At 42.9% G+C, this 62203-nt stretch overlaps 1 protein-coding gene and 1 non-coding gene across 4 annotated transcripts; both read right to left on the reverse strand.

The window, feature by feature from the left end:
- Positions 1-26697: 26697 nt before the first annotated feature.
- Positions 26698-55087, reverse strand: DDX3X (DEAD-box helicase 3 X-linked). 3 transcript variants are annotated; one of them, XM_078063967.1, is made up of 17 exons: positions 54920-55087; positions 51841-51898; positions 50044-50091; positions 48068-48200; positions 46969-47127; positions 46786-46885; positions 46228-46363; positions 45076-45161; positions 44460-44558; positions 44190-44350; positions 43652-43796; positions 43418-43562; positions 43023-43204; positions 42817-42934; positions 42414-42567; positions 41953-42092; positions 26698-26892 (listed from the first exon to the last, which is right to left on the reverse strand). In XM_078063967.1, the coding sequence occupies exons 1-17, from the start codon at positions 54962-54964 to the stop codon at positions 26837-26839; spliced, it is 1965 nt and encodes a 654-aa protein (XP_077920093.1). In that variant the 5' UTR covers positions 54965-55087; the 3' UTR covers positions 26698-26836. The 3 variants fall into 3 exon arrangements, with proteins under 3 accessions (XP_077920093.1, XP_077920092.1, XP_077920091.1); XM_078063966.1 differs by lacking the exon at positions 26698-26892 and adding an exon at positions 39168-41743 and having other exon boundaries at positions 41953-42089; positions 54920-55086; XM_078063965.1 differs by lacking the exon at positions 26698-26892 and adding an exon at positions 39168-41743 and having other exon boundaries at positions 54920-55086.
- Positions 30268-30340, reverse strand: TRNAK-CUU (transfer RNA lysine (anticodon CUU)). The gene has a single exon. It is a non-coding gene; the product is annotated as a tRNA-Lys (tRNA).
- Positions 55088-62203: the final 7116 nt, after the last annotated feature.

The raw sequence follows: 62203 nt of genomic DNA on the forward strand, positions 1-62203 counted from the left end.
GTGAAGGTGGAAAGGCTCTTTGATAAACAGGGCAAATGGAGGTCTGTCGAGTGCAGGTACTGAGGTGTGTCTGATCAAGCTGTGACAACTGCAATGGGGTGGGTCCATCAGGAAGCCCAGCAGGTGGCTCCCCGTGGATGCTCAGTAGTCAGGAGTAGATGTCCAAGACTGTTCTCAGCCAGGGCACATGCGTGGGGGGGGGGTGATGGTGCACACCCCCAAGGGCAGGCCTTGGGACCCAACAAGCCACTGCATCCTTGTTCCTATAACACAGGGCATGTCTCTGCCCTGGTGAAAAGTGGTCAGGCAGTCCAGCACTAGGGGGGTCCGATCCTGGGGCCAAGCCAGAGCAGATACCTAGAGGACACAGGTAGAGCAGAGAGAGCTGGGAACAAAGCCAAGCACAGCGAGCCCCATGAGCACCAGGCCTGAGGTGGCCAAGACCATTTGAGGAGACCGAAGGGTAAAAGCAGGACTGGACCTGAGAGAGAAAACCCAGCATCAGAAGCTGGAATGCAGAGAGACAAAGCCCAGTGCAAGGCTGGTAAGGGTTGAGCAACTCACCAACCAGAGGCCTGGGCACCCATGGAATGTTCCACGGTTTTCCATGCTGGGGTGTGCCTGAATCAGATGGGCTAACTTTGTCAACAGTTCCAGGCTCTTTGAAGAGTGTGAGGGAACATTTAAATGCAATTTTTAATCTTGGTGTCAAAATGAGTGCAAAAGACATGAGAAGAACATGTAATTTTACAAAGTTGACCTCATATCATGTGTACTCAGTAGAAAAGTGGCGTAAATGTTCTTTACAGTGGGAAATCAGACTTTATGGACACCACCAAAGAATCATCAGTTCCCCACCCATTCTACGGCTTCTATTATGTTTATCAAGAACATTTTCATAAAATGTTTCTGGTAAAATGCAAGAGTCCTTTTATAGTGAGAAAAAACAGTCCTCTTTGAAATGGATCACCCCCTCTTCCCTAACACGGCCATGATTGCAGATCGTAGTACACAGAAATTTTCACAAAGTTACAGCCTACATTTTTCATCAGCACCAACAAAAAGTAAAACAAGTGGAAAAGGTTTGTTCCACAGCCTCATAAGAATGAACCAATGGCACCGGGTGAAGCTTTATCTCATAGATAGATTTATTGAAATTCCAACAAAAAAGTTGTCCCTACTATTACTAAAATATCTCATGAAAACACTACAGTTAATGTGAAAGCTCTTGAACTTTACATTCTACCGTGGGAGTTGACTGATTAAGTAAATGTTTTCATTGCTATGAGCCATAAAAAACATGGTACCACGACTACTGGCATGTTTACTCAAAATACAAATACTGACTTTGGAGAAGCAAAACCTACAAAGTTGTAGCAGAGTTTAGAAGAGAGAAAAACTTCTGAAATTTTGTAGCTTCTGCAGGAGATGATTGCTAATGATAGTATAGGCAAACCTTGAGAGCATCTACTGATTATTCTAATTTCTTTTTTTTTACTTTTTTTTTTTTAAGTAATCTCTACACCAATGTGGGGAACTCAGGACCCCAAGATCAAGAGTTGTATGCTCTCCCAACTGAGCCAACCAGGCACCTTGATTATACTTCTTTCAGTAGGGAGGAGGGGAGAGTCCTGAATGGGATAATCTGAAAAAAGCATGGAATCTTTGAAAAATCCCTTCCTTTTCTATATCATAGTGTGGCCTCATCCTTCTACTATCTCTCAATGAAAACAGTAGTCAAAAGGAACTTCATCTCCAAATCAGGAATGACTGAATGTACCTAAAGGTGCTCATCATGAGAAAATAAGAATATTGATCCTTCCACGTCTAAGGAAGTAAGATTTTTTTTTTTTTTTTGATTATCCAGTTTGAGGAATCTGAAGAGTAACTGACAACTGAAACTATAAAGCCTCTCTTAAGAATTCAAATGAATTACTCAGAGACAGGCCAAAAAATGTTTCAAATTTTAAAGAAGAATAAATAATTGTTGAGCAAGCTGAGTTCTTCAAACAAGTACATGTAGACCCAAATGAAAATTGCAGGAGACCGTTGCCAATGGCAGTTTAAGGAACTACCCAGCACTCAGTGTTCCCAACCTGTATGATCTTATTGTAAAGTCCATAAAGCCAAAAACTAAGTTTTTCTTGTTTAAGAAAAATACTCAATACCTGGAATGGTGTCTAGAATGTGGTAGAGCCTCAATAAATATTCATACATTTTAAAAATAGGTGAATAAAAAATCAAGGCAATTATAAACTCCAGGGAAAAATGAAGGTGTGGCAGACATTATTTGCTGCCTCCCCAGCAGCCTTCCCTCCTTCTTCTTTGCTAATGGAACTCTGATTTCAATTAAGTATATGTCAGTTTCATCTACTTCAAGAGTGTTGGGACTCCTGTCTTCCCCAGAGAGAGAATCCTGATTAGCCCAATCATGGTAATTTATTCCCTTTGATGGTGACTGGTTTACTAATGAACAGGTGACACAATACTGGTCAATGAAACCTGAGAAGTCTGCTGTGACGTTCCTAAGAGACTTCTCACTCTTAAGAAAAGGATAGGAATGGATACAAAATTAATATACAGAAATCTATTGCATTTCTATATACTAATAATGAAGTAGCAGAAAGATAAATAAAGAAAACAATCCCATTCACAATTGCACCAAAAAAAACAAATACATGGGGTGCCTGGGTGGCTCAGTTCTTTGGCTGCCTTCAACTGGGGTCATGGTCCTGGAGTCCCGGGATGGAGCCCTGCATCAGGCTCCCTGCTCAGCAGGGAGTCTGCTTCTCTCTCTGCCCCTCCCCACCCCTCGTGCTCTCTCTCTCTCAGATAAATAAATAAAATCTTTTAAATAAATAAATAAATACATAAATACATAAAATATCTGGGAATAAACTTAATCAAGGAGGTGAAAGACCTGTACTCTAAAAACTATAAAACACTGATGAAAGAAATTGAAGAGAACAGGGGCACCTGGGTGGCTCAGTTGTTAAGCATCTGCCTTCGGCTCAGGTCATGATCTCAGGGTCCTGGGATCAAGCCCCACATCGGGCTCCTTGCTCAGCGGGAAGTCTGCTTCTCCCTCTCCCACTCCCCCTGCTTGTGTTCCTGCTCTCACTATGTCTCTCTCTGTCAAATAAATAAATAAAATCTTTTTTTTTTTTTTTTAATAAAATCTTTAAAAAAAAAAAAGAAAGAAAGAAATTGAAGAGAACATAAACAAATGGAAAGATATCCCACGCTCATGGATTGGGAGAACCAACATTGTTAAAATGTCCATACCATCCAAAGCAATCTACAGATTTAATGCAATCCCTACCAAAATACCAATATGTTTTTCACAGAACTAGAACAAATCATCCTAAAATTTGTATGGAACCACAAAAGACCCCAAAAGGCCAAAGCAATCTTGAAAAAGAACAAAGCTAGAGGTATCACAATCCCAGGTTTCAAGATATACTACAAAGCTGTAGTGATCAAAACACAATAGGGGCAGTAGGGGCGCCTGGGTGGCTCAGTCAGTTAAGCGTCCGACTTTTGGTTTTGGCTTGGGTCATGATCTCAGGGTTGTAAGATTGAGCCCTGCATTGGGTTCCATGCTCAGTGGGGAGTCTGCTTGAGATTCTCTCTCTTGCTCCCTCTGCCCCTCTCCCATTCATGCTCCCCCCCAAAATAAATAAATATTTAAAAAAAAAAAAAAAGGGCACCTGGGTGGCTCAGTCATTAGGCGTCTGCCTTCAGCTCGGGTCATGATCCCAGGGTCCTGGGATCGAGTCCCGCATCGGGCTTCCTGTTCAGCGGGAAGCCTGCTTCTCCCTCTCCCACTCTCCCTGCTTGTGTTCCCTCTCTCGCTGTCTGTCAAATAAAGTCTTTAAAAAAAAATAAAAAATGTCTTAAAATAAGCTCAAAAAAAACAAACCACAGTATGGTACTGGCACAAAAATGGACACATAGATCAATGAAACAGAATAGAGCACAGAAATAAACCCATGACTATATGGTCAATTAATCTATGACAAAACAGGCAAGAATACACAATGGGAAAAAGACAGTCTCTTCAACAAAATGGTGTTAGAAAAACTGGACAGCTACACACAAAAGAATGAAACTGGACCACTTTCTTACACCATACACAAAATAAACTCAAAATGGATTAAAGACCTAAATGTGAGACCTGAAATCATAAAATTCTTTTTTTTAAGATTTTATTTATTTATTTGTCAGAGAGAGAGAGAGCACAAGCAGGGGGAGCAGCAGGCAGAGGGAGAAGCAGGCTCCCTGCTCAGCAGGGAGCCCGATGCAGGGCTCAATCCCAGGACCCTGGGATCATGACCTAAGCCAAAGGCAGATGATTAACTGACTGAGCCACCCAGGCGTCCCGAAATCATAAAATTCTTAGAAGAAAACATAGCAGTAATCTCTTTGATACTAGCCATAGAATCATTTTTCTAGATATGTCTCCTTTGGCAAAGGAAACAAAAGCAAAATTAGACTATTAGGACTACATACAAATAAAAAGCTTTCACACAGTGAAGGAAACCATCCACAAAACAAAAAGACAACTCACTAAATGGGAGAAGATATTTGGAAATGACATATCCGATAAGGGGTTAATATCCAAAATATATAAAGAACTTATACAACTCAACACCAGAAAAACAAATAATCCAATTTTAAAATGGGCCGAGGACATGAACAGACATTTTTCCAAAGAAGGCATGCAGATGGCCAACTGACACATGAAAAGATGCTCAACATCACTCATCATCAGGGAAATGCAAACCAAAACCACAGTAAGATATCACCTCACACCTGTCAGAATCTAGTATCAAAAAGACAAAAAACAACAGGTGTTGGCGGGGATGTGGAGAAAAAGGAACCCTTGTGCACTGTTGGTGGGAATGCAAACTGGTGAGGCCATTGTGGAAAACGGTGTGGAGTTTCCTCAAAAAATTAAAAACAGAATTACCATACAATCCAGTAATTCCACTACTGGGTATTTATCCAAAGAATACAAAACACTAATTTGAAAAGATATATGCACCCCTATGTTTATTGCAGCATTCTTTACAATAGCCAGGATAAAAAAGCAACCCAAGTGTTCATCAATAGATAAATAGATAAGGAAGATGTGCTATATAAATACACAATAGAATATGACTCATCCATAAAAAGAATAAAATCTTGGGGCACCTGGGTGGCTCAGTCAGTTGAGTGTCTGCCTTTGGCTCAGGTCATGATCCCGGGGTCCTGGGATCGGGCCCTGCATCGGGCTCCCTGCTGAGCGGGAAGCCTGCTTCTCCCTCTGCCTCTCCCCTACCCCAGCTTGTGCACTCTCTCTCTCTCAAATAAACAAAAAATAAAATCTTAAAAAAAAAAAAAGAAGAAAATCTTGTCATTTGCAACAACATCCAGAAGGCGTAATGCTAAGTGAGATAAGTCAGTCAGAGAAAGACAAATACCATATGATTTCACTCATATGTGGAATTTAAGAAACAAAACACATGAACAAAGAAAAAAAAGAGATAAACAAAAAAACAGACTCTTAAATATGGAGAACAAATTGATGGTTGCCAAAGCAGAGGTGGGTGGGAGGATGGATGAAACAGGTGAAGGGGATGAAGAGTACACTTACCGTGATGAGCACTGAGTAATATATAGAATTGTTGAATCAGTATACTGCACACCTGAAACGAATATAACACTGTATTTTAAAAATACTGGAATAAAAAAGAAAGAGAGAGAGAGGAAGACAGGACATTCTCTTTTTCCTTCTTTTTAATCATTTTATTTATTTTTTAAGTAATCTCTCTACCCAACATGGTGCTCGAACTTACAACCCCAAGATCAAGAGCCGCATGCTCTACCAACTGAGCCAAACAGGTGCCCCCACAATGTTCTCTCTTTAATCCAGTTGATGCTCTGGGATCCTTGATGCTGCAGCCCTCTTGTGACCATGAAGAGACAAGCCAAAGGACTAAAGCCAACAATTAAGGATAACACAGCAGAAAGGTGGAAAAGGCTTGGATCTTTGCTGGTATCATAGAGTCAGTGAATTAACCAACCTGGAATTCCCTAGCTCTGCACTTCTTAAATGAGATGACTAACCCCAATATTGTTTAAGCGATTTTAAATTGAGTCTTCTGTCACTTGCAGACAAAACACCCTCATGGGCACATGCTGTTGGCTGGCTACCCATTCCCAACCTTCTTTTCCATTATAGAGGGTGAAAATGCCAGATACTTACTTTCCCAGCTTCCCTTACAGCTGGTAGCTCATGTGACCTAGTTCTGGCCCATGAGACATAAAGGGAAGTTCACCTCAAACTACCATCCCCACCCCCACCACCACCCCAGTCAGAATAAAAAAAGAGGCACAGGAGGAGAATTTTCATTTCCTTCCTGAATGATGTAGTATGAACATGTGATTCTTTGAGCCATGTCAACCATCTTGTTACTGTTCGGAGCAAAACTGAATATGAAGACCAGGACACAGATTGGCACAGTGGAAGCAGGGAAGGAACTGGGTTCTGATGACATTGCAAAGCCTCTGAACCAACCCTTGGCCCGCCTACTGCATGCTCATTAAGAAAGCAGGAAAGAGGGGTGCCTGGCTGGCTCACTCAGTAGAGCATGCAACTCTTGATCTTGAGAAGGTGAGTTCAAGCCCTGTGTTGGGCGTGGAGAAGAAAGAAAAGAGAAGGGAAGAGAAGAGAAGAAAGAGCCTTATGGTTTAAGCCACTGTTGATAAGATGGATCTTCTGTTGCTTATGGCTTCCTTACTGATATACCCACATTTATAAAACTGCTGCTTAAGAAAGGAATTGTGGGGGTGCCTGGGTGGCTCAGTCGTTAAGCGTCAGCCTTCAGCTCAGGTCATGATCCCAGGGTCCTGGGATCAAGCCCCACGTCAGGCTCCCTGCTCAGTGGAGAGCATGCTTCTCCCTCTCCCTCTGCCTGCCTCTCTGCCTACTTGTGCTCTCTCTCTCTCTCTCTGTCAAATAAATAAATAAAATCTTTAAAAAAAATAAAAAGAAAAAGAAAAGAAAAAGAAAAAGAAAGGAATTGTGGCTGTGGAGCATGATCTACCTCAGCAGTAAGCATTTGTGCGGTCAGAATAATAATATAAATGCAAATTTATATTTTGCATATAAATTGCAAAATAGCCCTGCTGGGGGAGGAAAAGAAGGGGAAAATGGGACCAGGGTAAGAGAAAAGTCCCTGTCTTCATCACCATGACAGGAAGTCACAAATGATATCTAAACTTAAAAAATTAAATGGAATGGTTTAAGTGTATATTAATTAGGGGCGCCTGGCTGGCTCCGTCAGTAGAACATGAGACTCTGGATCTAGGGATTTTAAGTTCAAGCCTCACGTTGGGTGTAGAGATTACTTAAAAAAAATAAAATCTTTTTTAAAAACTGTATTAATTAGAAATATGGAGAAATATATGAGAAAGAGAAAGGGCTGAAAATATCTCCTCTGGAAGAGAAGTGAAGGAGGTAGGGAAGGCCGGGGCAGGGTGATTGCCCTGATTCATCATGAAACTCTCAGTTCCACTTAACTCTTTGAAAAAATGAACACATTCAGGTGGCGCATGGGTGGCTCAGTCAGTTAAGCATCTGCCTTCGGCTCAGGTCATGATCCCAGGAGTCCTGGGATCGAGCCCCACGTCGGGATCCATGCTCAGCAGGGAGCCTGCTTCTCCCTCTCCCTTGCCCCTCTCCCTGTTTATTCTCTCTCTCAAATAAATAAATAAAATCTTAAAAACAAAAAAAGGAAAGAAAGAAAAAATGAACACATTCGGGCACCTGGGTGGCTCAGTCGGTTAAGCATCTGACTCTTGATCTCAACTCAGGTCTTGATCTCAGAGTCATGAGTTCAAGCCCCACGTTGGGCTCCACACTGGGCATGGAGCCTACTTTAAAAAAAAAAGAAAGAAAGAAAATGAACACATTCTTTGATAAAATCTTAATTTCAAATCAAATCAAATTAAAAAAATATTATGGATTTGGAGACAAATTTCACTAATTAAGCCATGCCAAAGAGAAACAAACTAACAGAAAAAAATGATCACATGACAGATTACTCACTAACATGCTCTAATATCATTTACTAATTATAAAAATGGGGGCACCAGGCTGGCTCGGTCAGAACAGCATGCAACTCTTGACCTCACGGTTATAAGTCCGAACCCCACGTTGGGCATAGAGATTACTTAAAAAAAATAAACTTAAAAAAAAATTATAAAAATGGATTGAAGTTACAAAGACAGGGCTATTTGAGGTGTATGGTGACATATATTTATAATGAACATAGGAAATGTGGAGAGGAAACTTGAAATTTTTAACTTCCAGTTCAAGGCATCAATTTATCAGTTTCTAGATACTAGTTTTATGCATACCACATGTTCAGTCTTATACTTGAATCTCCTTGGATTCCTGCAGTAAAGAAGCTCAACATCCCAGCTGGGAAGCCAAGATTAACCAACAAACATAAAACATAGAATGGCACAAGAAAAGAGTCGAGAGGAGTTGAGGAGCGTGCCTTAGTATGGCATTAGTAATGTGGGTTTGAATTCTGGGCCGTGAAGGCTGAAGTAGGAGGGTGGGGTTCCAGGTAAAATAAATAGGACAAACAAAGTCATTAAGGTAGGAGGGAGTGGGTGAAAAAAAAAGGTAGGAAATATCCTCAACATATAAAGAGCTCTTCTAATAAAAAAAAGGGACACCTGGGTGGCTCAGTCAGGTAAGCATCTGCCTTCAGCTCAGGTCACGATCCCAGGATCCTGGGATCAAGTTCCGCATTGGGCTCCTTGCTCATCGGGGAACCTGCTTCTCCCTCTACCTGCCACTCTCACTGCTTGTGCTCTCTCTCTGACAAATGAATAAATAAAATCTTTTTTAAAAAAAGAGGGGCGCCTGGGTGGCTCAATCGTTAAGCGTCTGCCTTTGGCTCAGGTCATGATCCCGGGGTCCTGGGACCGAGCCCCACATCGGGCTCCCTGCTCGGCGGGAAGCCTGCTTCTCCCTCTCCCTCTGCCGCTCCCCGCTGCTTGTGTTCCCTCTCTTGCTGTCTCTCTGTCAAATAAATAAATAAAATCTTAAAAAAAAAAAAAAAAGGGGAAAGAAAAAGACCAAGAACCCAGTAGAAAAAGGGGCAAAGAATATAAGCAGATAGCATTCATCCAAAAAAAAATAGAAATGGATCTTAAATATATGAAATATTTGCAGGGCACTGGGGTGGCTCAGTCAAACATCAAATCTTGATTTCAGCCCAGGTCATGATCTCAGGGTCATGAGATCAAGCCCTCCCCTCCCCCATCAGGTTCCATGCTGAGCTTGGAGCCTGCTTAAGATTCTCTCTCTCCAGTATTCCTGGGTGGCTCAGTCAGTTAAGCATCTGTCTTCGGCTCAGGTCATGATCCCAGGGTCCTAGGATCGAGTCCTGCATCGGGCTCCTTGCTCAGCAGGGAGCCTGCTTCTCCCTCTGCCTGCCATTCCCCCTGCTTGTGCTTGCTCTCTCTCTCTCTCTCTGAAAAATAAATAAAATCTTTTAAAAAAAAAAAAGATTCTCTCCCTCCTTCTTCCTCTTCCTTTGCCCTTCCCCCGCCAACTTCCACGTGTTCATGCATGCGCGCTCACTCTCTAAAAAAAAGAAAATACTCACAAGCATAGTAGGAGAAATATCCAATAAATTCCATTCTCATCACTCACATTGGCAAAGATCAAAAAGTTTCATTACACTATGTGTGGCAGGCAGAATTCTAAGATGATCCCCCAAATTCCCACCCCTTGGTGTACACACAACTTCTCCCCTTTCAGTCCTACAACCATAAGGAACTGAAATTCACCAAAACCAAGCTTGGAAGCAGATATCTCACTAGAGTCTCCAGACGAGAACTCAGTCGGGCCGACACCTCGATTTTAACCTTGTAATACCCTCAGCAGACAACCCAGTCATGCTGTGCCAGACTTTTGACCTACAGAACTGTGAGCTAATAAATGGGTGTTGTTTTAAGCCACTGAGTTTGAGGTAATTTGTTATGCAGCCATAGAAAACTAATACGCTGTGTTTAAAAGGGTGTGGAGAAATGGCTGTATGCATTTATTGCTGGTTGGCATGTAAATTTGCATGCCCTCCATAGAGGGCAAATTGGCAATATCTATGAAAATTAAAGTTGCTCATCCCTTTGACTCAGCAAGTCCTCCTTTAAGAAGTCATCCTACAGATACACTCATACTTGTGCAAGATGATCTGTAAACAAAGATATACATTGCAGCCTTGTCTGTAACAGCAAACGGCTGTCTGCAACCTGCATATCTATCAATAGTAGGCTAGCCAAATACAGGGCGGTATGGCTCCCCAAATGAGGCCCCTCCAGTTACCCTGATATTGAAAGACCTCCAGGAATGATTTTCAGGTAAAAATGTAAGGTTTAGATGGTGTAGAGAATGCTACTATTTATATGCAGCCAAAAAAAAAGAAAAATATAACCATATATAACCATATATCAACATATACGTTGATAAATGCATAGGGTATTTCTGTAAGGTACATAAGAAACTGGTCACAGGGGTTACCTTTGGGGAGGTGATCCATTGACTAGAGGACAGAAGGAGGACGACTGTGTCCATGTTACCTTGTTCTGTCTTTCCAGAACAAATCAGGTGTATTACCAGTTCAGAAAAATAAACACAAACAAAAGAACAAGATTAGCTCTGCCTTTGTGGGTACTTGAAGAGAATAAAACTACACTGCTTTAAAGGCAGGAAGGAGAAGGAAAGAAGGGAGGGAGAAAACTAGAATAGGCGAAGGCGAGACAGTGCTGCTCGCCCTCTGTTCAACTGATTTTATCTCCGTGGTATCAACGCTACGGTTCAGGCAAAGGTCCACTTGCAAGTGAGCACAGAGACGTGCTCCGTGAGAAACGGCCCGCCATTTCCTTGTGTTGACTGGGCACCATCTGGCTCCCAGCAGGTGCCCCATAAATACGGCGGGATTAAGCGAGCGCCTGACTGCTGCTTTATCTGCGTTCTTTCCTTCGAAAGTTAGGGTGCAAATGTGGTTTTGGTCCTATGTTCGTCGAAGATTTCTCTTTCTTTTAATTAAAGATTTTATTTTTAAGTCATCTTTACACTCACCACGGGGCTCCAGCTCACAACGCCGAGATCAAGAGCCGCATGCTCTGTGGACCGAGCCAGCCTGGAGCCCCCCTCGAAGGCTTCTAAACTTTTGCTAAAACGGCTGCTTTTCAACATTTAGATGTTGTCTTTTTTTTTTTTTTCCAGGGGGCGCTAGCGGGGTTAGAAGGCCGGGTACAGGGTTTGCTCACGGTGAACCCGTGAAGCGATTTTGAATTTGGGATAGGATTGAAGGGAAAACGGCAAGCGGCGGCGTGGAGGCTGCGGAAAGGCAGGAAGCCCACCCCGAGCCCGCCTGCGCGGGAGATCCGGCCCCGCCCACCCTGGCAACTCGCACTTGCGCCCCCTGCAGGCTGGAGGTTCTACTTGCAACTCTCCATGGTTCTCACACCCGCAACCCTTTCCACCTGCTGGCCCCTCCGCCTGGAGCCCAAGCCCTTCTCTGTCTTCTTCGCCTGATCATCTCGGGCTTCTCATCTGACTCGGTTCAAGGCTTTTTGTCCGTTGAAACTTGTAAGGTTTCTGGTTTGGGGACCCCTTCTCTGGGCTCCCATAGCTCCCCCAATTCACATCCCTTTTGTCTTAGGTTGCCCTCCCCCCAAAAGCAAACCCTGAGAGGATTTGGAGGCAAGTAGCTTATTTGAGAGGTGACCCCAGGAATCACAAGTGATTTCCTTCCTTTAAAGAATTGTAGTTTTAGGGGCGCCTGGGTGGCTCAGTAGGTTAAGCATCCGACTCTTGATTTTGATTCAGGTGATCTCAGAGTCTTGAGATCAAGCCCTGCCTCAGGGTTCATGCTCAGGGAGGAGTCTGCTTCTCTCCTCCTCCTTCTCCCTCCCCCACTGTCCCTCCCCCTCTCCCTGCTCACTCTCTCCTGTGCTCTCTCTCTCTCTCAAATAAATAAATCTTTTTTAAAAAGAATAATAGTTTTACTCTTTTCAAATAGGGAAAGTGAGACATAGAGGGAAGCCAATAAAGGTTGTGTTTATGGGTTGATTAGCACCCTGGGCAACTGGGGCTCAGGCCTGCTAGGGATCGTCTGAGAGGCCGGGGACACGCCTCCAAACTATCACACTGGAGGACCGGGAGGCTGGGATATTTCTCTACCAACTCCCATGCCCTTTTGCTAACCCCCACCCACAATTCCAGTTGTCCCTATAGTTTCTCAGGCTGAGAAACTGAGAGGCAGTCCTCTAGGGAGAGTGCTCACCCACCTACCACAGCTGCAGGTGAGCTCAGGGGGCTCAGGGGAGATGGGGCAGGCCATCCAAGCACCCTGCAGCACCTAACCTAACACTTTCACACGGAATGGTAAATTGGTTTTTATCTCCTCTCTCTCGGCCCCTATAGACTGGTATGTTTCATCTCTGCACCCCAGCTTCAAGCAGGACATTGCTATACATCTCATGCTCAAAAACTGTTTATTGAATGAATGAATGAATGAATACATGGATGAATGAATGAATAAATAAATGAGTGAATAAGCTTGGAGTTGATGTCAATGAGTACTGAGGGAGAAGACTGATTTTCATCATGCTAGGATCAAAGTATAGCGGCTTTGAATGCCAGAATGTTGTCTACATTAATAGTTTGAGGGAACAACTTTCACACGCAAAAACTGGCAGAAAACATAGGAGGTTCAAATCATTCGAAATCTCAAAACAACTTCAGGCACCTAGGCGGCTCAGTGGATTAAGTGTCAGACTCTTGATTTCAGCTCAGGTCACGATCTCAGGGTCCTGCGATTGATCCCAAGTCAGGCTCCATGTTCCGCGTGGAGTCTGCTTGTCCCTCTCCCTCTGCCCCTCCCCCTGCGTGTGCTCACTCGCCCTCTCTCTCTCTCAAATAAATAAATCTTTTTTTAAAAAATCTCAAAACAACTTGGTAAATGAGACTGTATCCATATCTACCTTGTGTCACAGGGATGAATATATCCTATGAAAAATGTTTGTCGTTTCTGTAATTTCCAGGGGCAACTGAGAGTCTCAGGAAGTGACGTCCTCATTATTCCCTCCTCAACCAGGGCCTTGAAAATCCATCCCCAACATTAAGGAGGGCATGTAATGAAATGAGCACTGAGTATTATATAAGACTGATGAATCACTGACCTCTACCTCTGAAGCCAATAATATATTATATGTTAATTAATTGAATTTAAATTTAAAAAAAAAATTTTAAATGTAAAAAAAAAAAAAGAAATGCCTCCACTAAAAAAAAAAAAGAAAGAAAGAAAATCCATCCCCAAACTTCTCTCTGTGTCCAAATGGAGGGGCTATTTCTTTTTCATCTCATTTTTCAGACCAAGTGCTATAGAAAATAACAACCGGGGCGCCTGGGTGGCTCAGTCGGTTAAGCCTCCGACTCTTGATTTTGGCTCAGGTCATGATCTCAGGGTCGTGAGATCAAGCCCCTGGTGGGGCTCCCCACTCAGCATGGAGTCAGTTTGAGATTCTCTCTCTCCCTCTCCTTCTGCCCCTCCCCCCTCAAATAAATAGATAAATCTTTAAAAGAAAAAAAAGAAAGTAACAACCAAATCAAAACTAAAATTACCCCAGACAGGAAGAACAAGAAGCAGCAAGTCGTGTGGCAATCAGGGGTTGTGCGCCCAACCACCGTCGTCCTCAGTTAATTGCCTGACACGCCCTCCTGGCCCAGTTTAGGGATCTGGACCGGGCACGCCTGACCACGCAAGTGACCTGCCCACCCGCCTTTGGGCGCTCCCACGGCCTCTGCCTCTCTGGCACTTGGAATTGGCCTCCCTGCCCAGGTTGCAACCATGGTAGTGGAAGGAAACAGTTGCTCCCTTGTCCTCTGGCCGACAGCCAGGACCCAGGCTCCCTGATGACGGGGAGTGCTCCCCGATGACGGGGAGTGCTCCCCTGGGCTACTGAAGGCCCTGACTCACCTCTCCCCCCATAATAGGTGTGGCTCCAGCAGGGACTCTATCAGTAAGGGCCTGGGTGGCCTCCCAAACGGGAACCTGCTTTCCTGTCAGCCTGAGATCCAACAGGAGTACAATCCCCTCCAAAAAGAGCACATTCAAGGCCTAGAGAATTCAGCCTGCCCATCCTGAAATGCCAGGCAAGTAGGACGGCTCAGAGGCACACTAGGGACCCAGCTCTTACCGCACGGATTAACCTAACTTGGCTGCCCCATGCAGTGGGCAGGCACCAAGCACTTCCAGAACTGAACATCTGTCACTGAAGCTGTGGCCTCCCCCAGATTCTTCGACACAGCACTTTGCCAGATTTCCTGCCACACTTCTGGTCTCTTCAGGGACGGTCTTTTGTCCTCCCCTTGGCTGGGGGTACTCACAAGCTTCTGAGCTAGTCTTCCCTAACTTAGGAGTCTCCTCACCCTGTTGTCAGTGAGCTCACCAAACTTGGATTCAAGGATCATTTTCTTGAGAGTTCAAACTGTAGGTCACCTTGGTGCCACTCTTTCTATATTTCCCAGGGCAGAACTTTCTAGGGGCTCAATTTATGTTGACTGCTAAATTTCTACCTATAGCCTGACTCCCTCTTCTTGGCCTAAATCCAGCCTCAACAGAAATTTCTGTCCAAGCCATGCAGCACAGGAAGGAAATCCTGGATAGCTACACTCCTCCCCACTCTGTCCCTATCTATCTCATGCTGCGTTGCCAAGACGTTCCCATGTGGCCCCCAGTGTGTGTTTGGTGGCAGGGGGCAGTGCAGGACACGGTCTCCTCTCAGGGTCCCAAATGTGAATATGACGAAAGGCCTCCTGCTTCTGGCTTCCCGTTCAACTTCTCCAACTTTTCACCGTTTCTCTGGCCATAAGCCCAGAAAAGTAACCTTAGGACCCATTGCCACGCCTCTCCTGGCCCTGCCTCCATGTTTCTTCCCACAATTCCTGGGAACCAGATGGGACAAGTGTTGGGCTTTCACTTCCTCTAGGTCATATCTTCCTACTCAAAAGCAACAGCCTGACCAATATTGATGGAAGGGGCATTGTCTCTCCATCACAGAAGAACTATTGTGATCTGAATTCTCCAGAATCGATTTTTTTGTATCGACGTATAATTGACATACATTACATTAGTTTCAGGTGTGCAATCTAACGATTTGATATTTGTATGTGTTATGAAATGATCGCCACAATAAGTCTCGTTAACATCCATCACCATACATAGTTACAAAAATTTTTTTCTTGTGATAACTTTTAAGATCTACTCTCTTGGCAACTCTCAAATATGCAATACAGTATTATTAACTATAGTCACCGTGCTGTACATTACATCCCCAGGACTTACGCATTTTATAACTGGAAGATTGTACCATTTCACCCACCCCCCACCTCTGGCAAATATCAATCTGTTCTTTGTATCTATGAGCTTGGTTTTTTTGTGTGTTTTGTTTTGTTTTTCAGATTCGACATATGAGTGAGATCATATGGTATTTGTCTTTCTCTGACTTATTTCACTTAGCATAATGCCCTCGATCCATCCATGTGGTTGTCGCCAATGACAAGATTTCACTCTTTTTTTTTTTTTTTAAGATTTTATTTATTTATTTAATTGACAGGGAGAGAGAGAGAGAGAGACAGCATGAGAGAGAACACAAGCAGGGGGAGTGGGAGAGGAAGAAGCAGGCTTCCGGCTGAGCAGGGAGTCCGATGCGGGGCTCGATCCCAGAATCCTGGGATCATGACCTGAGCCGAAGGCAGTCACTTAACCAACTGAGCCACCCAGGCGCCCCAAGATTTCACTCTTTTTTATGGCTTAATGATATTCCCTTGTATATATGTACACCACATTTTCTTTGTCCCTTCATCCATTGATGGACACTTGGGTTGCTTCCACATGTTGACTATTATAAATAATGCTGCAATAAACATGGAGGTACATGTATCTTTTCAAATTGGTGTTTTTGTTTTCCTCAGATAAATACCCAGAAGTGGAATTGCTGGATCCTATGGCAGTTCTGCTTTTAATTTTCTGAGGACCCTCCGCACTGTTTTCCAGAGTAGCCACACCATTTACATTCCTAACAATGCACGAGGGTTCCTTTTTCTCCATATCCTCGCCAACGCTTGTTATTTCTTGTCTCTCTCTCTTTTTTTTTTTTTAAAGATTTTATTTATTCATTTGACAGAGATAGATACAGCGAGAGAGGGAACACAAGCAGGGCGAGTGGGAGAGGGAGAAGCAGGCTTCCGGCAGAGCGGGGAGCCCGGTGCGGGGCTCAATCCCAGGACTCTGGGATCATGACCTGAGCCGAAGGCAGACGCTTAACGTCTGAGCCACCCAGGTGCCTCTATTTCTTGTCTTTTTGATAATAGTCATCCTATCAGGAGTGAGGTGATATCCCACTGTGGTTTTGATTTGCATTTCCCTGACAATTAATGACGTTGAGCACCTTCTCATTTTGGCCATCTATATGCTTTTTTTGGAAAAATGTCTATTCAGATCCTCTGCCCATTTTTTAATTGGATTGTTTGGGGGGTTTGCTATTGAGTTGTATGAATTCTTTGTTTATTTTGGATACTAGCCCCTTATAATATATGTGATTTGCAAATATTTTCCCCCATTCAGTAGGGCGCCTTTTCATTTTGTTGATGGTTTCCTTTGTTGTGCAGAAGCTTCTTAGTGCAGTGTAGTCCCCCTTGTTTATTTTTACTCAGGATTAATTTTTAATTCACTCAAGAAATGTGGAAAAAAACCTTTCCCGCTGCCAACCAAATGGTCCTCAGACTGCCCAAGGAGGTGGCCTATATAGAAATGCAAGAGGGAAAGCCCACTTGAATTCTTCAAAGTGTTCCCTCTGTTTCATCTGGATTTTCTCAGTTACTCATCAGGACAACCTACGGGGTAGTTACTATGGTTATTTGAATTTTCCCGTTAGAAGAGTAAAGCACAGAGAGGTCACGTGACTTGCCGCCCGTCACAAAGCCGATAGTGGGACCGCTGGGATTGGAACTAGGGAAGCAGCCTTGGTTCCTCCTTTTGTGTGCATGAGCATGTAGTCTTCTCTCTGATTCTACTCTTTCCCTCATTCTCCATCTCATGTCAATTCCCTCTTTAAACCCTGAGTTTGATCTTTCCTCTCTAATACCCTGTCAAGCCCCTGGCGCAGACCCTCATGATTTTATTTCCTGATTCCTGCCCCAGCTTTTCAACCGGCCTTTGACTGCCATTTTTACATAGATGGCAGATTATTTCTCCTATAACTCTGCTTTCTTTGTGTCCTTATAATCCTCTTTGGCTCCACGTCTCCCACCCCAGTGCTTCCTGCTGGCACTCGAGGATCCCAGCCCACTCCTCCAAGCCTATCTCCCCCAACACCCCCCAAGTTCACCCTCCAGGTCAGTTCAAACAGACCCCAAACCATGCCATGCTCATTGCCACCCCCCAGATCTGTGCCAGGCCCATTCTCCTGCCTGGAATGTGGCCCCTCTGTCCATGGAAATCCTGCCCATCCTCCAAGGCTCAGTCCCCCCACCCCTCCCAGGCCACCTTGACCCAAACTGTCCTCTCTCTCCTGAACTTCTTATTCACTCTCCTCTAGGATCACACGGGTTGACACTGAAATTATCCCCTAAGAGGCTCCCGTGTTTCCCCAGCTCTTTGGGGACATGTGTGATGCCATACACTTTACAAACCACTCCCTTCCCGACATTTAGGGTGCTTTATAAAAAGGCAGATGCCCAGGTCCCATCTCAGACTTGCTAAACCAGAATCTCTGAAGGTGGGCCCAGGCATCTGTATTATTTTTGGTAATAGCATAACCAAGGTGTAATTTACATACCGTAAAATTCGCCTTTCTACACTGTACCAGTCAGTGGTTTGTAGCATATTCACGGAGTTTTGCGACCATCACCACTAGCTAATTTTATGTTTTCATCACCCCAAAAGGAAATTCCAAACCCATTAGCAATCACTCCCCGTTCTCTCCCCCCATCCTCCTCCAGCTTCTGGCAACCACTAATTTACTTTCTGTCTCCGTGGATTTGGCTGTTCTGGACATCGCATGTACATGGAATCATTCAATACGTGGCCTCGTGTGTCTGGCTTCTTCACTCAGCATCATGTTTTCACGGTCCATCCGTGATGTAGCAGGTGCCACTCCTTCCTCCATTTTAACGGCTGAATCATATTTCCTTGCGCAGCTCGACCACATTCTGTTTATCCATGCGTCCGTTAATGGACATTTGTGTTGTTTCCACTTTGGGGCCGTTGTGTTTAATGCCGCTGTGAACGCCTGTGTGCAAGTTCTTCTGTGAACGTGTGTTCTCACTTCTCTTGGGTAGGTACCTAGGAGTGGAATTGCTGGGTCATAAGGGTAACTCTCTGCTTAATCCTTTGAGGCTCTGCCGAACTGTTTTCTACAGCAATCCCACCAGCAATGGATGAGGGTTCCAGTTTCCCCACATCCTTGACCTATGGATCTCTATCATGTTGCACAGGTGCGACCAAGTTTGAGCACCCTGCGCTAAGCTCTGGAAGTCCGACTTGTTTACCACTCTGAGGTGTGGGGTGGCCTGGGGTTGGATCCCCTTTCACAGAGAGCCCCAGGGTCGGGGATGGCGCGGATGGCGTGCTTACGAGTGTGAGCATTGCCAAGGAAATAATCATGGCAGCCCCAGTGCTAAAACTCAAGGGCCAAGAAACTGAGTGCTTAGAGCTATTTAGGAGGAAGTAGCTGGGGTAGAGGGAGCACAGAGACCCAGCCAGGTCCTGACTCAGCCTTTGAGTTGCTGTTTGACCGTCATTGGGTCATTCAGCCTCCCCAGGCCGGCTGTGATGTGTTGACAAAATGAGGATCGCGGCTGCTTCTCACCCCACCTCCCCAAAGGGTGCCGTGAGGTTAAATTTAGCTCATTGAAAGCATCTGGTGCAAGTTCATGGCAACTCCTATGCATAATTATGGTATTATCTCTGTCTTGTCCTCGGTGGGAACAGGAGGGCGTGGTTGATGGGACAGGCGACGCCACAGTTTTCCCGGGCTGATGCAGCAGCTCTGATTCTTTCCACGCCCAACAGCCCTGGTTTAAATCCCTGCCCTCCCCTCCCCCCACAGCTCAGCTGGACTAAAATAAACAGGAAGTGTCCATTTCACCCAGACCTCACTGAGGCTTGGGTGGCATGTGACTTCTGCTGCCCAGTTCCTTTTCTTTCTAGAAGGACCTTTCAGGCTGAGGTGTGGCTACATTTGTACGCACAGCAAAGATGCATCTTTTTTTTTTCTGGCCTCTATAACTTCCTGTCCCGCACTGATTCTAGTACCTTCCCCCCTACACACACACTTTTACAACATCAAGAGGGCGTGAGCCGAAATAAAAGTGCTAGAATTCATATCAAAGCCCCACACCTAGGATCTTGTTGCAAATCCAGATGAAGCTATTTGTGGGGGCAGAGACTGACAGTTGTTACTCAGAAGCTCAGTCCCCAGGAACAGGAAGAGGGTTGTGTTTGGGTTTGTCTTTTTTTGTTTTGTTTTGTTTTGTTTTGAACCAAGTGAAACCTTAGTCCCTTGAGCAACATGAGGCTGTTTGTTTTCTTGCCTTGCCCTACCCTGGCTCCCTGTGGGGTAGGGGGGCAGTAGAGACCCGGCTTTTCTTTGCCCCTGGGCAGAGGTGGGGGTCTGTTTGCTTTCTGCCGCGCAAAGAACAGCAACTCCCCGCAATGGGTCTACGTGGAAAGAGTCACTGAGGATAAGCAGCTGTTCCCATCTGACGGTCCTCACATGACAGCCACGGCAAGCCGGCCTTCTCCTGCTTCCTGGAATTGTGTTCCTAGGCAGGGCCCTGAGCAGATGGTGTAAGTTCATTTGTGGCTTTGGAATGCTAAGGCCCGTGTGTGTGTGCGTGTGTGTGTGTTTTAATAGAAAAATAGAAAAGAGACAAAATTTTGTCAAGCCTTTGTATGTTTCTCACGTCACCACGCCATCCAGATCTCTGAGAAATAAAGAAACCCATCGGAACCTTTCATCCTCTCCTTCCCAGAAGTAGGATGAGTCACCCAGCTCCTCAGCCTCCCACCCACAGAAGCGGGTGAGAATGTGGCTGGAGGGGGCTCTGCCCTGAGGGAAAACCAGGCAGGCCTCTGCCCCATGCTTGCTCTGTAGTTGTCTGTTTTCAGACAACGGAGTTCCAGCCCCTGGAGCGGGTGGGGGAGCTCCGTTCCTGACTGGAAGAGTCAAGAGTATTCTCGAAAGAGGACTGAGAAACTTCCCAGAACTCTGAGGAACCGTGAGCAAGGGTATCCTCACCCCGGTGGAGCCTACTGGATTACCCTTGAAGAACAGAGGTCACGCAGGTGTCTGGGCTGTGTCCCCAGGGCCGTGACCTGGGGATAGAGCCTGTTTGAGAGAGGACTTTGAACTGGAGGGAGAAATCCCCAGGAAAGGTCATGGGGCACCTTCTCTTTGCTCTAGCGTGCTTATGGTCAGCCCTCAAACCTCACCCAGCCCCAGGCGGGGATCTAGGGACAGTGAGAATTGGACTCCAAGAGCATCCATGCTGGCCTTCCAGAAGCTTCGGCTTGAGCCCCATTTCAGGCCCCGCTCCTTTGAAGCACAGATGGATTAGAGGTACCTGTTCCTCACTAGGCACCCTGCCCACCCAGTTTGACGAGTTGGGGGCCACTCCCTCCCCAGGGGCAGCTTCTAGCCTGGCTCCAGCGTCCCTGCACCTGGCACCAACAACCCTCAGACTCCAGGGCATTGTCCAGAACATTGATGGTTGGGAGATGACTCTGGAAAATAACCGGAGCTAAAAAATAACTAACTGGTGCCTCCCACTTGGCCACCCCAACTCCCCTGCCCGGCTGTGTGGAAAGGGGGACGGAGCTTCGTTTTCCAGGAAGTCAACTCATGGGCTAATGACGCAAGCTCAAGACCGGGAGTGCTGAGAAGGCTGCCGAAAGTTCTCTCAGTCATCCCTCTGCACTATCCTGACCCCGGGGAGGCAGTGCCCGGCACCAGGTGTCCGTCTCTGAGGCTGTTTCTCGGTGGTGATGGGGACAAATAACAGCTCTGCTGTCCTGAGATTGTCATGAAGATAAAATGAGATAATGTGAGGGAGCCTCAGGAGTGCCGGAATGTTCTGCAGCTTGATCTAGCTGTGGGTTACCCAGGTGTATACATGGGGCAAAATTCATTGAGCTGGTCACTTAAGATTTATACATTTGGCTGTATCTAAATAATAGATCAATAAAGTACTGTGGGCATGAGAAAGAGCAAAGAATGAGGTAACAGATGGGCACGGGCACTTCATACCCTGTAAACCATTTGTCAGCATGGATTTAAAAACTTTTAGTGAAGGGGCACCTGGCCGGCTCCTTCTGTGGAGCACGCGACTCTTCATCTTGGGGTCGTGAGTTCGAGCCCCACATTTGGCATAAAAATTACTTAATAAAAAATAAATATTAAATAACCTTTAAAAAATAAAAAATAAAATAAAATTTTAAAAATAAATAAAAATAAAAACTTTTAGTGGAGCATAACCACCCTCCTGATTTCTAATATCACGGATTCATTTTGCCTGTTCTTGAACTTCCTATAAATGGAATCGGACAGTGCGGAGGCATGTTTGTTTGCCTTTTTCAGTCAACATTATGAGATTCACCCGCATTGTCTCAAGAGCTTGTTCATTCTCGTTGCTGTACAGTATTCCCCTGTCTGAAGACACCATTTATTTCTCCTGTTCCATGTCAGTGACAGGCATTGGGGCAGTTTCCGGTTTAGGGTTACTAAAAGGAATGCTGCCATGAACGTTTTTGTCCTGGGGTAAATGTATATTTGCATTTCTGTTGGGGATCTACCCAGGAGTGGGAGTGCTGGGTCAGGGAATGCATCTGTTCGCTTTGGGTAGATACATACAAAGCTCTAAAGGAGCTCATACATCTTCCCCCCTCCCCAAGACCCCTGAATCTGGAGCCTTTACCATGGCTCAGAACCCTTGACCCTCCAGCAGCTAGAACTGGGGTGGTGGGGGCAGTTGTCACCTCAAGGGAAGTTCTCAGTCAGCAGGGGGCCGCCATTACAAAATACCACAGACTGTGGCTTCAACAACAGAAATATTCTCACAGTTCTGGAGGCTGGAAGTTGGAGATCAGGGTGCCAGCACGGTCAGGTTGTGGTGAGAGCCCTCTTCCTGGCTTGCAGCCTTCTCACCGTGTCCTCACATGATGGAGAGAGAGGGAGCTCTCTGGTGTCTCTTCTTCTTCTTCTTTTTTTAACTATAGTGCATAGTTGTGTTTTTATTTTGTATTTATCTTTTTTTTTAAGATTTTATTTATTTATTTAGAGAGAGAGTGGGAGCGGGGGGAGGGGCAGAGGAAGAGAGAGAATCTCAAGCAGACTCTGTACTGAGCACGGGAGCCCGATGCGGGGCTCGATCTCATGATCCTGAGATCAAGACCTAGCCGAAATCAAGAGCATCAGATAAAAAATTTATCTTTTTTAAGTAAGCTTCTACGCCTGGGTGGCTCAGTTGGTGAAGCGTCTGCCTTTGGCTCAGGTCGTGATCTCAGGGCTCTGGGATGGAGCTCCACATCGGGCTCTCTGCTCAGTGGCAAGTCTGCTTCTCCCTCTCCCTCTGCCTTCCTCCTGCTCCTTCTCTCTCTGTTGCTCACTCTCTCTCTCAAATAAATTTTTAAAAATCTTAAAAAAAAAAAAAGTAAGCTTCTATGCCCAATGTGGGGCTTGAACTCACAACCCTGAGATCAAGAGTTGCATGGTCTACCGACTGAGCCACCCAGGCGCACCTCTGGTGTCTCTTCTTATAGGAATATTAATCCCATCATGAGGGCCCCACTCTCATGACCTCATCGAAACCTAATTACATTTCAAAGACCCCATCTCCATATACCATCACATTGGGGGGGTTAGGGCTTCAACATAGGAATTGGGGGAGGGCAAAGTTTAGTCCTCAGCAAGGAGGAAGAAGACCCTGTCCATTCTGTGCTGGGTTGGAGTCCTGGAGGAGACAGATGGGATGCTTCAGGGACAGACCTCCTAAGCCTGGCCGGGATAGGGCAAGGGACAGTGGGGAGTTTTCCAGTGGGAGGAGGGGCTGTCTCTTCCTATTTGTATCATCTGTCTGGCTGCTTCACCACTGTGTCCCCAGGATCTGTGAGCAAAGGGTCTGGCACACAGCGTGTGCCCCAGAAATACTGTTCTGAAACCCTATTTTTCTGGGAATTCTCAAGCATACAGAACTATAGAGAGACCAGTGTACTAAGCCCCTATATTCTCATTGCTCAGTTTCAACAATTATCGACATTTTGCCTATCTAATTTCACTTACCACTTGTCACAGTTGGTATTCCAAGGAGAGGGGACAGCATATAAAAGGCACAGAGGTGTGAAGACTGCATGGTGTGCTCAGCCCCTGAAGGGCTGGAGGGTGGCCAGATTCAGGAATAGACAGTCCCTGTGACTATTCCAGCTCTCTGGCCCACATCGCCCTGATCTCATCTCTTCTCACAATACATATTGAGCACTTCCTGTGGGTGGGCCATCCCTGAGCAGAAGTAACAAGGTGAATGAGATGCAGCCCCTCTTCTCATGGGGCTGACTCTTTAGGAGAGAAACCCACAAGGGAACAAGCAATACGGCATAACAGTGCTCTGGCAGGAGGCTGGGGGCACCTAGCCAGACGTGGGGTCGGGAAAGGATTCTTGGAGGAAGTGTTAGCTTGTGAAGGTCATGCTCCATTTGCCCCCAAATCCATTCTTTGTTTTTTTTGTTTTTTTAAGATTTTATTTACTTATTTGAGAGAGAGAGAGAGAGTACAAGTCGGCGAGAGAGGCAGAGGGAGAGGGAGAAGCAGACTCCCCACTGAGCAGGGAGCCCGACGCGGGGCTCGATCCCAGGACCCTGAGATCATGACCTGAGCCGAAGGCAGACGCTTAACCGAATGAGCCACCCAGGAGCCCCGGGACAGCTCTTTCTTACAGAAGAATTCCAATTAATAAATGTAGAAGGAATGAGAGAAATATAAACAACACAATAGTAACTGTCACAGGCAAGATGTACTGATGGATGCTAAAATCAGTGGGCAAAAGATTGAAGAAAAACAGGATAGATGCATAGTCTCAAGGTGTCTTCTCTAAGATATTTATTAATAACAACAGGGAGGCAGGGTCGGGGGTGGGGGTGGCTGGCCCAGTCGGAGGAGCGAGCAACTCTTGATCTCGGAGTTGTTGAGTTCGAGCCCTACGTTGGGTGTAGAAATTACTCAACAATAAAATCTTTAAAAAAAATAACAATGGCAGGGCGCCTGTGTGGCTCAGTGGGTTAAGCGTCTGCCTTCGGCTCAGGTCATGATCTCAGGGTCCCAGGATCGAGCCCCGCATTGGGCTCCCTGCTCAGTGGGGAGTCTGCTTCTCCCTCTCCCTCTGCCTCCTCCCCATTGCTCATGCTCGGTCTCTCTCTCTCAAATAAATAAATAAAATCTTTTAAAAAAATAACAATGAGAGCACAGTAATTTTACAGTGGAGAAACACAGCAGAAACCATCTTAACCAATGATCAGTGGTAACATTGCCAGGAATAAGACACATTGGCATCCATAACCCCGTGATGAGATAAGAGGGGCACGACATCATTTCCATGGTATTCTTGCCCCAAATGCATAACCTCAATCTAATCAGGAGAAAACATCAGACAAACCCAAATCAAGGGACACCCCACAAAGTACATGACCGGGACATTTCACGAATGTGGAAAAAAGACAAGACTGAAGAAGTGTCAGAGATGGGATGCCTGGGTGGCTCAGTCGGTGAAGCATCTGCCTTCAGCTCAGGTCATGATCCCGGGGTCCTGGGATCGAGTCCCCGCATTGGGCCCCCTGTTCAGCGGGGAGCCTGCTTCTCCCTCTGCCTCTGCTGCTCCCCCTGCTTGTGTTCTCTTTCTCTGAAAAATAAATAAAATCTTAAAAATAAAAAAGAAGAGGTGTCAGAGACTGGAAAACACCAGGAGACATTAATAGCCACATGCAATGTGGAATCGCAGGTTGGATCCTGAAACAGATCAAGAACATTTGTGAAAACACTGGTGACATTGGGATTAGGTCCATAGTTTGGCGAGTAGTGACATAACTAAATGCGATGTGGGATCTCCGGGGATTGAGCTAGAACCCATATGCTTAGCAAAGGTGCCCCCAGAGATTCTAATGTTGCATTAAAAACACTTGCATTGCAGTGTTGATAATAGTTGAAGCTGCTTGTGGCTCCATGGGGATTCATCATACCACTCCTTCTCTACTTTTGTTTTTTCGAAAATTCTAGAACCCCAAAGCTCACTCTGCAATTGTTCTCAAGAGCAAAATACTAGAAAATGGCCTAAATGTCCAGCAATGAGAGAATGGATCCAGTACATTGTGCTATTCATGAAATGGAATATTACAGAGCAAAGAAAGCTCAAAACCAAGCAAAACCAATATTTAAGGGGCGCCTGGGTGGCTCAGTCAGTTAAGCATCTGCCTTCGGCTCGGGTCATGAACCCAGGGTCCTGGGATCGAACCCACATCGGGCTCCCTGCTCGGCGGGAAACCTGCTTCTCCCTCTCCCTCTGCCTGCCACTCCCCCTGCTTGTGCTCTCTCTCTCTCTGTGTCAGATAAATAAAATTAAAAAAAAAAAAAGTCATAAATGAGCCCATCCTCTGACCCCTAACCCAATCCTGGGCATCTATCCTCAGGGAATATTTTTTAAAAGATTTACCCACCATCCAACTTCAACAACTGTCAACTGATTGGACAATCTCATTTCGTCTGTACCCTGACCCACTTCTGCCCCTCGATGATTCGGAAGCAGATGCCAGACATCACTTCCTTTGATTGGTAAATATGTATCTCTGAAAGGTCAGAATCCCTCTCACAAAAAAGTAATTGCACTACCATTATCACATCTACAGAAAAAAACTCCCACAATTCCTCAGTGTCAGGTGCTCACAAGAACTCAGCTCACCAAGAAAACTGAAAATCAAGAGCGGTGGTAGTTACTAGTGAGTCACTGGTTCTCGGTGCTTCTGTGTGGTGGGCTCACTTCCAGCATAGTGACACTATGACAACACGGTGTCCCCACAGCCCAATGCTCTCCATATTCCTGAGTGTGTGTGTGTGTGTGTGTTCTGCTTTTTAACAGTAAAAATAAAATATACAGGGTGGCTCAGTCGTTGGACATCTGCCTTCGGCTCAGGTCATGGTCCCAGGGTCCTGGGATCGAGCCCTGCATTGGGCTCCCTGCTCAGCAGGAAGCCTGCTTCTCCCTCTCCCACTCCCCCTGCTTGTGTTCCCTCTCTCTCTGTGTCTCTGTCAAATAAATAAATAAAATCTTTTTAAAAAATTAAAATAAAATAAAATATACAGTTAGGAGTTGTAAAACAAGAAATTTCGTATTTGCCAAGCAGTCATGCAGATAATATCTCATATGATGGAAAATATATGTAAAAATATTTATGTATCATGACAGATTGGAGCTGCCCTTTCCCACTAGCTTTGTGGGTTCGTTTGCTTCCCAATATTTTATTTAGAAAAAAATTCAACCTGCCAAAGATTATAAGAATAAACAGCCCAAAGGAAAGAAAGTGAGATGCACAGGGGTTTATTTTTCTTATGGTAGGAGAGGCACAGGGGAAGACAGCTCAGGCTGGGGTACTGGTTTCACTGGGCCATCCATGATGTAGGTTTGCTCATCTTTCTACTCCACTATGGTCAGCATATGGTTTTAGTCTTTCTGGTCACAGAGAAGTTCCTGCCCCTCTGGGTGCGAGGCTCCAAGTTCTAGGAGAGAAAAAATAGCAGATCCAAAAGTTTTCTTACAAGGTTTTGCTTGGGAAGGGACACCTGTCCGTCCCAGGGGTTTTGCTTGGGAAGGGACACCCGTCCATCCCAGGGGTTTTGCTTGGGAAGGGACACCAACCCATCCCAGGGACTTCTACCTACATCTCATTGACCAGAATTGGAAGACAAGACTACCCTAGAGGAAGGGGGGGCTGAGAAGCCTAGAACTCTTAGAGAGGCATGTCCATCCTGAACCAAATTGGAGTTCTGTTCGGAAGGGAGACCAGAAAGGAGTTATCTGTCACAGACAGGGAGAGAATAAAGACAGAGAGGGAGCTATGTCCAGGGCCCAGGCTGAAGGCAGCAGGAAGGGAAGGAACAGCAGACAAGAGCCATGTTCAGAAACAACGAGCCAACCTTAGGTGACGGTACGAGAGATGTTACAATGAAACATCGGGGCGGCTCTGAGCTTCCTACCCTGGCAGACAAGTGGAAGGATTGGGAGGGAGGGGCAGGGCATAATTTTTTGTGTCAGTCGTGACAGTTTACTATCGGTGATCTGTCCATCAAATCCATGGAATCGTATGATTCCATGCCTCAGCAGCTCTTGCTCCACCTTTTTTAGGCAAGAGACTGGCTCAGGGCCCTGTCAGAAGCTGCACATCTTTCCTTAAGGGCTTCCTTGGTACTTTATAATTAGAGCAGTTAGCTAAGAACGTCGGGGAGGGCCTCTCTGAAGAGGTGACATTTGGGTCGAGACCTGAATGAGCAGGAGACCGCCGTGAGAAGAAAGGAAGTTCTAGCAGAAAGGAGGAACTTGGCACAATTAAGGGAGGGAAAGGAGGCTGGTATGAGAAGGACACAGTGGATGCGGGGAGGAATCAAGTCAGGTAGTCTTATAAGGCATAATGGAGGCAGGGAGGCCAGTTGAGGAGACTGTTAAAGTAGTTCAAGAAAGAAACGAAGTTAACTTGGACTTAAGCAGCGGGGATGGTGAAGTGACCAGGTTTGGAAGTAGAACGTCTGAAATTTGTTGATGAAGGGTATGAGAGAAAGAGAAAAAAAGGAATGACTTCTAAGCCTTTGACCTGAGTGAGTAGGTGAATGATCTAGCCATTTAATGAAATGGGGAAAGGACCCAGGAGAGGTCAGGGAAAGGGAAGGAGAAGGTACAAGTAGCTACTGTTTTCCATCACCTGTTCTTTAGTTCAGATGGTGGAGAGTACCCCATTATTTGAATATTATAAAGCCTATTAAAATTTATGTATATTTATAAATTTGTATTTTAATATAAATTTAAGTATATTGATATTAATACATTGCTATATTATTAATTATATTAATATAATAAAATATATTAATATTAATAAATCTAGGGGGATTAATTAATCTAAGGAGTATATTTAAGTACATTAATATATTAAGTATATTAATAAATCTAGGGAGAAAAATACATATAATCATTTCTGCAGAGGCTGAAAAGGCATGTGACAAGCTCGACACCCATTCTTGATAAAAATTCAGAATATGAACAGACTGATACCCTTAGGTAATAATATTCTAGCATCATGCTTAATGGCAAACACCGGAAGAATTCACAATTCTCATTGTAACTGAGGCAACTGGACAAGAAAAACGGATTAGAGGTCTAATAGTGTAGATTTAAGGAACAGGTAAAATTACTTTATGTATTATTTGAGTGATTTCAGTATATCTTTATATCTTTAATATAGTTCATCTTTTATATCTTTAACATAGTGTATCTTTTATATAGTATATAATATAGTTTATCTTTCATCAATAGTACCATTTCTGCAATGAAAAAAAAGAAAAGAAAGAAACATAACCTGGCTGGTGCTGCCCTCCCCCAATTCGAGGTCTAATAATTGGAAAGGAGGAAGTAAAACTATTATTATTTGTACATGTATACCTGGAAAAACCAGGAGACTCAACTGAGAAATTACTATAAACAATATAAGAATTCAGTAAGGTAGCAGAAAATAAGATATGCAGAAATCAACAGCTTTCCTATATATAATTACCAGCTAGAAAATATAATGGAAGAAGATTGCTCATTTATAATAGCAACAAATAACATAAAATACATAGGAATAAACTTCACATGAAATGTGCAAAAATTATACAACGAAAACTTTAAAAACATTACTGAAGTTACAAAAAGACAACCTGAACAGAGTCATCATAAATGTCAATTATCCCTAAGTTACTTTGTAAATCAACACCATTCCAAAACCACCTGACAAATTTTTAAAGCTAGACAAACGGACTGTAAATGTTGTTTTTAAGAAATAAGCAAGGGGCGCCTGGCTGACTCCGTCAGTGGAGCATGCGACTCTTGATCTTGGGATTTTGAGTTCGACCCCCACATTGGGCATAGAGATTAGCTAATAAAAAACAATTTTTAAAAACCCTCTGTATTGTCAAAAACCAAAACACCATAAGCAATGTGAAAACACAAATGGCCAAATGTAAAAAAAAAACCAAAAACCCCAAAACAAAAACAAAAACAATTTGGCTACAACTATAACAAAGACCTAATCTTCCTAATATAGAGGAGCGCCTACAAATCAAACACAAGAAATAGATCAATAACACAAAAGAAAAATCGGCCAAAGATCACTGGGAATAGATAACAGAAAAAGAAATACAAATAGCCTCTTAAATAATGGGAAGTTGTTTGAGCTCACTCAGAAGAGAACTATAAATTAAAACTATCCAGGTTAAAAAAAAAAACAAAACAGGATCAATTACATTAGCCAAAATACAAGTTTGCCAACACACTCATAGACAAAACTATGGAAAAAGAAGCATTCTTTTTTTTTTTTTAAAGATATATTTATTTATTTATTTAACAGAGATAGAGAGAGAGCATAAGTAGGCAGAGCGGCAGACAGAGGGAGAGGGAGAAGCAGGCTTCCCTCTGAGCAGGGAGCCCGATGCGGGGCTCGATCCCAGGACCCTGCGATCATGACCTGAGCTGAAGGCAGCCGCTTAACCAACTGAGCCACCCAGGCGCCCCAAGAAGCACTCTTGTACCTTGCTGGTGGCAGTGCAAATTGATACAACTCCTGTGGGGAACTTGACCATATGTACCCAAATTTCAATGAATATACTCATGTGTACGAAGTTAATCATTCATTGCAGTATTACTAGAAATAGGAAATGATAGAAAACAACCCATCAATAGGATAGCTGCTTAATTATGGTATAGCCACACAATAAGCATATTTTGAGTACACAACTGTAAAAAAGAATGGACTCTATGTATTGACATGCAAAATTTTCCATTATATATTGTTTAGAAAAAAGGTATGGAACAATATAGTGTGCTATTTTTTTTCTAAGCAAACTCTATGCCCAACATGGGGCTTGAACTCACGACCCTGAGATCAAGAGTCACACGCTCTACCGACTGAGCCAGCCAGGCGCCCTGTAGTATGCTATTGTTCATGTAAAACGAGGAGAATATATATTCATAGATGCTTCCCTTTGCATAAAGACACTCTAGAAGTATAGACAAGTAAGTAATATGTGGTTACTGGTTGGGATGGGGGCAAGGTGGGAATAAGACTTCACTGTATAACTTCACATATCGTGTGATTCTGCAAATAAGTCAATGTATTCTCTAGGTCAAATATTAAAAGACATGGTATCGAAAGCGATGGACATGGGTGGAAGTGCAAGCTGGAGAGAGAGACATGAGATGAAGCCGGGGCTTTGAGATGGGTGACATTAAGGGAATGATCCAGAAGAGAGGGAAATACAGATGATCCATTACATTCATAGGTGAGATGCCACCACAGTGCTAAGTGGTTGAGAAAGGCACAGCTGGACGGTCAGGCCTTAAACAAGAGCACGCCATACTCCCTCCACGAGGAGGTAATGGAAAGCATCTAAGAGAACACCAAGTATGAATCTGGCCAGGGGTGATGCCGGTTCCTCTCTTTACTTAGGGTTTTCCACAGAGCTGTTAGCAAATACGTCCTGATCTTCTGGTACTAAATGCCTCTAAAGAAACACCTTTGCTTTGGCTACTTGATCACGAAAACATGTAAACCTATAGCTGTGTCCACCTATTGACCCTACCAGTCACAACAAATCTCATTAGTTGTTGGCTCTCTCCCAGTAGAGAACACAATCATAGGGGCCATCCAGTGTTGTTAAGCTAGTTTTTGGAAAGCCACAGACAGGAATATAAACCCTACTGCCCTATAGAATTAGATAAAACCTCTGGAGTTGTATCCCACCCAACTCCAAAGCAGGAAATAAATAGGATTACCCAGGTTGCTGTGCTGTCAAAATTGAATTGCACACCGTCTTTTTTTTTTTATTATCATTGTTAAAGCTGAATTCCCATCTCCAGATATTCCTTCCTGTGGTTACACACCAAAACAACAGACTTAATAGCATTAAGTTTCACTTTGTATATTTATACCTTATCTCTCTCCAAAATGTAGAGGCAAGTTTCAGATGTCCGTGCAAGAAAATGAAAGAAGTCAGAAGAGAGAAATGAGTAGGCTGAGATTCAACCGGGGGTATGGTTAATAAATGCCCCAGACCTCATTCCTAGGAGTGGGCCCAAGTGAAAATATGTCCTTAGAAACAAAGCCTATCCGTGACACTGACACCCCAAATAAATCATCCCACAGGTCCTATTACAAGGAATACTGTTCACATCGTAGATCTCTTAGAAATCCACGGAATAAACAGACTCGCAAACTGCACACGGAAGCTTCCGTGCCCCTTGTGGAAAAGGCGGCTTTGCCTAAGTGTATGCCAATTAAAGAACCTTCTACAGGAAGTCACCACAGTACAAACCAAGGACACAGTTCCCTGATGAAAACAGACATTAAAACTTTGTAATTAAAATTCTGGGACATTATGGTCATTAAGTTCAGTGCATGCTGAGAATTAATATTCAAGTAAGACTCCCAAGTACTCTCCCAATGATGAGTTTCAAGAAGATGAAACCGAAAAGGTACAACTTACAAGTTTGAGATGAACTGAATATTGCATTTTCTGCACAGGCAGTTACTGACTTGATTTTCGGGAAGCCTCTGTCTCTTCCTAACAGGAACCCTTCCGGAAGGTGCTTACTGGATCAGAAGGGGAATGCCTGCATTAAATTTACGTGTGTTTTTATGGTTGCCTTCAGCAGGAGCGTTGCTCTGAAATATCTAGGCTGCCATGAGACCCAGCTGGACTCCTTCATATATATATTCCTACGTGAACTTCCTTCACAAAATGTGGCATTTCATGGAGACACCTGCTCCATGGACATGCTCCAAACAAGGAGCATGATCCTAGGATGAATAAATAGGGGTGCTCCAGATAGGAAGTAGCAGATGATTTTTCCTGTTGGCTGGATATTCTGAGTTCACAGCTTAAAAATATATTTTAGACTCAACATAATAAAGATGTCAATTCTCCTCCAAATTGATCTATAGCTTCAGCACAATTACTATCAAAATCCCAGCAAGATTTTTTTGTAAGGAAAAGCTTATTCTAGGGGCGCCTGGCTGGCTCAATCAGTAGAGCATGAGACTCTTGATCTCGGGGTCATGAGTTCAAGCCCCACGCTGGGCATAGAGATTACTTAAAAAAAAAAAAAAAACTTATTCTAAAATTTATGTGAAAAGACAAAGGAACTAGAATAACTAAAACAAATTTGAAAAAGAATGAAGTGGGAAGAATCACTCTACCCAGTTTTCATTCTTACTATATAGCTAGAAGTAATGGAAACAGTGTGGTGTCGGTGGAGGGACAGACACATAGATCAATGAAACAGAAGAGAACCCAATATAGACCCACACAAGGATGGTCAACTGAGTCTTGACAAAGTTGCAATGGGCGCCTGGGTGGCTCAGTTGGTTAAGCAACTGCCTTCGGCTCAGGTCATGATCCTGGAGTCCCTGGATCGAGTCCCGCATCGGGCTCCCTGCTCGGCAGGGAGCCTGCTTCTCCCTCTGACCCTCCGCCCTCTCATGTGCTCTCTCTCATTCTCTCTCTCTCAAATAAATAAATAAAATCTTTAAAAAAAAAAAAAAAAAAAAAAAGTTGCAAAGGCATTTCAACAGAGGAAGGAGAGTCTTTTCAACAAATAGTGCTACAGCCATTGAACATCCATAGATTAAAAGGTCAACCTTGGGGCGTCTGGGTGGCTCAGATGGTATCTGCCTTCGGCTCAGGTCATGATCCCAGGGTCCTGGGATCAAGCCCCGCGTCTGGCTCCTGGCTTGGTGGGGAGCCTGCTTCTCCCTCACCCTCTGCCTCTCCCCTGCTCATGCTCTCGCTCTCTCTCTGTATCTCTCTGTCTCAAATGAATAAATAAAATCTTTAAAAAATAAAAAAATAAACAAAAGGTCAACCTTAACCTAAACCTCACACCTTAAAAATGGATTCAAAATGGATCATAGATTTAAATGTAAAATTATAAATTAGAAAAAATAGAAAATCTTTAGGACCTAGGGCTAGGTGAAGTGTTCTTAGACATGACACCAAAAGCACCATCCACAAAAGGAAATATGGATAATTGGCCTGCATCAAAATTGAAAATGTTTTTAAAAAACTAAAAATGATTGCAAAAGACCCTGTTAAGAAAAATTAGCAGCCTACGTGTCCACTGATGGATGAGTGGATAAAGATGATGTGGTATGTATATATATATACAACGGGATATTATTCAATCATAAAAAAGAATGAAATCTTGCCATTTGCAACAATGTGGATGATCTAGAGAGCATAATGCTAACTGAAATAAGCCAGTCAGAGAAAGACAAATACCATATCATTTCACTCATATGTGAAATTTAAAAAGCAAAACAAATAAACAAAGGAAAAAAAGAAGAGAGACAAACCAAATAACAGACTTTTTTTTTTTAAGTAGGCTCCACACCTAGCATGGAGCCCACCATGGGCCTGAGATCAAGACCCTGAGATCAAGATCTGAGCTGAGATCAAGAGTCAGATGCCCAACTGGCTAAGCCACCCAGGCGCCCCTCAAATAACAGACTCTTAACTATGGAGAACAGAGGATTGCCAGAGAGGAGGTGGGTAGGGGGATGGGTGAAATAGGTGATAGGGATTAAGAGTACACTTATCTTTTTTTTATTTAAGTAATCTCTACACCCAACATGAAGCTCAAACTCACAACCCTGAGATTAAGAGTCACATGCTCTTCTTACTGAGCCAGCCAGGCGCCCTAAGAACACACTTATCTTGTTGAGCACTGGAATTGTTGAATCACCCTATTGTACACCTGAAACTAATAGAACACTGTATGTTAACTACACTGGAATTAAAATAATAATAAAAAGATAGACAAGCTATAGACTGGGAAAAGATATTTGTTAAGTCATACATCTGACAAAGGACTGGTACCTAGAATATATAGAGAACTCTCAAAACTCAACAGTACAAAATAAATGAACAAACAGAAACAGACTTACACATACGGAGAACAAACTGGTGGTTTCCAGAGGGGAGGGAGTTGGGGGGATGGAGGCAATAGGTGATGGGGATTAAGAGGTGCAAACTTACAGCTATGAAATAAATCATGGGGATGAAAAGTACAGCATAGGGAATATAGTCAATAATGTTGCAATAACTTTGGTGACAATGGTAGCTACACTTACCATGGTGAGCACCATGTCACGTACAGAATTGTCAAATCTCTGAAACTAACGTAACATCATATGTCAACTATACTTCAGTAATTTTTTAAAAACCTCAGCAGTGAAAAACAATTATTTTAAAATGGGCAAAAGACACAAACATATATTTTACCAAAGAGAATATAAAGATGGCAAACAAGCACATGAAAAGATGTTCAACATCACTAGCCATTAGGGAAATGCAAATTAAGACCACAAGGAGACACCACCTCGCACCAATTAGAACAGCCAAAGTAAAATATGCCAATACCAAATGCTGGTGAGGATGCAGAGAAACTGGATCTCTTGTGCATTGCTGGTGGGAATGCAAAATGGTACAGCCATCCTGGAAAATGGTTTGGCAGGTTCTTAAACTAAACAATACACTCACCATATGATCCACCAATTGCATTTCTGCCAGAAAAACAAAAATTCATGTCCACACAAAAATCTGTACACGAATGTTCAATGTTCGTAGCAACCTTGATTAGTAATAGTCAAAAACTGGCAACAAGCCAAATATCCTTCACCAGCTGAATAAACAAACTATGGAACATCCATACCAGTCAGCAATAAAGAAACCAACTATTTGCAACAACTTGAATGGCTCTCAAGGACATTATGCTGAGTGACAAAAAGCCAATCTCAAAAGGTCACATACTGCACAATTCCATTTATGTTAACAATTCTGAAATGACATTTTAGAGATGGAAAACAGATAAGCGGTTGCCAGGGGTGGCAGGGTGGGGAAGCAAGAAGGGAGGCAGGTGTGACTATAAAGAGGTAGCACTAGGGAGACCTTGGTGGTGGAACAGTTCTGTGGAGGTGGTTATATGAATCAACATGTGATAAAACTGCATAGAACTACACACACACACACAGGTACACATAAAAACTGGTGAAATCTGAAGGAGGTCTGTGGATTGTACCAATGTCAAATTCCTGGTTTTGATGTATTAGTTATGCCAGATTTTACCAACAGGGGAAACCGTGTGAAAGGTACACATGATCTTTGTACTACACTTCACAACTTCCTGTGAATTTATCATTTCAGACTAAAAAAATAAACAAGTTTTATTGAAGATATAATTGTATAAAACTCGTTCAGTACAGGAAAAGTATGAAGCAGCAGAAAATCTTTCTGCTTCAACCAGAAGCAAGAATTGTCACTATTTTTGCAGATTTCCTTCTAGTTTTCTACATATTCTCCAAAGAGTTGAGCTCATTCTGCACAGTCCAAGTTTAAACCTACTACTTCCTCAACCCATTAGAGCCATTTTCTCTACATCACTAATTGTAAATGGCGGCTTAATATTCTGAGTACAATATATAAAATTAAATATTAATTCAGCTCCAGTTCTAGTCAGAAGGAACAGGGCGAACAAAAACTCTGGCAGAGTGGAGGATATGTCTTCACAATAGCATCATATTCAGCTACAGTATAAGGTATGGGGAAGAAGTTAAAAGCTGCCAAGGTAGACTGGTGCCACACCATTGGACCAACTTAATGAAGTGCCATTAATTTGGTTGCAGTATCTATTGTAATTTGGAATATAGAGATGATTCTGCAATGAAGTACCTGAAACATGATCATGGTAATTGGAAGTTTTGGAACAGATGATAAAGGGTAGAGAACAGCAGATTCCATACCTAAGTTTGCTGCATCAGAATTGCCTGGGGAAATTACATACAAAAGCAAAAAGCAAGAGATTCCTGAGTGAACTCCAGGGATGGATTCTATTAGGAGTTGCCATAGAATCATTTCCCAGATTCTCCGGTTGCAACATCAAGTTGGGGAATCACAAAAGAAAAACTAGGTTCCAAGAGGACAAGGACTACATTTGAAGTCATCACTACATTCCCCAACACTCAGCAGACCCCAAATCAGTTTTTGAATGATCCCTAAATCAACCTTGGCCATCCAGATGTCTACTAGATAACCCACTAGGATCCTATCAGGTGACTGGGTCAGAAGTGGAGGTTCAGAGACCATTCTGCAACCAACTAACCAACTAAACAATACACTCAGGTGTCAGGTAAATGATGTCAGGTAAATGAGATGGGCTGTTGAAAATCTAGGTCAGTGTGGTATAGAATTAAGAGTGGAAAAGGAAGAACGAGGATTTCCTCTTTCTTCCAAAGATGGGAAAGGCATTTTTACTCCACTTAGCTCTTAAAAAAGTAAAATGTCAGGGCGCCACACTTGATCTCAGTGTCGTTGAGTTCAAGCCCCACTTTGGGCGTGGAACCTACTTTTAAAAAAAGTAAAATGTCATCTTCAGTGTAACAAGGAAAACAGGAACCCTCAAATTATAAACCATGACTAGATCTGCTAACACAATAAAATCAGGACTGAAACCGTACAGACATCCACAGAAAACCTTAAGTCAGAGTACAGACATGTGTCACAGTACTAACAGGCCCTCCTAATGATCCTTTGAAGAGTGGAAAGGAAATTAAGAGATGTGGTCATGTCCCTAGAGGATAGAGATAGCATCAGTACTTCCTCCTTTCTAAGGCCAAACAGCATTCCATTCCACGTATACACATTTTGTTTGTCCATCCGCCAGCTGATTGGCATTTGGGTGGTTTCCACTTTTTGGTTATTGTGAATGCTATGAACATTTGCATGCAAACCTAATTGTAAGCTTGTTTTCGTTTCTCCTGGATAGAATTCTCCTAGGAGTAAAATTGCAGAGTCATATGATAATTCTACATTTAACACCTGTTTTGAGACTGCTTCTCTTACAGTAGATGTGTTCATCTGTTTTATGGTGTTTTCTCCCATAATAAACATGTTTGCAGGTCATGAAATATTCTTCCACACTATAATTAAACATAGTGCCCTGTGTTAAAATAATCCTGTTTCAGAATTACCCTGAAGACAACCCAGTCAGGTATAGGTAGGAAAAACTCATCAACAATGAAAACGAGGAAAGAAATGGAGAACAGCCATTATAGAGGAAACCACATGAGAAACAGACTACATGCAGAAAAGTAGATCAACTGAAATGAGGACAAGATCTGAAACAAAACAGGTTTAAACGTATCGGGAATAGTGTTCAATGAGAAGAGAAAAAAACCCGAGATATTCCTAAAATGCAGTGAATGGAACCTATGCATTCCAGTGGGAAAGCAGCTAAGACCAGTGTCAACACCCAGATAGCTTAGTTACTGAGCTTCAAAGAGAACAAGCCTGTGACCATTCAACCAGGTCACTTAGGAGCATAGAGGCAAGGGAAACAGCCACCCATGATAAAAGAAACATACTGTTTTAAGCAAAGACATTGAACATTTTCAAACATGGCCCCTCTAAGTCATTGTAGAAAAAAATTATCTGGTGTTGAAATTCAGCCAAGAGGTGGTTAAGAACAAACCCAGGAAACATTAACAGTGGGTGGAGTGGGGAGGAGGGGGAGGGAGAATGACTAGTATTTTGTATTTAAACATATTTAAATTACAAAAGTTATACTACAAAAATTAACATAGTATGCAAGTAAACTTGTATTATCTTAACCCTGCTAGACTAGAAATAATTAAGAATTTAGACAGTACCCCCAGATGGCTTGTGTTCACTCTTAATTTACATAAAAAGGACCTTGAACCATTCTTAGAATCCAGTTTCACTGTCACCTTGGGCCACGATCTTGTCAATCTAGCCATCCTAACATAACCTTTTTCCACTTTTGACTAAACTCAGGCTCCCCTTCCTCTTTCCCACCTCCCAAACCAGTATGGTTTATTATGCTTCAAAATTCTGCCCTAAAAATTTAGGCATGCTGCTCTGAGATCAAAATGGTCAACTATCCAGAAGCAAGTATTTTACAATGCTAAAAACAAAAACAAAAAAAAAAACTGTTCTCATACTGCAGAGAACTCCAAGTGAAACAAGCTGAATTAAGTACTTTCCTTAGGTTAAATCGTATCTGATTGCCAACACTTCATGTTTGACCCCCAAAACAGAGCAGTCCTTGCGTATGTTAACTTCTTAGAAGGGGTCTTATCCTGACCGTCTGTTAACTGGTAGTAGGAGCCTGCAGCAAAGTGGAGTAATGGAGGCCAGCAAAGAAACTGAAGGGGGAGGAAGGGTGCCCATGCCACCTCCATCACCCTGACCCCAAATACATTTAAAAGTAGGCTCCATGACCAACATGGGGCTTGAACTCCCGACCCTGAGACTGAACCACGTGTTCTACCGACTGAGCCAGCCAGGAGCTCCCTCCCCCAATACATTCTTGATCCTTAAGTGTTCACCATCACTTGGATTACTAGTACATTCGGTTTTTGCCTTCCACTGTTCAAATGACCTTCAAGTGCTTCAAAACACAGATTCCCACCCATATTAAGCTGCTCAAAGTACAAACCAATTTGCAATACACACTGTACATCACTAAAGACCTGAATCCCATCTATTCCAACAACTTTTTTGGGCCAACTTCATCTTTTATTACAAATACATCTATCAGAGTAATTCTGTCTCCAAGAGGCATCTCCAAATTAGCACTGGACGGCAAACCAAAAAAATTACACCTTACAATTCTTCAGGCAAGAGCACAACTTTATTTTCACCTATAATAATAAACCACAATTGACAACAAAGGAGACTGTGCAGTTCAACTTTTTATTTTAATAAAATCAGAATATGCACAGCACATGCAGTGCTAGCATCTAAACTAATACAATAAGCAATTACTAAAGCTACAGTGACTTGAAGTTCAATCTTTACATTCAGCAAGTTTAAATCCATTCTTACATGATTTTTGAAACCTTATTAACTGAAAATATTGCTTGCTGATAAAACTTGCTCAAACGCTACCGCTGAATGTACAAGTCACTGAATATGCCAATACAACAAAGATAACCACATGTTTGAGGATTGCAATGTGCCAGACATTCACTGAAAAAAAAAATACACACAACTAAACAAAACTCACGCAACAAACATCTGAGAATCTGGACACTTCTTATCAGTGTTTTTGAAGTGTATCATTAATATCTTAAGACAAGTGTATCAAAACCTTGGCATGATTTAATTTCAAGTCGCCAATTTTGTTTTTACTAACATCAGAAAGTTATGGCTACACTGCCAATGCCGGGTCTGCTTAATTTGACTTAAGAGTTTAATATGACTTAACATTAAAAGCTCACACTACCCCGAAATATATAATTTCACGCATACGGTGACATTCAACATTCAAGTGCCAGTGTTTTTGTACTGTCTTTTGGTCAAGTTTCTTTAAACTTTCAAAGAATCACTTTTAGGCTTACAAAAATAAATATTTGTCAAAATGTTCAATAAATATTACATAAAACTAGCAGCAAAAAGTATCTAGAAATCTGTCGTGTGCAAATAGTTTTTCTTCCCAACTATTATTCCCGTGGTCCCAAATAAATTTTAGAATCTAGTCCCATCCCCTTCCTAGACAAGCTGCGTTCAACAATCTCCAAGAGACAAAATAAGATTGGAAGTTTAAGGACACGCACACAAGACATATATATAAAATTCTCTGAATGTGCAATAAAAGAAGTACTTTGTAAAAAGTTATGGGCAAAATGTACAAGGGCCTAAACCTAGACTAATTGAAATAGCACCATAACAAATGACCTCAATACTGTCAAGTGCACCTACTTAATAAAAGTTTTAGAACAAGGCACAATACACTTGAAAATCTATTGCACTTTAGGAAATTTTTGCCGTCTTCCTATGCCACTGTAAAAAGATTGAGCGTTTTGATCACCGCATTCTGGCCACAAAATTAGCACAGAATTCAAAGTGGCAGAGGCATTTTAGTGGTGGACAATGCTCATCTTTGGCCAGATTTAGCATAAACAGACTATAAATACAATGGAAACCTATGCAACTAAAACTGACTAAAACTGCACTGTAGAGCAGAATCGACACCTTGTGCAGTTATGTACATATTTCCAACCTGTGTGATCTCAAAAATTTCAGTTTGTTACTCTTCTGGAGCCATTTTTACAAAGTCTATAGTAAGCCAGTTTAACATCTCAACGCAGCTTGAACAGAGTAATGTGAATCGGCATTTAAAATAAAGCCTGCTGCATTAATTCTTCCTGTTCATACCCTCTTGACCAAAAAACATCAACACTAGCATGCGTTATTAGACCAAAAATCACCCAGGGCCCCGAGGAGGGCTGGTCATTGCTGTGGTCAGCCATTCTACCATTTCAATTTCATTTATGGCAGGCATTTAAAAAGTCTAAGTAGATGAATTCTCCTAAAAACCTATTTCAAGTTATCAGACCTTTAAACTTTCCCTGTAATAATATGCCCACATTTGGCTAGCTCATAGTTAATGATCTGCCTAAACATTGAAAGAGGAATTGCTGTATTTACTTGCATTAACTTTGAAAACAGTGCTTTGAATGTATGCATGTATTCATACATCACCTCATCATGACTGGAATGGCTTGTTTAAAGACTATCAGGTTCTAAATACCTATCCAGGATAGAGTGAGCAAATCAGAACTTTAACTTAATACAGTTTGCCACATTAGAAACTAATTCCATTAATATGCTTCAAGACGTTTGTTGTTTTCCCCCAATCTGCAAGTATCAAAAAGCCCTAATGCAGGCTACCGCATAAGTTTTTTCCTTATAATATTTATGGATGAATCGATGATTCCTGTTAAGTTGTATCACACCTGTGTGCCAAGGTTTGATTTTAGCCCAAGTTCAGTAAATTTATTTTGTCAAAACAATTGATATCTTGAGCATTACTGAGCCAACAGGACATCAAAATAAAAAGTTGTCTAAAGTTAAAGGCACAGTACATTAACAAACAAATGATCCTCAGTCACAAAATTATAAATGCAGTTTGGGATGGGGGTTGGCGGGAGGGGAGTTAATCCAAACTACAGCAATGAAGTCTTCGAACCACCTTCTGAACAGGGCTGCTGATTGTTCCTTTCAATTCTTCATGTGACCTTGAGCTCCCTTAAAAAAAAAATTTCAGTGGAGAATCACAGCTGGTAATGTACTGCGAGTTCTTGAAGCTACACAAGGTATAGTCTGGCTAAGTTACATGTGGTTTCCATATTAGCTTGTTTGGCAGGGTGGCCTACTGCAAAGCAGGTTCAGTTACCCCACCAGTCAACCCCCTGGGAGTTATAATTTCCTCCATATCCATCACTGTTGTAAAAGCCTCCATAGCCACCTAATGAGAGATTTAAAAGAGAGAGAAATTAATTAAGTCATCCACCGTTAAATACAATCTTTCCCTTCTTTAAAAGTACTTTGATGTCAAATTACGAAAAGCAATCTACAGGGCTGCACTTCCCCACTGTTTTTAATGACACTTTGAAAAAGAGGACTCCAAGGAAGAAAGCAGCCCTTCCAAAAGACAGGTTAAAAAATTCACATTACCTCCACCAAACGCCCTGCTGCTGCCGTGGCCGCCGCCACCACTGCGGCTGCTGCTTGCGCGACTGCTGCTGAAGCTGGAACTGCTGGCACCGCTGCTTTGTCGATAGTCTCGGGCGCCGAATCCTCCACTGAATCTACTACTTCAACGACAGGGTGTGTTGGGGGTTCATGGGACGATGACATGCCACCAAATACCCCAATTCTTGTTAAAACTTCCCAATGGTCAATTTCTGATTTTGCAATGAAAACATTTCCCTATCCAGCCCTCTCTTCCCTAGTAGTGATCAAAGGCTGTAGCCACGAGTGGCTGGCTTCAACTCGGTGTCAACCCCTTCTAACACCCCTCACCCAAAGGACCCGGGCAACCTAAGAAATACGAAGCCTGCTCAACTAAATACTGGAAAAGTGAACTGTGGACGTGGCACCCATCCTTCTCTTTATGCACCACCTGTACACCTTACCTCTTAGATCGTCCACGACTGCTACCCTTGTAGTGTTGTTCATAAGCCATGTTTTCTAACCAAGAGGGCACTTCTTGTTTTGCTTCAACAAGAAGATCCAACAAATCCTTGGTAATATTTATATTCCTCTCGTTAAAGAATGAGGTGGCAAGGCCTAAACCAGTTCCAAAAAGTACAGAAATTAAGGTCTTCCACAAAACCAGAGAGTTATTCTTACTTTCCTACACAGCATATTAAGTAGAATACCAAGAAAAGAGATGACAAGTCACTTGTTTGTATTGCTGAGATAGATTTTAACTGCATTCCTTAGAGTAGTTCTTAGATTTAAGATCCTGGGAAGTTCTTGGCTGCACGCCTCCCACTGAAAAACCACCACCAGACCATCAAGTAACCGAACACTTACCAAGGTTCCCTACACGTCCTGTACGGCCAATGCGATGTACATATTCTTCAATATCACTTGGCAAGTCAAAATTGATAACATGTTTCACATTTGAAATATCCAGTCCTCTTGCTGCTACCTGAAAAATAATTTTTGTTATATATGGCACACTTAAAGCCAAAAATTGAACATGCTGAACATGAAAGTAAGAATGGTCTTATACATACTGCTGTAGCCACTAGAATTGGGCTTTTTCCTGAGCGGAACTGGTGAAGGGCCTCTTCTCTATCTCTCTGAGATCGGTCTCCATGGATACTGGTACAAGCATATCCTTCATGGTACAAGAAATCTTCCAGAGAATCTGCACCCTTTTTGGTCTCCACAAACACTAAGGTCAGTGAATCCTTGCCTGATTGTGAAAAATTACCAGGTTTTTGTCACTAATAGTGACTTAGTTCTCTTTACATTTAGTAAACATGCAAAGAGAGGCAAATAACAGACTTTTAACGAATGTTCTGAATGGGGAGGAAAAGCAGTAAAAGGGATCCAAATGGATTCTCATTACCTAAGTCACCAGCGTGATGCTAATATTGTCATTTTACCTGTTGCATGTATTTATTACCTGTTGCATTTAGAAGGTCAAGCAAAAATGACCGTTTGTCGGACTCTTCCACCCAAACTACTTTCTGTGTAATATTCTCAGAGGTAGAGCCAACTCTTCCTACAGCTAAAAAGATATACTCATCCAAGAAATCACGAGCCAGCATCTGAAAGAATTTTAAAAAAGAAAAAAAGTTTATTATCTACTGAAATCACCAAATTCCTAAGTGGTGAAAGTTGCAGCATCAAACAATACCTGTATTTCCTTAGGGAAAGTAGCACTAAACATCATAGTGTGGCGGACACCCTTTGGAGGCATAGTATCTTCTTCAACTATTCTACGTATCTGAGGTTCAAAACCCATATCCAACATCCGATCAGCTTCATCTAACACCAAGTATCTGCCATAAAAATAATCAGTTTAGATTTGAGAAGACAGTTTTAGTACAGCTGTTATCAAAACTAGTATTATTTTGATAGTTAAATTCCTCATACTGCATGATCTGACACACGTACATGAGACCTAGCCCAGGATTTTTGCCATCATTCACAAGCATACAGCAAAACTAGCTCTTACTACTTTTCACTCTGTCCCAGTCTGGTTATTCTCAGCCTCTACTAAAAAAGGTCCCTGGATTTTTCAACATTAAAGTTACAATTAGCCAACTTCCTGCACAAGTACTTATACAAGCCACTTCTCAAACTTAAAAATGTCAACAATGCTAATAACTACTGCAAAACTAATGGCCAGTAATTAAAAATTATTACATCTCATGCACTTAAAATTAACATACTTGCAAAAGTCTAATCCAATCTTTCCTCTTTCCATCATATCCACTAGACGTCCTGGAGTAGCTACTAACAAGTGGCATCCACGCTCTAAGTCTCGAATCTGTTGACCAATATCAGCACCACCATAAACCACGCAAGGTCGAACTCTAGATCGGTATGAAAACTGTAAGCGAAGAAAGTTTATCAACTTCAAGGCCAACACTTTTACATGGTCATAAAACATTTAATTAGAATCAATGGGAAAGCCAATAATCCCTGAAATGCATACTTACTTTCCTGGCTTCCTCGTAGATCTGTACTGCCAATTCTCTAGTTGGTGCTAATACCAAGGAGATTGGGTATTGCTTGCGACGTCCATACCTTCCATTTTCCTAAGAAATAATTTAAGTTAAACTCTTTAACATCCTTTTTTAAAGACCCACTACAACGTAATTCCCTTCTGTAATTTATTGATTACGTGAAAACTTTTTCACTAAATAATTTGGAGTAAGTAGGAAGTTCTTTATAAAGAACTCTCATTTAGAAAGTTCTCTCAACAGCGACCTACAAAGTTCTACAATAATCTCCCACTGGGGTGCCTGGCTGACTCAGTCGGTTAACGGCCTTCGGCTCAGATCATGATCCCAGGGTCCTGGGATCGAGCCCTGTGTCGGGCTCCCTGCTGGGCAATGAGCCTGCTTCTCCTTCTCCCCCGCTTGTGCTCTCTAGCTCTCTGTCTCTCAAATACTTAAAATCTTAAAAAAAAATAACAACAATGTCCCACTTGAGGGGCACCTGGCTGGCTCAGTCTGTAGAGCATGCAACTCTTGATCTTGGGGTGGTGAGTTCAAGACCTACAGCGGGCATAGTGCTTACTTTAAAATAAAGTCCCATTTAACAAGTATTTACCTTCATGGCCCTCAAAGCCTCGCCTGGACCATCTGAATAAATCTGACTCAAGATGGGTAAGAGAAACGCTGCAGTTTTTCCAGACCCTGTTTAAGAGAAAGCATATTCTAATTCAACCACAGAAAAACCTGCTTATTATTTTTAAATATAAAATACCGAGAAGTGACTTCTGAGTCAGCAAATGAAGACCCAGCCTATTTATCTTTGTAAATAAAGCTTTATTGGAATACAGCCATGCAAAATTTCCATGAGGTCTATAGGTGCTTTCAGACCACAACAGCCAAAATGAGTAGATTGGCAACGGAGACCATGTGGCCCATAAAACAAAAAAGGTTTATTTTGTTCCCTTATAAAGTATACCAAACTCTGATCAATAACAATGTAGTATTCACTTCTTTGCATTTGTGTGGGTAAAGAGAACAACCATTTTGCCTCAAAAGTGAGGTCAATTTCAAGTTCTAATACTTCCTTGCAGGTACTGTAGATATTGATGGTGTACAAAGGATGAGATTCCCACTCTCCCATAGGGAAGAAAAAATACCAAATGATTATTATGTATTTTTAATGGGGGGGGGTCTGCCACCCTCTTTCATATCAGTCAAACTCACCAATATAGCAAAGCTTGTACTCAATTTAGAGCTGTAGCCACGAATGGCTGGCTTCAACTTGGTGTCAATCCCTTCTAACACCCCTCACCCAAAGGACCCGGGCAACCTAAGAAATATCCCCATTCCCAAAAGATGGTAGGTGCTCCTTTCCCACGAAGGCACCTTTCCCTTGGCCACATTCCTATGGATCACAGACTATTCGAATCTTATCCCCCTTATTCCAGATATAATGTTACAGTGCTCATTTCCCACCAATGCACGGACAATAATCTATCTATCCCTCTTGCAGCAGTACCGGACTGAGGACTTTCTATAGGCCCTAATGAGAACGCTAGAGAGAAGATAAAATCCAAAGGTCCAACACAAGAGACCGCAGCCAGCTACTGCATACCTGTATCAAAGCATACCGGTGAGGCTACATCTGGGACTCAAGCTTCCCCGTGAGACTAAGATACCCCGTGTGGTTTTTTTGGTACTAGCTTTACAAGACCAAACCCTATTACGGTATTCTTGACAATTTTTTACTTTTATCAAATAAACTTACCTGTTTGAGCACAAGCCATCAAGTCTCTTTTCTCTTTGATAATAGGAATAGCATGCTTTTGCACTGGAGTTGGGCGAGTATAACGAGTAAGCTCAATGTTTCCCATAATAATTTCTCCCATCTCAACATCACTGAACTGTCAAAGAAATTCAACAGGGTTAAATAGCTAGAAATGCTATCTGGAGCCATTTTTGCTTTACACTAATACAATAATAAGGGGGAGAAAAACCCCTAACAGCTGATTTGTACCATACAGCTGCTTTATGTGAAACGACAATATATTTTGAGAAAAATCAACCCCCAGGTTTAATATACATTGGAGAAGTCTGGGTTCTTCCTATATTTGACCCATTTTCTATTTCCAACTATTAGTAATGGTGACACTGAACTCAATCTTTCCCTTTCCACAAACCAATGAGGCAGGTTTTTAATGTAACTAAAGAATTATTAAAGTAGGTACAGTCTGCATTTGCTTTTAAGAAGCCCGCCTCATTTTGATGTGCTGTGAAAAAGTTTACACTTCCCTCTGTCTTAAAAAGCTCAAGCACAAATACTTACACTTTCAATGTGTGGAGGACAGTTGTTGCCTGTTGCCTCAACTGGAATGTCGTCATATTTCTCAAAGTTAATCCCAGTGTTTCCTCCAGAAAAGAGTTCCCTGAAATCAAAAGATTGGTACATTTACTTGTTATACTAGCTGATAAGGCTTTATCACAATTAACATACATTTCAAAAACTTACTGTTCCAAGCGTTCACTTGGTGGGAGTGGTTTTGACCAATCATCTTCATCTGATTTGTCACACCAGCGACTATTTCCACCACGTTCAAATTTGCCAAAACCACTTCTGTCACCACGGCTGCCAATGCCATCATAGTCACTCCGTCCACGATCATCAAACCTGAACAGCATAAGCAACTAATCAGAATATCATTTAACCACTATCAGATTCCTAGTACTACTCTAGAACTGTACCTGGAGAGAAGTTGAACTGTTCATTATGGCTAACTTCCAGGATGTCAATTTTCCTTACTCTTATTTGACAAATAAGGCCTTTTAATTAATCAGACTGTGTCATTCACATACGCTAAGTATGTATCCTTCTTGATTTCTGTATTATACAGCCTACACAGGCCTCATACATGCTGAAATTAAGAACCAAGTCTTAAATACTTGGTATCAGCACATAACTTACGCCTTTATTTAAACTTCTCATCCAAATGTATTTTAGTGGTAGGAAAAGAAAAAGCACACCAAACATCAATTGTCCCAGTTATAACTAGGATGTCACTTGAAAGGACAATCAATTCACCTGTGTGACAGACTTTGGATAAAAGGTAGAAAATAATCCTTACCTGAATTAAGATGTTTTTAGTTTTAGGCCTGTTTGCGAAAAATCAGGACACACAGGACTAACCACAGCTATTAGGCGCATGAGGTCAGTTCACCACTTGTGTAATCAAAAATATAAGGTGTTTAAAAATTGTCATATAGAATATCCACAAAAAATCTCAACCATATTAGGCCACTCACTAGATAAACTTACTCCTTTACATATAAATAAAACTGAAGAAATATAAAAGCAACTGATTTCACTATGCCCAGGGGCATATTCTTATTCTCATCCAATTTCTATGTAACAAGTTCAATTTAGTTAAGACCTCTTACAACTAGGAAAATAGGATTACACAGACATAATGCTTAACATCCAAACAGGTGGTCTATTAAGGGAAAAAAAACATACTTAATGGTCAGAGGACAAGAATGAGTACTTAACAAATTAAAGACCAATTCCTAAATTGCATACGCACAAGACCAGAAGATCAATAAAAATCACTTACCTTCCCCTTGATCCACTTCCACGATCACTAAAGAAACTAGACTTCCCTCTTGAATCACTACGAGATCCAAAACTGCTGTACGCATCCTTATCCTTACTAGAACTCCACCCTGAACTGTCTTTATCGTAGAATCCTTCAATGAAAAAAAGCAAACCCATTTTATTGTATTAATTAGAAATTTACAATACCTAGGTCTCTGAATTCGAAGCCTTCTAAAACTTTATCTTATGTGTGTGAACTGGAAGGACAATGGAAATATTCCTATCATGGTACTAGAAAAGAACCAAGATTTAGAGCTGATTTACAACTGGAACACAAAATTTTTTATATTTTTAACTCTCTCCACTAGAAAATACTGTGCACTAAGCCAAGCAATTTGACAGTCTAAAAGTGTTCTAAAATGAATAAAATACCACCTCTAAAAAGGTCAATCGCTTTGCCTATAAAACAATTGTTATATGACCACAATTTAATGTCCATTCATTTTATAGGTGTTAACCTAGTTTACTAGGAAACAGCTGCCATTATTTCAATGTTTCTTAGAGGTGCTGTTTAAGACATTCCTAAAGGTCAGATTACTTTTTAATAAGAGTATTTTCCAGTTTCAAAAGTAAAAAGTAGAACAATGCTCTGTTCACATGAAATGTATACTGTCAGACAAGAATCAGGAATACCTAGAAAAAAGAAAAATCCTCATCCCTGCAACACTGTTAGTGTGGACAGATTCTTACGTACAACTATAAACATTCAATAACAGGGAATGAGAAAGGTATAAATTAGCCCAACAGGTAAGAGGGTTTAAAAACAAGCAGTGGAGGGCTTAAACAAGTTTCAGTAGCACTTTATTAAACAGAGATCGTTTACAAGTAATTTTCCTTCCGCCTGATGTCCCTACTATTAGCCAGCCAGGTGATTGACAGCCTTAGCTAGCAATAAAGAATTGAATTACATTTCTAAGACCTTTCAGTTCTAAAACCTCTATACTGCCTCTTCCCTTTGATCTCTGTCACTGGGATGAAGAGGGAAAAGCACTAAGCACTAAATATACGTGGGGCCAATTTCAGCTAGAACACTCTCAAGAATGAGAGAACCCATGACGATAAAGACAAAATGTGCAGTAACTAGGAACAACGATACGATAGTTAAGAAATTATAACATGGATTTTATACCCATGTATTGCAGAGACAGTGCAGCTAACAAAGACTGCACATGCATATGGAGGAACGACAGCAAACCACAGGATTCTGTGGGCTTCTCCACCCTTCCGCCTTCTTTATCATCTTCTTAACCTTTAAATAGTTTTCCAAACCTTCACTTTGCCTCCAAATCTCAGATCACCTATTTTATGGAATATACAGCACCCAAACAATGGTCCCATAATGAAGTATGTACTAGTTATCACTACATTACAAACACAATCAGAAAAGACCAGGTGTTGTGATACATTTTAGACGAATCCTTTCAAATGAAGCAGTTAAGGGCAAGGAGATGAAACCAGAGGATCACTCCCAATTTACTGGGAGCATGCCCAATGCTACAATCGGTTTATAATCTGTTATCTATTCTGCAATAACCCATCTTTCTTTTGACAGCTCTGCAAAACAGAAATAACTGGGTTATCAACCATGCAATTTGGTTTACATAGTAGGGTGCCTACTCACCTTTTTCAATTTGAAATCATGATGTGAATGATTACAAACACAAATCACAAAGTACAACACTAGTAAAATTGTACAAAGCCATGCCCTTGGCCACAGAAAATCCAACGGAGGAAATAGAATTTTGCACTGCGTGACTGTAGATGAGTTTTCCCAAAGTGAAATATATAATAATTTATAATAATTTCCTAATATTTGAACCAATTCTGACAGGCACAGGAGAGCACAATGTTTACGGACTTCCCAAAGTGCCTCATTTTTCCCTAGGCTCCGACTTCTAAACACAAAGAATTAGGTCTACTAAGTTGTTGACTTACCTTTAGTAGCTTCTCTGTTCCTTAAGTGAGGAGGAATATAGCGCCCCTCTAAAAGAAAGAATATAAAAGTAAATGCCAAAACTTCAAGTTAAAGCTTTTCACGAAAATTTGTGCAATTAAAAAATGGTCCTGGAAAAAAATTTTAGTATCCAACCTTCTAGTCTCTTACTTGGAAATTGAGAGGGGGGAAAATGAATCTACTTTTACTTTAAATGGGTATTGCTTTTTAAGAACTTAAAAAAGGGAGGGGGAGGAGGAAAAGTTTGGTAAATAAAAATTTGACTCAGAACCTAATCACTGAAATCCACAAATAAATATAACTTGTCACTAGTGGTTAGTGTAACACAACTTTTTAAAGGGGGCTGCTATTATTTCAGAGAAAGGTCATAAGCAGACACGGTTAACAACCTAAGTATTATAACCTCACAGACTACTATGTAATAAATCATGGAATTAGACATTGAGAGACATTTTTGTTTCCATCCTGGTAAGTTCCAAAAAATAGACGATACACATTAAGGAAAAACTGCAAAGGCGAAAGGATTTCAAGGAACTGAGAGTTTTAACTTGGGGCTTGCTGAGTCTATAGTCGACTTGTTCTGTAGGCAGGCAAGAATATAGCCTAGACAATGGATGAGAAACAAAAGCAAATAATGTGTATCTACCAAGTAAAGGAAAATCAACCTGCTTTATTACTAATGAATCTACAACTTAACTTTCCTTTCCACTTTTGGGTTGAATTAAATATTAAATATCTCTAATTAGGATGACCAACCCTTAGGGCCGCCTGGGTGGCTCAGTCGTTAAGCGTCTGCCTCCGGCTCAGGTCAGGATCCCAGGGTCCTGGGATCGAGCCCTGCATTCGGCTCCCTGCTCGGCGGGAAGCCTGCTTCTCCCTCTCCCACTCCCCCTGCTGTGTTCCCTCTCTCGCTGTGTCTCTCTCTGTCAAATAAATCAATCTTAAAAAAAAGGAATGACCAACCCTTAAAAGATCTTTACCATGGCAAATAAAGTAGATTATAAAAAATACGTTAACTTTGTGCCCAGCGAGGCCCTTCTTGCCTAAAAATGAGGCCACATCCTTTACTACCTAACACAGTGCTTGAAAAAAAATGCTTTCACACCCTACAGCCTGTACCCATTTCCCCCCTCCTTTTCTTGGGGTGGTTTAATAGGAAGAGACCTGACCTGAAGAAAACTGAAGCAAGTCTACTGCCAAATAATAAACCACCTACACCTCAATACTAATCTGTAACAAGTCTCAAAAAAGCAAAAACAAAAACTGAAAAAATAAAATGAAATATAGCTTTTATCTAACTTCTTTTGAAAAGAACAATGCAATTCAGCATTTACAATCCTAACCACCACCTCAAGATTCAGTATAACCTTGTAAATCTCATGTTCTTCACAGGAAAGGGTTAGCTGTAGCATGTGTATGTTCCCTTTACTGAATTTAATTCTGGTAAATTCACTCGAATAGGGATAAACACATTCCCACCACCTCTAAGCTGGGCTCAAGATTCATAATGAACATAAACACTTCCAAAGATAATTTGTTTGTATCAAGTTCTTTTTAATGATTTTTACTCAAAAAAAAAAAGTCCCTTTTATTACCAAAAGGCCACAAAACTTTAGATAAATTACTAATTACACTACATAATTCTAAGAACACACTGATTATATAATTCTTTCCACAGTAAAAAGTGGAGGGGAATTCTTAAGCTTTAAGTAAGTCCAATGAAACATAAAGTTATTAAAACTCTAATATTCAAGAAATTCATAAAATGGTTTACTTACTGCTTGCTGTACTTCCTCCACTCTGATTATCGGAAGAGTTCAGGTCTAGGCCAGCAAACTAGGAGAAAAGAGTTAAGTGGTTAGCACACTAGAGAAAACCAGTTCTGCCCTCCAGCACTGAATAGCACTAGTTGCCCTGCCTGCTTCGTAGGGCTGATGTGAAACTCTTAATGAGAATATGAACTAAGAATGCGCTCTGAAGACTGTAAAATTCTAAGCAAACCCAAAATAGCACTAACTGTTTATACTATGGAAAGCAGCACACCAGGATGCTAACGTTATCCGGTAGAAACTGGATCCAAATTTAAGTCATTCCATTAAAAATGAATTTCCCCCTGTAACATTTTCCATAGTAAAAGCCCCAAGAAAGTTTTTTTTTTTTTTTAAAGATTTTATTTATTTATTTGACAAAGAAATAGAGCACAAGTAGGCAGAGTGGCAGGCAGAGGGAGAGGGAGAAGCAGGCTCTCTGCTGAGCAGGGAGCCGGACGTGGGGCTCGATCCCAGGACCCCAGGATCATGAACTGAGCCGTAGGCAGCCACTTAACCGACTGAGCCACCCAGGCGCCCCCCCAAGAAAGTATTTTAAAATGTCAGCGAGGCAATGGATTCATCTTTACTCCAATCATATTTGACAAATGTTTCCAATGCCACCAACTTCCTACTTGGAATTATTTTAAGCCTACAGAGCACACCTGAAAAACAGAACAAAATTTTAACTGACCATTTCTTAGTTCTTTTATCCCTAAATGCTGCACAAGTATTTTTAATTAGGGTAGCACTCTTAAGAACAACTCTCCCATTTTCAAGATCCAGATTAAGTTCAGAAGACTTTGGACATAAATAGCACAAGTGATATTCAACACTTTCTTGTTGAACACATTTCACTACCTTTAATCTCCATTTCTACTCATCCCCTTACACTGGAACTCAAAACCTCAACATTCTACAAAAAGACCTGCTATGTTTTCTCATTCTTTTATGACTAACCAGAAACTACTTGCAAGCAATACCGGGGGGGAAAAAACTACACGTGTCAAAAAAAAAAAAAAAAAAAAGTTTATTTTTTTAAGAAAGCCACAAAACACCAAATCACATAGTACTGATGCCACCTGTTTGCAAAGATGACATAAGTCTTCTGTTAAAAGTTCAAGATTGATACTGTCAAATTGCAAGCATCATCAATGGAGTCACTGAAAACTGGAAGCAGATGCTAAATCTTAAAAAGTAAGTAAGTATGGTAAGACTTTCAGGCACCTCGCTTCCATAGTTTGTATTAGCAAAAACGCTGCCATGCTTTCTGTTAACAGACTGATTCTTTCAAGTGCGACAGGAACAAAAACTCCTTTTGCACTTGTGTTACAAGTTTTGTTAATTTTACACTGGGCAACAGGAACGATAAAGAGCACGTTAAAGACTACTATAAAATGTTAGGATTACATTGCTTCATTCCTGCCTATAATCTTTTTAAAACGGCTCCACCTATACAGAAAATGTTAAAACTGGGGATAGCCAGTGCTCTTGACAAGATACTCTATGTGCTTCATTCAACATATGACCTGTCAGCAATATGGAGGATGTAATTGATTCATTAATGGGGGGATGCTCCCAAAGAAACAGATCATTAAATCTCTAAAATTATATTACACACGACTACATTAAAATCTACTATCAATTTGTGTCACTAAACTTCGTTTCAGGATTTTTCTGGCGTTCGTGGTAAGAAGTTTAAAGGATCCAAACATCCCACCTAAAAGCTTATCGGAAGCACGTTGCTTCAGTTGCAAAGGGATGCAGACTTCCTGCCACCGAAGCCCATAACCCCTCCTCCTCGCTCAGATCACACGTCCTCCTCTAATCTACCCCCAAAGCCTTAGAAGAGGGGATTCCGGTTAAGATGACAGACCTGGAGATCTGACCTATTTCACAATTTCACTGCACAGGCAGCAACAAGTCAACAACAGTGTTTATTTCCCCCAAGCTACATTCCGGGTATTTTTCCTCCGGCCGATTCCTGGATCAAACGTCACAAACACGGGAATGGTCATACAACCCGTGGTACCACCTAAAACAACGCGCGGCCCTCGCTAAATCGCCACACTCGAAACTATCTTGAGCAAGGAAGGAAAAGGGGCCACTCCAGGTCCCTAACCTCCCTGATGTCTCTCCGCCGCGTTCTAATCTCTATCTAAAACCCAGCGCCACCGCGCACGCAGAGACCATTACTCCCTCCCCTTCCCCCCACTCCTCTCCGAATCTTCTGCGTCACAAAACTTTCCACTCCGGAAACGCGGCCTCCGCGGCCGCGGCACCCACCGTACGATGGCCCCTGCGGAAAACGGGCTGGAGCGAAAAAGCCTGCGGAAGGAAGCCCGGGAGGAATAAGATGTCCATTCCATGCTCCTTTCCAGGCCCTCGCCGGCCGGGGGCCCGCTCTCTCCCGCTAGTGGGCCCCAGCGCCGCCCAGCCCCACACAAAGAAGGCCGCCGCCATTACCCCGAGCGCAGGCCACCCCCCGCGCCACCCCCTCCCACATTCCAGGGCCGCGTCCCTCTGCTCACTCTCACACACACACACTCTCACACACACACACACACAAATGCCGCTGCGCGCGCGCGCACGCACACACACCAACGCCGCCGGGTCTCTGGGACAGGAATCCAGGCCGCGCGCGCAGTCGAAAGCCCTAGAGGCCAAAGGGGTCCCCAATCGCGCAGCGCTACGCCGCGCACCCCCCCCAACACACACCACCCATGGGTCACTAACCAGTCGAGGTTTGCGCGTGCGCGTCCCCGCGAGAGCGCGCGCACCCCCTCCCCCTCCACCCGCCTGCGCACGCACACACAAAAGCCGCCATTGTGCTCGGCCCGGGGACAATACCGCGGGCCAAGCCGGAGCCCCGGCCCGAGCGACGGCCATAACCAGCATTCCTGCCACCTCCCCGTTCTTCCACAGCCCCGAAACACTGACACTAGCCAGCTCGAGGCACCCAGGAAATGGGAACTAAGAGTGCCAGTTAGCGCTGCGCCATAAGCTAAGTTAGGTCAGCAACCACCCCGGTAGACTCCTTGCAGCTCACCTGCTGGTCCAGCCCGAGCGCATTTTCCACCGCCACATGACTCATCCCTGAAGAGTACCGAGAACTCGGAGTCTTCCTCTGCTGAGCGACTGTGTTTGATTCACCGCGAAGGCTCTCTCACCGGAGAACTGCGGCTCTGGAACTCACGGCGCGGCTACCGATCTAATATACCCACTCGAAAGGCTGCTACGTCAGCACGTAAGACGTAGGCCCTCCCTCTCACACCCGCCCATCTCCTGCCGCTGTGACTTCTGCCTAGCTACTGCGCGCTCATTTAGTCCAAACCTCGCGTGATTTCCTAGTCAGTCCCGTCCCTGGCTGGTTGTCCTACCTTGGCCCTCAGAGCGCCAAATCTGTCCTAGTTCGCTTGAGCTTCAGTTCCCTTGTTCTTCGCTAATACCCTAGCCTGTCTTTGAGATCTTGAGATCTCGCGATAACTCGTTGGGTCCCGTTTTCCGCCTGCGAGGAGGTCTTAAAATTTGACCTAGGCCTCTTCCCCCGTTTTCTCCCTGTGCTCTCAGTTTTTGCTGTTCTTTTCAACCGAGCACTCGTTCTAGTTTCTGTCAGTCCTCCGACTTGGGGATGTCGGTAGATTTCTTCGAACTAATAAGCCCTCGTTCTTTCGCGGGCAGCCTCCCCGAAAACGGAGTTAGGCAAAAAAAAAAGCCCGAAGCCCGGAGGACGGCGGGTCACGTGACCGCAGGTGTTGATCGCGGTGGCCATTTTGTGGAGCTGGAAACCTTGGCCATAATTGAGTGCTCGGAAGGCGGGGGGGTGGGGGGAGAGGGAAGAGGGGTAGAGGAGGATAGAAAGGGAAAAGGAGGGGGGGAAGGAGGAGGGGGGGAAGGAGGAGGAAGGAGGGAGGAATGGTGGTGGGGAGGGGGTGGGGGTAGCGGAGGGGATCTGGGGACAAGTGCTGGTGGCCGGACCCTTAACTGCGCGGTTGCCTAGGCAGCGGGGCCGCCGCCTAGGAACGCAATAGTCCCTCCTGTTTCGCCCTGCGACGCGAGAGCGCTCCTGCGCGCGCCCCCGCCCCCCGGGGTGAGGAAACAATGAGACAATCAAGCGCTGAACCTGAGCCAGTGCTTGTGTGCCCTCCCGGGACCCCGGCCCTCCGTGGGAACAACGGCTACATTAGGCCCCTAGTTTCCTCCCGCGGGGCGCTTAGCGACTCAGGGCCGGTGGCCTCCGGTGCTCTGCTGCTTCTCCCAAAGCTAGGGGACCCTGGGGTTTGCAAACGGCTCTCCTAGAGAGTCGGCAGTGTTTGTAGCTGGGCGCAGTCAGGACCTGCGGAAGTGCCACGGCGTTATCGGCTTGGGGTGGGGGTGACCCTCAGGCCACTACAGTGGATGAGAAATGGGAGGAAATGGGTTTCTGCCGTCGGAGGAACCCGTTCTTGTGGACCCCTCCGAAGCAGGCCACCCCTAGTTCTTGCTTAAGTGCCACAGGCCCTTATATAGAAGAAAATGTATTGACTAGTAGATCCCTGGCTTTAAGTGAGCAGCCGCGCATACGTGGTTCTTAGAAATGCTTTTCCTCCTCTCTTCTAACCTTCAGACTGACAGAATTAAATAATACACAGGGTTTTCCACCATCCCTCAAAGGGTCTTCTGCAGCCAGAATTCAAATAGCTAGTGCTCATCGCATAAATTACCACGTAGCTTCTCTCCCTTTCCGATTTTTAAAATTGAAACCGAAATTCTAAGGAGATAGGAGATAATATAACACTTGTGACCTGGCAAGTTGCTTAACTGCTTTGGGTTTCCATTTCCTCATCTATATAAGGAGTTGACTGGACTACATAACCCTGTAAAAGACCCAATTTCTTTTTATGACAACCGTTTGTTAACGCCGCCTTTAACCATGCTGAAATAACAAATCATAGATAATATAATCTAAATCTGACAACACAATTTCAAAAAACGTGACCTAACTGTAGAATAAAAACAAAATGATTATAATAAAACAGTGTACTTTATTTATTTTTTTTTTTTAATTTTATTTATTTATTTGACAGAGAGAGACACAGCGAGAGAGGGAATACAAGCAGGGGGAATGGGAGAGGGAGAAGCAGGCTTCCCGCGGAGCAGGGAGTCCGATGCGGGGCTCGATCCCAGGACCCTGGGATCATGACCTGAGCCGAAGGCAGACGCTTAACGACTGAGCCACCCAGGCGCCCTGTAAAACAGTGTACTTTAATATGTGAATGCTCCCGTTCAACAACACTAAGTGATGATAGACACCTGCCCAGTACAGTCAACAAATGCAACTCAAGGGATTCTAAGAGCAGCGTTGCCATTGGTGACCTTTTCTAAAATGATAAACTCTTGGTAATGTTTGAAACAAAACAAAATGATCGTCTCTCAATTGTTGCAGTATTACCATTTGTAGAGAATTCAGTGTACATCGAAACTGGGCAAAAATATTTTTGTTTATATGTAAAATAGTGTTCCAGGCTTTATATCATGATGAACTCGTTTTTCACTTACATGAGTGTCCATTGGATCAATTCTTTGCAGCATAGGACTGACCAACATAGTAAAACATCTAGATTCCTGGTTCACTAAACGCCAGTAGTCATGCTGGTCATTGTGACATCCAAAAATACAGATACCCACAATGCCCCCTTGAGAACCATTAAGCTTAATGACCATTAGGGTCCTTTTCAGCCCTGAGATTCATGAATTCTCACAGAGCCTTGGTGAGGTGTTTCTGCTTGGTTTGGCTTCAGTTTCCTTTTATTTATTATTATTTTTTAAGATTTCATTTATTTATTTTTGAGAGAGAGAGAGTGCATGAGCTGGGGGAGAGGCAGATGGTGAGGGAGAGGCAGACTCCCCGCTGAGCAGGGAGCCAGATGCGGGGCTGGATCCTGATTCCAGGACCCCAGGATCATGACCTGAGCCCAAAGCTGACGCTTAACCGACTGAGCCACTCAGGCAACCCTCAGTTTCCTTTTAATACACACCAGGGTATGTACCTATAAAGAAAACTTACAGAATTTTACATTTTTCTAGGAATTCAGGAATGATTGGATGTTACAGATTTGTTTATATGTTCACTATTTTCAAAAGATGCTCTTAACAAGCTCTTAATAAAAATAAACTTTTCTAACAAAAAAAAAAAAACAACCTCTAGGTTGAGTAGAGATCAGAATCCTAAGGCAGGGGCGCCTGGGTGGCTCAGTCGTTAAGCGTCTGCCTTCAGCTCAGGTCATGATCCCGGGATCCTGGGATCGAGCCCCACATCGGGCTCCCTTCTCCGCGGGAAGCCTGCTTCTCCCTCTCCCACTCCCCCTGCTTGTGTTCCCTCTCTCGCTGTCTCTCTCTGTCAAATAAATAAATAAAATCTTTAAAAAAAAAAAAAGAATCCTAAGGCAAAGAGATGGGATAAAGAAAAGTTGGGGACCAGACGGGAGATACGTAGAAAAATCTGGAGCTAGGAGCATCCACAGTACCTAGACTGCTGAAAACAAAGACATAACTGTCGAGTGTTGTTGAATTTTACCTGTTTCATGGTTTTGCCTAGAGCTTGTCCTACATATACCTTAGGTATTCCAAACCTATAAGTGCAAATAATTCATGTCAAAGGTATCACAGTTTAACTACGATTAAAAACAGGAAAATATAAACCCAAATTTTCTAAAGAAATTCAGAAGGTCTGATACATCATTTTCTAGTGTATAGAATTCTTCTTGACATATATTGATTTATCAGAAGTCTTTCACTAAAGAAAGACATTTCTTAGTTATATAACCCCCCTCTATAATCCACTAATAATATTTCTTTAAAAATCACTAAGAAGGGGCACCTGGATGGCTCAGTCGTTAAGCGTCTGCCTTCGGCTCGGGTCGTGATCCCGGGGTCCTGGGATCGAGCCCCGCGTTGGGCTCCCTGCTCGGCGGTAAGCCTGCTTCTCCCTCTCCCACTCCCCCTGCTTGTGTTCCCTCTCTCGCTGTGTCTCTCTCTGTCAAATAAATAAATAAATAAATAATAAAATCTTTAAAAAATAAATAAATAAAAATCACTAAGAAAAAACCATCTTTCAGGCTATCTAGTATAAACACTAGTTATTTAAATAAACAAGAATCTGAAGAAAAAATATATATATACACCAGGGTAAACAGATTCAAAAGGTAATAGTTCTGACAGTTCAAACTGCGTGTAGCAACAATAGGATGTACTGATATCCCTGGCTCTGGGCTTTATTTTACTTTTCAGTAGAGCCAATGTACAGGGTGCTACCATGGGAGTACCCAAAAGAATTAAAATATACAGCAGTTTCCTACTTTCAATGAACCCCTGCTCATAGGCATACTCAGTTCAAACCACCAGGGTGTTTTGTTAATCAATATGTTGTAATTGGAATATCAAATTGGAAAGGAAGCAGGGAAACACACAAAGCTTTGTCTTTAAACACTTTCACTCTGAAAAAGAATGATGTACACACTTGAGGTAGCTCAATGAGCCAACTTTCATAGCACTCCAAAGGACTTTTCCACTAAGCAGTCATTTGCATGTCTTCTCCACAGGGCAGTCATTTGCAAATTTTATTTGAAGTGACCTAAAAAGGGTTAGGAAAAGCTGAAACCAGGGAAACATTTTTGCATTCTCACCTCCTTACATTCCCAGACATTCTTAAGTTGATGGCCCCTATTGAAGCAAATATAGTATTTGCACCCCCCCCCCTCCATCCCCCAATCCCTGGAGGCAGCCAAGCAGACAAAACCCTAGAAACTGCAGATCCTTGAACCGGCAATTCAGACTCGCTGGCTCAGTCGGGAGAGCGTGCGACTCTTGATCTTGGGGTCATGGCTTCCAGCCCCACATTGGGTGTAGTGATTACTAAAAAAAAATAAATTAAAAAAATAGTTTCTGTCTCAAAAGGTGGTTGGGATTCAAGGGCTAGTGCATGAAAATGCTTTGCAAGGAGTGAGAGATTAGTACATGGTAGATACATGTACACATACACTTGGCTGTCTGCGCATTGTCTCAACTCCCTCGGCAGAGTGAGTTGCTCTGGCACCGGGCCACTTAAGCCACCGTTAACATTCACCGTGTTGTACTGCGGTCGTGTGTGAGCCCACAGATGACAGGGAACTCGTCACACCCTAGGACTGCCCCATAGATGTTTGATGATGAGTAATTAGTGCAAATGCCCGCCCCGGGCAAGTTGTAATGCGGGGCACGTTAAGGGGTCTAAATCCATTATTTTGCTTCCGCAAATGGTTTTAAGTAAATTCCATCACCATTCTCTGAGACTGAAATAAACTGAAATCACATTATTGTGGTACAAAGAAATAATGTGCCCAAGTAACCTAAAACCTTGCAGAAAGATAATCAGGCTATTTTGTGGCTTGAAGAAAAGCGGTAGAAAAGGGATGCTGAGAGCTAGAAACCTCAGAGCCTTTAGTGAACCTTATGATTACCAGTAGTTTTTCTGCAAGGTCCAGAGGAAAGGTCTCCTGGGTCCAACTGACCCATACTTCCCTTTACTGTGGGCAAGGAATAAAGTTCGAAGAGGGCGGAACTCCCCTGTAATCAGGATAATTGCCAGGTGTGGAGGTAAAAGCAGTGCCCACTGAGTCTCCTTTTATGTTTTAAAGTGTAATAGCCTTTTTGAGTTTCTGTTTGTTTCGGGCTCCCAATAAAGCAGATTAGCTTCCCCTGCCAGCTAATTTACAGTACAGTTAACCCTTGAACAACAGGGTTTGAACTGCGCGGGCCATTTATTCATGGTTTTTTTTACAGTACAGTACCCCGTAAATGTATTTTCTTTTCCTTATGGTTTTTTTTTTAAGTAAGCTTTATGCCCAACATGGGGCTTGACCTCACGACCCTGAGATCAAGGAACATGCTCTACTGACTGAGCCAGCCAGGCTCCCCTTCCTTATGATTTTCTTAATAATGTTTTCTTTTCTCTAACTTACTTTGTTGTAAAAATACAGTATGTAATACATAAAGCATATTAAATGTATTAACTGTTTATGTTGTCGGAAAGGCCTCTGGTCAACAGTAAGCTATTAGTAGTCAAGTTTTGGGGGAGTCGAAAGTTACACGTGGATTTTCAACTGGTCAGGAATCCGTGTCCCTAATCCCCACATTGTCCCAGGGTCAACTGTGATTAGGAAGATGTTACCGTGCAGGCTGATAAAAGTTCTAAAGGGAGAAAAGGAGTCTTAGACTTTGGGATATTGCTGTACACCCTTATTCTCCAAGGGTGAGGGCTGGTATATTCAAAATCGGGTATGTTTTAGGCCATTATTATATTCCCAAATAGCAAACCTAGCCCAGATCCACTTTCCTCCCACAAAGATGGCAAGACGAAAAACCAAGTGACGTCGGAGGGTATCTTCGCTACCGCTAACACTGCTACAAATATTTTCAAACAGAAAAATCCAGTGCACTTCTGCCTTCATTCAGGCAAGGTGACAAGGCAGTACAAGGGATAAATAATAGGGAAGCCCTGGGTGGAGTCTCTGAGCCAGGGGAACGGGGGCGGGGGGCGGCAACGAGGCTGACTTGCCTTGGGAGAGAAGAGGAGGGCTCGGAAATACAACGATGGGGGTCACATGCCTTCAAGATTCCACGTTGCGTCTTAGGTAATGGCATCTTTAGCAGTCTTTCTCTTTCGGGTGATCCAGAACTTGGCCATAACCTCACAGTCTGCAGTCCTTGTGTTGGCATTACACACTGTGCTTTAAAAACTCATTAATTCTTTCCCCTACCCCTTCCTACTTGGTGATTATTGCTGTCGTTATCTTACAGACCTTGGTGGCTGCTGGGTTTAACCATTTTTAAAGTGTTTTAGACCTTTTCAACGTTTGAATTTTGATTTCTTTAAAGACCTCTTGCTAGGACGGTCTATGAGATTGTGATTTAGAATAAGAAATACGTACTTGGTCTATGACCCCCATTCCGGGCACTGAGCTCCTAAAACTCTAGGAATTTCCTGTGAAGAGTGAGTGATAAAGGTCTTTTGTTACGTTAATGAAGTGACTTTTGGAAAGTGCCTAAGGATGGGGGCTGGTTGGCTGGCGGGTTGGACATTTCAGTCCCACCCTGCCGACCTGGGAGGGGGCGGGGAGCTGGAGGTTAAATTCAATCTCAATGGCCAATGATTTAATTGTGCCTGTGTAACAAGACTCCTAAACCCCAAAAAGACTGGTTCAGAGAGCTTCTGGGTTGGTGAGCACGCGGAGATGTGGGGAGAGTGGTGGGGCCTGGAGAGGGCATGGAAGCTTCCCGCCCTTTCTCCCCTACCTGGCCCTGTGCATCTCTTCCA

This window comes from Halichoerus grypus, chromosome X (assembly GCF_964656455.1).
Source record: "Halichoerus grypus chromosome X, mHalGry1.hap1.1, whole genome shotgun sequence".
NCBI lineage: Eukaryota > Metazoa > Chordata > Mammalia > Carnivora > Phocidae > Halichoerus > Halichoerus grypus.

What these genes read in the sequence shown, in the direction of transcription:
- DDX3X (XM_078063965.1), bottom strand. Translation starts at nt 54,964, where the DNA reads ATGAGTCATGTGGCGGTGGAAAATGCGCTCGGGCTGGACCAGCAG. An exon ending in GGAAGTGGATCAAGGGGAAG is followed by an intron (nt 47,128 to 48,067) that starts GTAAGTGATTTT and finishes TATGCTGTTCAG; the next exon opens with GTTTGATGATCGTGGACGGA. An exon ending in AGGACGTGTAGGGAACCTTG is followed by an intron (nt 42,568 to 42,816) that starts GTAAGTGTTCGG and finishes GAACTGGTTTAG; the next exon opens with GCCTTGCCACCTCATTCTTT.